Here is a 72,089-nt window from a genome sequence, read left to right on the forward strand (position 1 = left end):
TTTAACATATTTTAACGTCTTTTGGTATGACGCGGTCGGGGATCGAACCCGCGACCTTCCGCTCTCCGGGCGGACGCTCTAACCACTACATCACGGAGGCGCAGTACGAGACGTAGTGGCGGTAGTTGTAGTATCAGCATTAGTACTAGAAGTCGTGGTGGTAGTAGTAGTAGTTGTAGTAGTAGTAGCAGTAGTAGTAGTAGTAGTAGCAGCAGCAGCAGCAGTGGCAGTAGTAGTAGTAGTAGTAGTAGTGGTGGTGGTAGTAGTAGTAGTAGTAGTAGTAGTAGCAGCAGCAATAGCAGTAGTAGTATGGTAGTAGTAGTGGTGGTGGTAGTAGTAGTAGTAGTAGTAGCAGCAGCAGTAGTAGTAGTAGTAGTATTGGTAGTAGTAGTAGTGGTGGTGGTGGTGGTGGTGGTGGTGGTGGTGTTAGTAGTAGTAGTAGCAGCAGTAGTAGTAGTAGTAGTAGTGGTGGTGGTAGTATTAGTAGTTGTAGTAGTACTGGTAGCAGCAGTAGTAGTAACAGCAGCAGCAGTAGTAGTAGTAACAGCAGCAGCAGTAGTAGCAGTAATAGTTAGAGGAGGGAGAGTACGGGGAGAGGAGCAGTGACAGTTGCCACCCTGAAACACGTAAACACACTAATATACAATGAAAGATACATCATTCACTAGACAGTGTATATGTACATACACCTGGATGTATAATCCACTAGATTATATGTTCTCTTTCTTCACAGTTCACCGTGTCCATGTGCCGCCCTGATGTCGTGCTGACCTAGTTGCGACACTTCGACACTTCAACATCTCGACACTTCAACATTTCGAACCCAACGCGCTTTCAACACAAGCTTGCCAGAAATAGCCTTTATTACAAGCATTTTTATATAAGTGAAAAATAAATTATGAAACATGAGTGTGTGTGAAACTCCAGGAACCTTTTGTATTGAGGTTATACCATTTACTCCGGATGTGACGATATAGCTTACCTTACAGATATATAAGATGCTGATTATGATGTATTTGATCAATAAAATGCTATGCTAATAAGTTTGTGTCATTGGAATGTTTTCAAGCAGGCACGCACACACACACACACACACACACACACACACACGAAGAAAGAAAGAAAGATAAACCCTTAAAATCAACACACACACGACAACAAACACACACACACACACACACACATTACATTGTTTATGGTTTGCAAGAACACGCCTGAGACACAAGTCAACACGGACACAACTCTAGTTGTCTTGCTATATCCAACTGGGCGACCAGTGACCCTTTAAAATATAAACAGAGAATCTGTTTCACACAGTGTACTACAATCTCACAAGATAACCTTACAAACCACATGCACATCTATAATGCCGACATGAAGATAATTAGAACCTGGAAATCGACCCTACGGTCAGCAAATCCCTTACAATTAAGGGCGACAACTCTACACACCGTATTTTAGCGGCCACTCTTGTAGTTCCTCATCGGGGCTGTGGGGTAGCCTAGTGGTTAAAGCGTTCGCTCGTCACGCCGAATGCCCGGGTTCGAATCCCCACATGGGCACAATGTGTGAAGCCCATTTCTGGTGTCCCCCGCCGTGATATTGCTGGAATATTGCTAAAAGCGGCGTAAACCATACTCACTCACCTGTAGTTCGTCATCAGATCATGAAAAGAGGATGTGATTGTGAATGGTGCACATTTACCCATGTTATTGTGCACTCTGCGTCAGACCCGTGAAGGTCCGGGTTAGAATACTGATCGTCAGTAACCCATGCTTGTCGTAAGAGGCGACACGGGATCGGGTTCCCAATTGCGCAGATCGATGCTCATGCTGTTGATCACTGGATTGTCTGGTCCAGACTCGATTATTTACAGACCGCCGCCATAAAGCTGGAATTTTGCTGAGTGCGGCGTAAAACTAAACTCACTCACTGACTAACTCTTGCTCGAACCGGTTTGCGTACAATGCCTTCTTTGTATGTCTTGATACCCGTTATAGGTATTAGAGTATCTACGACGGCGTATATCGACTATGTGCAATCTGTGTCATGTTCTGTTCCTTCGGAAATGAAAAGCGTGGGCTCCCAAGTGAACATGATATTCGTATAACACCCCATTCATTATATATTCAACCCGACTTGACTTTGACTTTGATAAGAAAAGTCTCAGAAAAGTCCAGTCACAAACGCCCCTATTACGCCTTGTCAGATTGCTCGTTCAGGCCTACAAGGAGGACGTAGTGTCAGGAGCTACAGAATGAGCACCTGTTAACATGTTAATCTCGGAATAAGCTCCGTCCTGGAATCCTATGGGCTTCGGGCTCAGGGGACATAAACAAACATGGAGGGTACATGAACCCATGTCCCCCCGTGACTGTGGACAACTTATACTGTTCCCTGTAATTGGGGTAGATAGCTCTAGTCAGTGAAATACCTTCCAACATGTAATGTGATGTTTGTTACCTGGGGGATTTTACAGAAACAACTCTAAAGGCAGTTCAAGATATCGTTCTTAGGCCTCCTGTTTTTGTTCCAGCTACATTTACATGGTGACCCACGAAGACCTGGGTTAGAATTGATCTTCAGCAACCCATGCTTGTCGTAAGAGGCAATCGGGTGGTCAGGCTCGCTGACATTCTTCAAGCACTCCACAGCAATACACAGCACATGCCATCGCATCCTAATTGCTTCAATCAATGCTCATGATATTGATCACTGGTTTCTCTGGTCCAGACTCGATTATTTACAGACCGCCGCCATTTACCTGGGATATTGCCGAGTTCGGCTTTAAACAAAGCAACAAACATTTACATGGCGGTGGGCTGTATATGTGCGAGCCTGTGTCAGACAATGTAGTGATTGATATTATGAACAACGTTTAACGCCGACGGGGAATCATAACCGCTGTGAAACAAATCACCAAACCTATCGGATCCTTATAGTCACCATTAACTCAAGTAGCAAAGCGTGGGTTCTTGTGGAGTGGTGCGGTACCTTGCTCATAATATCGATCACTGGTTTGTCTGGTCCAGACGTGATGTTTTACAGACCACTGTTGTTCAGCTGAAGCCGATTACGGAGATGAACAACAAACAATTCTGCATATTTCTAACCGGTGTACTACCTCTACAGATGAGGGTATGTCGACCCCTGAAGATCCGGGATAATCTTCAGCAACCACTCTGGTTAGAGGCGACTATGCTTGTCGTTAGAGTCGACTATGCTTCTCGTGAGAGGCGACTATGCTTGTCGTTAGAGGCGACTAAGTTTCTCGTTAGCGGCGACTAGGCTTGTCGCTAGAGGCGACTATGCTTGTCGCTAGAGGCGACTATGCTTCTCGCTAGAGGCGACCATGCTTGTCGCTAGAGGCGACTATGCTTGTCGTTAGCAGCGACTATGCTTGTCGTTAGAGGGAACTATGCTTGTCGTTAGAGGCGACTATGCTTATCGTGAGAGGCGACTATGCTTGTCGTTAGAGGCGCATAAGCTTCTCGTTAGAGGCAACTATGCTTGTCGTTAGAGGCGACTATGCTTGTCGTTAGAGGCGACTATGCTTGTCGTTAGAGGCGACTATGCTTCTCGTTAGAGGCGACTATGCTTGTCGTTAGAGGCGACTATGCTTGTCGTTAGAGGCAACTATGCTTGTCGTTAGAGGCGACTATGCTTGTCGTTAGAGGCGACTATGCTTGTCGTTAGAGGCGACTATGCTTGTTGTTAGAGGCGACTATGCTTGTCGTTAGAGGCGACTATGCTTGTCGTTAGAGGCGCATATGCTTCTCGTTAGAGGCAACTATGCTTGTCGTTAGAGGCGACTATGCTTCTCGTTAGAGGCGAACTATGCTTGTCGTTAGAGGCGACTATGCTTGTCGTTAGAGGCGACTATGCTTGTCGTTAGAGGCGACTATGCTTGTCGTTAGAGGCGACTATGCTTGTCGTTAGAGGCGACTATGCTTGTCGTTAGTGCCGACTATGCTTGTCGTTAGCGGCGACTATGCTTGTTGTTAGAGGCGACTATGCTTGTCGTTAGAGGCGACTAAGTTTCTCGTTAGAGGCGATTATGCTTGTCATTAAATCAAGTAGCAAAGCGTGGGTTCTTGTGGAGTGGTGCGGTACCTTGCTCATAATATCGATCACTGGTTTGTCTGGTCCAGACGTGATGTTTTACAGACCACTGTTGTTCAGCTGAAGCCGATTACGGAGTTGAACAACAAACAATTCTGCATATTTCTAACCGGTGTACTACCTCTACAGATGAGGGTATGTCGACACCTGAAGATCCAGGATAATCTTCAGCAACCACTCTGGCTAGAGGCGACCATGCTTATAGTCAGAGGCGACCATGCTTGTCGTTAGAGGAGACTAAGTTTTTCGTTAGCGGCGACTATGCTTCTCGTTAGAGGCGACTATGCATGTCGTTAGAGGAGACTACGCTTGTCTTTAGAGCGACTATGCTTGTCGTTAGAGGCGACTATGCTTGTCGTCAGAGGCGACTATGCTTGTCGTTAGAGGTGACTCTTCTTGTCGTTAGAGGCGACTATGCTTCTTGTTAGAGGCGACTATGCTTGTCGTTAGAGGTGACGATGCTTGTCATTAGAGGCTACTATGCTTGTCGTAAGAGGCGACCATGCTTGTCGTTAGAGGCGACTATGCTTGTTGTTAGGGGCGACTTTGCTTGTCATTAGAGGCGACCATGCTTGTCGTTAGAGGCGACTATGTTTCTCGTAAGAGGCGACCATGCTTGTCGTTAGAGGCGACTATGCTTGTCATTAGAGGCGACCATTCTTGTCATTAGAGGAGACTATGCTTGTCGTTAGAAGTGACGATGCTTGTCCTTAGAGGCGACTATGCTTGTCGTAAGAGGCGACCGTGCTTGTCGTTAGAGGCCACTTTGCATGTCGTTAGAGGCGACTATACTTGTCGTTAGAGGCAACTATGCTTGTCGTTAGATGCGACTATGCATGTCGTTAGCGGCAACTTTGCTTGTTGTTAGAGGCGACTATGCTTGTCATAAGCGGCGACTATGGTTGTCATTATTGGCGACTATGCTTGTCGTTAGAGCCGACTATGCTTGTCGTTAGAGGCGACTATGCTTCTCGTTAGAGGCGACTGTGCTTCTCGTGAGAGGCGACTATGCTTATCGTTAGAGGCAACTATGCTTGTCGTTAGAGGCGACTATAATTGTCGTTAGAGGTGACTATGCTTGTCGTTAGAGGCGACTATGCTTATCGTTAGAGGCGGCATTGCTTGTCATTAAAGGCGTCTATGTTTGTCGTTAGAGGCGAGTATGCTTGTCGTTAGAGGCGACCATGCTTGTCGTTAGAGGCGACTATGCTTCTCGTTAGAGACGACTATGCTTGTCGATAGAGATGACTATGCTTGTCATTAGAGGCAACTATGCTTGTCGTTAGCAGAAACTATGCTTGTCGCTAGAGGCGACTATGCTTCTCGTTAGAGGTGACTATGCATGTCGTTAGAAGTGAGTATGCTCGTCATTAGAGGAGACTATTCTCGTCGTTAGAGGCGACTATTCTCGTCATTAGAGGCGACTATGCTCGTCGTTAGAGGCGACTATACTTGTTGTTAGAGGCGACTATGCTTGTTGTTAGAGGCGACTATGCTTGTCGTTAGAGGCGACTATGCTTGTTTTTAGAGGCGACTTTGCTTGTTGTTAGAGGCGACTATGCTTGTCGTTAGGGGCGACTATGCTTGTTGTTAAAGGCGACTATGCTTGTTGTTAAAGGCGACTATGCTTGTCGTTAGAGGCGACTCTGCTTGTTGTTAGAGGCGACTATGCTTGTCGTTAGAGGCGACTATGCTTGTTGTTAGAGGCGACTATGCTTGTTGTTAGGGGCGACTATGCTTGTCTTGAGAGTTTACGATGCTGTTGGCAAATCACATCGTCAAAAATCATCCAAAAATATACAACTGTTGTTATATTTATGTGGACATTTTAGAAAAAAAATATCAAACCTATCAAATATCAACTGGTAAAATATATCTTCATTATTATGTTACATATAGTTTATCGTCGCGTCAATTTGTCTGAGGCCTTCAGGTGGTGAAAGAGCCCGTTCATCAAACAGAATGCCAGGGGTCGTAGGTTACGTTTCCTACATGCGTATACTGTGCCCCAAGCTGCGATATCTGCGGGCATTTTTAACGAAAGCGGAATAAAAGAACGCTCATTCACAAATAACGATACCTCTCGAGTACTGAATGTCAGTCTTACAAAATCCTCGAAAACGACACATGTCATGTCTGATTGTCTGTTCTCGTGTCCTGACGACGTGGCACGTCACTCATACTATCACATATTTGTTCAAGATTCAAACATCAACTGGCTGTCTTGTTACAGATCAAACCCAGCTGATCTGTGAAGATCCGGGTTAGAATTGATCTTCAGTAACCCATGCTTGTCGTAAGAGGCAACTGACGGGATCGAGTGGTCATGCTCGCTGACTTGGTTGGCATATGTCATCGTATCCCAATTGCGTAGATCGATGCTCATGTTGTTCATCACTGGATTGTCTGGTCCAGACTCGATTATTTACAGACTGTCGCCATATAGCTGGAATATCAGTGCAGCGTAAACTAAACTCACTCTCTCAAACCCAGGTAACCCAACACATTCTGGAAAGACAGTACCCATATACTATCACAGATTATTTTTGCCTCATTTTTAATCGAGTTTGTGCAAACTCAAAACTGTGCTAAGAGGAAACAAAATTAGAAAGTTTTAATCTGAAAAGAAGACTGAAAGTTTTAAAGGAGGCGTCAGTTCAAATCAAACTTGGGTTGTAATTCCTCTTGCGAAGTATGTACCAGCACTTTGTAAATCGCATGCATATTGTGACGATACGCGAAAACATGTTATTGAAATATTTAAGCAATATGAAGTTGCTCAACCAAATTACTTGGCTGAGTATGGGAACGGGCATATTATCCTGGAAAATAGATTATAGTAAAGCATAAATGAATATTAGGTAAGCCCATAATAAATGTAAACATACAAATTAGAGGCTATTCATGGAAGCCTCGCATGGTTGACCCCTTATTTCTGTAATAGGATGGACGTTTAACCAGCCGATAACTAGATACGGTTCGATGACGTGATTTGTGTTCTGGTAGCGTCTCACCAGTGCAGAAATGGTGTTCCGGTGGCAGTGGAAATGTGCAGCCACTTGTCGTTGAGACATTCCCCACGGACCATTCCTATGGCCTCATGACGTTGTGCAGACGTGAGCCTTGGCATGCTATGCGTTTCAATAGCCTTTTAATTTTTGAACGATCGCAAGGGCAGGGGTTGAGCTTTCCAAAGTGACAGTATTGTGTGGCATTCATTTGCTCTGTTTCTCTTTCCCGGAATGCACGTGCAACAACGTAATTTTGGTCAAGATTGTAAATTGTTCTAACGTTTTGGGTAGTATTGTCGTCAGAGTTCATGGGACCAGTAGCTTGTAAACATCTTTCTATGCAATCTTCAAAAACGTTTATACGTGTGTACTAATGTTCCAAACAAAATAGTATATAGTGTCTATAGTAACTATAACACATAGAATAAAGTATGGCAACACCACATATGTTTATATACTAGCCACATAAAGAAACTGTGCATTGTCAAAATATTATCCCAGTTGATAAGTACGATAACAATGTCAAAGGTACATATAAACTTGAATGGAGGGATCATGAGACCATAACAAGTCGGGAGAATTTCAATTGAAAAGTCAATCACAATGACGTCACGAGTCCACAAGCGGGACAGGGGTCAAACGACCATGTCACAAGCTCAATAACGGGTATGTCCACCATCGGCATTGAGAACAGCAGTGCATCGACGACGCATAGAGCGTGCAAGGAAGGCTTGTGGGATGTCACGCCAGATTCTCAAGTTCTGTTGCAAGGTCAAGGACGTTATCTGGCGGATGAGGAAGAGGGCGTAGACGTTGATCCATCTCGTCCCAAACATGCTCTATCGGGGAGAGATCCGGTGAATTTGCAGGCCAAGGCAGTAAGTCAACGTTGTGGTGTTGCAAGAAATCCATAGCAACCCTTGCCGTATGAGGGAGGGCATTGTCCTGTTGGAATGTTAACCCAGGGTCATGACGTTGCAGAAAAGGAATTGCCACAGGTCGAAGAATCTGATCCCTGTAGCCCACACCAGTTAAGTTGCCCTGAACAATCACCAAAGGAGTTCTTTTGCGTGCTGTTATTCCACCCCAAATCATCACTGAACCACCACCAAAGCAATTCCTCTCCAAGACACAGGCCTGTGCATAACGTTCTCCCACGCGTCTATAGGCACGTTGACGTCCATCACTATGGGAAATGTTAAACCTGGACTCATCTGTAAAAAACAACATTTCTCCACCAAAACAAGGTTCTGCGGACATGATTTCGGCACCACATTCGGCGAGCTTGTCGATGACGTTGTGTCAGGATAGGCCGTATGGCGGGACGTCGTGTCTGATCCCGTGATGACGTAAACGTTGTCGAACTGTATTGGGGTGGATACGGCGAAGTCCTGGGATGGTTCGGGCAGTCATCACTGCAGTCTGAAACCTGTGGCGAAGATGGGTCACCCTTATCAATCTGTCCTGTCTTGGCGTTGTTACACGTGGACGTCCAGAACGTGGCCGATCGATGACGTCATTTGTGTTCTGGTAGCGTCTCACCAATGCAGAAATGGTGTTCCGGTGGCAGTGGAAATGTGCAGCCACTTGTCTTTGAGACATTCCCCCGCGGACCATCCCAATGGCCTCATGACGTTGTGCAGACGTGAGCCTTGGCATGCTATGCGTTTCAATAGCCTTTTAATTTTTGAACGATCGCAAGGGCAGGGGTTGAGCTTTCCAAAGTGACAGTATTGTGTGGCATTCATTTGCTCTGTTTCTCTTTCCCGGAATGCACGTGCAACAACGTATTGCACGTCTCAAGGACGAACCCACTGACGTCACGGAACGTGGCACGTGCATACATGTTGGATACATGTCACTAATCTCTGAGTTTAAATCCTTATGTGTCTACACAGGTTTGATAATTTTTTATTTTAAATTTTTGTATGCACAGTTTCTTTAGTAGTATAGTAGCAATATGTTACCATTAACAATAGCTAAGGAGCTGATCCAGATCTCTATTGAACTTATTATCTGGATAAATAGATTCTTGGGGAATAATGAAATGACAAATCTGAACTCGAAAACTGTAGTTTATTCATTTAAGTAGAAATGACAAAATGTAATATTTTGTTCTTTGATGATTAAAAGGTTGTATTGTCTTTGAAGAATTACAGTTAGTTTACAGTCACCTGTTTTGCATATAATACATGGTTAAGATATTGAAAAACTCGAAATTTTATCCTCCGAGCTGAAGAATATATTGCCATTTCTTACAAATTTGATGTTGATTGAGGAATTAACATAACGGGTATCGGGGTAGTGTAGGGTAGAAATTTGAACCCATCCCAGCCTATTTCAATTTATGTGTGAATAAATCAATGAGCCGCATGGCTCATTTGTTTAAATCCGTCTTCTAAATGTTTACCCCAGTGAATGATCCTTGTGGTTGACTATGTGATAATGGCGTTTCTTTATCAAACATCAAGCAAGTATTCAACGTAGCTGAAAATGCTGGCGTTGGCGATTGAACCCTCCAGGAGCATCATGCATGTTGTTACATATCTGGAAGTTCATTTAGTTAGGCATATCTGTAGAAATGTGTGAGCGAATCGCTTTAACTCGGTGTGTTACCTATATAAGGGTTGAAAGCCGAAGCTCTGAGACTTTTACCATTTAGGTGGAACTAACGGATATGGTGCCGAGAAACCTAGAATCCGGCTTCGAACCCACAATCATAGGTTTCTGGAAGAACCAAGGGAGGCGACATCGAATCGCGGCACCTTAGACGACTGGGCTACCAGCGCCCACGAGTACGACGTCCTCGACATTACATGTGTTGGACTATTAAGTTGCAAACACTGACACACCAACAAGTTTCAGAACTCATTTTCTAATGTTTTTCTTTATTCTCTCGATTAACGTGTTGTGGTAGATATATAACTCATTCATTGCTTTCATGTAGACCCGTGAAGATCCGGGGTAGAATAGGTCTTCAGCAACCCATGCTTGCCACAAAAGGCGACTATGCTTGTCGTAAGAGGCGACTAACGGGTGGTCAGGCTCGCCGACTTGGTTGACACATGTCATCGGTTCCCAATGCTCATGCTGTTGATCACTGGATTGTCTGATCCAGGCTCGATTATTTACAGACCGCCGCCATATAGCTGGAATATTGCTGAGTGCGGTGTAAAACTAAACTCACTCACTCACTCACCCATTGCATTCATGTAAACTCTTAAATGGCCGCGTAACCGCGCCTTGTATCTATCGTATCTCCAAGTTTCAAGCCATTCACAAGTGTTTTCTTGGAGTTTTATGTCACACAATTAATCCGACCTCCCTAGCTTGCATGTCGCCACGGCCTCGCGCCCTTGTTCTGTGTAGGACTACATGGGCACCTACCTGCACAACAACAACTGTCTTCAAGGACGAACATTTTGATGTATGACGTGATAACGATAGCTGCCAATTGACGGTGCCTCGTCCGACAGATATCCGGGTACGTGGTAGATGGAACACAATTGAACTCCTCCACATGTTGAAGCCCCGCCCATTTCCCCTCCTCCTCGTCAGTGAATAAGGATCTACCCGCTTGAGTAGTTTCTCAATTAAACTGCACCCACTCTCCAAATCCGGCTTCAGTCTTAAAATAGCAACTTTAACAAAAGTCAACAATCATATATGATAATTTGGTAATGGAAACCAGTAACAAAATACCACTGAGTGGATAAGAGAGGCCGCCAATGAGTTGCGAACGTAACGTCATTGAGAAGACTTCCAGGAATTGATTGATAGAGTATGTGGGAGTGTACATTGGTATATATAGACCATCCATCGCCATCCCAACCCAACCAGAGTCTTCAGTCTTTTCTGTAGGAAGGTCCCAAAGTTTGCGTCTCTATATAGCGGAGATCCAAATGTTGTAGGTATTTGTAAAGAGAAAGACATTGTCGATGTAATAGTAATTCTTTCGACTGATGGTTCGCTGATGTGAATGGATGTGAGATGGTCTCGTTCCTGTGTTTCATGGTGGTATCCAGGACATCATTGACGTATTCCTCTGTGCTGACCCACAAGGTGGACCAGATCGTGGCTATCTTCAGTGCTCGTCCTGTCTCCTATGCAACCTGCACACCACTGTTTACAGTACTATATGAAGGAGCAGTATTTACTCATGTTAATGTCACAGCTTCAGGAAATTCTCTGTGGGCCTGGTAGCCTAGTGGTTAAAGTGTTCGCTCGTAACGCCGAAGACCCGGGTTCGATTCACCACTTGGGCACAATGTGTAAAGCCCATTTCTGATGCCTCCCGCCGTGATATTGCTGGAATATTGCTAAATTGTCGTTAAACTAAACTCACTAACTCTGTTTTCGCCAGTTTGAGGGCATGCGTTCAAAAGGCGTACACAAGTCCTCTAGACATAACCATTCAATCATATTAAAGATCAATGAATAATCAATAATTAAAATAAACACTATGTCCCAAGCAAAGAGTAACAAACTTTAGAATTAATGTTGGTACACTCACGAAAGTTCGTGTGTTTCCACCATTGAATGATTTGAATTATGCCTGTCTCTATTTTTAAATTGTAAATAATGTTAAAAGTGTCAGGGGATGTATCAATACTACAGCCGCCTCGTCAATTAGAAGCAAGCTTGGTCGATAAGGCCTCAGATTACAAATATGTCAGCAAATGTACAGCCAGCCTTTAAAAAAATGCCACATCCAGACATTTCTTGGAAGATTTAGTCTTCCCTTTCCACGTACACTCATGCACACAATTCTAGAATTAGTACAAAACCACGTTGTTGACATCGGCAAAACTTGGTATTTCTACATGGTCTACAGCTGTGTAAATGCTTTGGGGTAACATCCACACATTAATATGACGTCGGGTAGTCTAGTGAATAAAGGTGTTGCTTCATCACGCCAGTGGCCCTAGTTTGATTCCCTCGACATAGGTACAATGTGTGAAGGACATACTTTCTCTTACTTTCTCTCAGGTAGCTGTTCATTTTTTCAGCGAAATCATCTTGACTTCATATTCTGTTGTCAATGTCGACGCTGGCTACAATGAAGTGGACAACTCCTGTGTGTTGCTGTTGTCGCGCTTGCACTGTTCATCAACAATGGAGTGTGTCAAAGAATGTCACCAAGTGAGTTCTCATTGTTTTAGATGCCTTGAAATGTTAGTGCTCTTTTAGTTCCTTTTGTCTTTAGTCTTTAGTTTAGTATTTTGTTCCCGGAAGTCTTTTGTTGACGGAAGTCTTTTGTTCCCGAAAGCTTCTGTCAGAACAGACTGAAACCTTAGGAGTATCAATTTGATCAGTTTCGGACAAATAGCGTAATGTAATATCTTTCAATCTTGATATATATAGAACAGCCTGGCTTATGCACCGAAACAAATTCCACAGGTCGATATTATGTGAATAGATCACTGAAAATCAGCGATGACAACCGGTGTTCATGAGATATGTATCTGCTACCAAAACGGTTTATTTATATACTCATGCCAATAATGGTTGTCACCCCTTCAATTTTTAATTGGAGAGGGTGTGGGGTGGGTGTGTGAGGGTGTATGTTGGGTTGGGGTGGGGAGGGGGTGACAACCGTTATTGGCATGAATATATTTGAGGGGACATCTTGATGAAAGTAAAAGTCGTGCGTTGCCCAAATTAGGGAGAAATATTAAATAGTCGCATTAACGACGATGATTGGAGGCTTCAGAGCACCCATGTAAAATGATGCATGAAAAGTAATGTTCTATCCATTTATATGTTTGAAGGGCGGAAGAACCTGCACGACCTTGTTACCGTTGTTGACGGGTCCAATAGTGCCGATGCTGGCGTTTTTCTCAACCTGAAGGCGCTCCTAATGAAGATATCAGAAGCTCTCGGTCAGAAAGTTGATATTGCTGGAATATTGCTAAAAAGCGTAATACTAAACTGATTCTCTCACTCACTCACTCACTCAGTCAGTCAGTTTGGTCTTTCTTCGGCTATAACAAAACGAAATTTTGCACAGTAACATTAAAACGACAGACCAACTGATTTGTGTGATAAGTTTGGACACCCAAATAAAAAAAGTTGATTAACAAACGATCATATATTTTACTTTTCGCTATATTTACGAGGGAACAACTTGCTGGTAGTAGAACAGCCAGGTGTTGCGCGGATGAGACAAATCATCAGAGTTGGAGCGTCGATTCCATGTGCCAAATTTCGGGTTTTGCAGTTATTAGATTTTGTGTTAGTGAACAATTCATCTGTCTGAAATGAAATCAAACGTACTGTAGGTGAGGAAACCGCTCTGATGTTGTCTTTCACGTTACAGAGACGACGACAACAACAACAACAACAACAGCAGCAACGACAGTTACTTCCAAGTGTAGGGAGGTCGCCGGAAACAAGGCTCGTTACGACCTGTTCGTGAGTGGTCACGGTTGGGCGAGCAGACGTTGCCCTCGGAACCGAGTTCCGTCTCTTGCCCAGTGTGATTGTGTAAAGCCCAGAGTCACTGTATCTCCTGTGCCAGACGAGTCAATGTAAACAGGGACAATCTACAGGGATAGGTCACTCGCTTGTTTTCTACCATTTGTACTAATTAGTGTATGCCTCGTCATGCACCAACGCACACAGGGACTTGATTAGTTCCCAGGGGCAACTTCCGGTTGCGTTTAATAGTACTTCAGCCAGTTTATTACATCAATCGAAAACTATCGGGATACTTTTTGCAAAGCATAAAGCTATACTGTCAATATGATCATGCATGTTTCCTTAAATATTTACACAGTTGTGTACAGTGTTATCATGATACATGTATGAATTGATCTGTTACGTAATTAAAATGTCTCACCATGTTTCAATGCTTTTCTGTTTATGTTGAATGCTTATGAGTTCGAATGCCTTTTTTCTCTCAATTTCTAAATTATCTTCCACTTTTACAATGAATGTATGAATGAATTATAGCAAGAATTAGGAGCAAGAATTGTATGTGAAATGAATGAAAGAAATAAAGAAAGAACAAAGAATACATATTTGAATGAATGAAAGAAAGAATAAATGATGCACCCCTGGCCACTCCTTCCCAAACATTTTAAAGAACACAAAACTATCGCTAGAACACATGTGTTAACATCAGCTGTCAACTGTTTTCAAATCTACTTCGAGACGTTTTGCACATTAGTAATTTTAGGCTTCAGATATCTTCTTGAATGTGTGGAATGGTATAGAGATTGACAGAATGTTAATTGACACTGTCACACACCCCTCAAATACAGAAAGTTTAAAACTATCACAAAGCGTTGTAAAGACCTTTCCAGTTTTGTCAAATACTAAGAAAAGAAAGAAGTTTTACAACTGTAACACTCAAGCTTCACAGGCATCAATGGCAGATCAGAACAGATCGGCGATATGTCATATTTTTCATACACCTCAAATACACCCTAACAATTTTCCTAAAATTTTAAAACTATCACTGTTACTAGCAAATACCTTCAACTGAAGCTATATTCCCTCCCCAAAATAAAAATTGTATGTGAAAGAAGTTTTTAGAATAATATCTCCTGAAACACTCAAACATCGCCCTGTAGTATTTCAATGGCGGATCAGATCAGATCGGCGATATGTCATAATTTTCGCACACCTCAAATACACCCTAACACTTTGTTTAGAATTATGAAACTATCATTATTACTTGCAAACACCTTTTTCGTCTGATGGTATATTCCCCTCATAAAAATAAAAGTGTATGCGTGAGGAAGTTTTAAGAATAACAACTAGAAACACTCAAACATCGCCCTGTAGTATTTTAATGGCGGATCAGATCAGATCATATTTTTTCACACATCTCAAATACAATCCCTAACAATTTTTAAAAATTATGAAACTATCATTATTACTTGCAAACACATTTCAACTAATGGTATATTTCCTTTCTAAAAATTAAACGAATATGTGAAAGACGTTTTTATCGATAGAATTTAGTCTTTCTTTGCTGTGTTACCGAGAATCAAGCCAGTGAGCTACAACACGCCGACTTGAAACTTCCGAGATCTGCTGTACTAATACTGACACTAATAACAATTATTTGACTTTAAAATGAAGTCACAGAATAGATGACATTCCTGCTATATGGGTTTTCAGTTGTCAAAACACTCTGCGAATATAATCAGCTCTTGAAAATAAACCAGGCTCAATCGTGACAATTAAGTTGCCGCCATATTGGCTAAACTGGTCACGTGACGGAGTCGAGGCATACCCTTAGAGGCTTTTCTCTCATCTAATTAAACAGCTATTTTTCAAATGTAGATTTATCAGAACACACATACTGCTACAAAGTAATTACAATTAAGTAGATGTATTAGAACATACATACTGCTACAAAATAGTAATTACAATTAAGTAGATGTATTAGAACATACATACTGCTACAAAGTAATTACAATTAAGTAGATTTATCAGAACATACATACTGCTACAAAGTAATAACAATTAAGTAGATTTATTAGAACATTCATACTGCTACAAAGTAATTACAATTAAGTAGATTTATTAGAACATACATACTGCTACAAAGTAATTACAATTAAGTAGATTTATTAGAACATACATGCTGCTACAAAGTAATTACAATTAAGTAGATTTATTAGACATACATACTGCTACAAAGTACTTACAATTAAGTAGATTTATTAGAACATACATGCTGCTACAAGTAATTACAATTAAGTAGATTTATTAGAACATACATACTGCTATAAAGTAATTACAATTAAGTAGATTTATTAGGAACATACATACTGCTACAAAGTAATTACAATTAAGAGTAGATTTATTAGAACATACATGCTGCTACAAAGTAATTACAATTAAGTGGATGTATTAGAACATACATACTGCTACAAATGTAATTACAATTAAGTAGATTTATCAGAACATACATTACTGCTACAAAGTAATTACAATTAAGTAGGATTTATTAGGAACATACATACTGCTATAAAGTAATTACAATTAAGTAGATTTATCAGAACATACATACTGCTACAAAGTAATTACAATTAAGTGGATTTTATTAGAACATACATACTGCTACAAAGTAATTACAATTAAGTAGATGTATTAGGAACATACATACTGCTACAAAGTAATTACAATTAAAGTAGGGTTATCAGGAACATACATACTGCTACAAAGTAATAACAATTAAGTAGATTTATTAGGAACATTCATGCTGCTACAAAGTAATTACAATTAAGAGTAGGATTTATTAGAACATACATACTGCTACTGCCAAGCAATTACAATTAAGTAGGATTTATTAGGAACATACATACTGCTACAAATAATTACAATTAAGTAGGATTTATTAGAACATACATACTGCTACAAAGTGATTACAGTTAAAGTAGATTTGTTAGGAACATACATACTGCTACAAAGTGATTACAGTTAAGTGGATTTATCAGAACATACTACTGCTACAAAGTAATTACAATTAAGTAGGATTTATCAGGATATACTACTGCTAGAAAGTAATTACAATTAAGTAGATTTTATTAGAACATACATACTGCTACAAAGTACTTGCAATTAAGTGGATTTATCAGAACATACATACTGCTACAAAGTAATTAAAATGCAGTGCAGAATATAATGACTCTGGTAAAACTCCGTGATGATAAGAAACATTGTAATTATCTAATGATCACTTTGTCTTTTGGTCCAGGTGTGACATTGCCAGAGTCATTGCGCCATGCAGGTGGGACGGGGGACAGGCTATGACGACTTTACAAGAGACCTAGACGAGGTGAGGATACAGTCGGCAGCTTGTGTCTTTCACGCAAGGGGCGGTGGGGTAGCCTGGTGCTTAAAGCGATCGCTCGTCACGCCGAAGGCCCGGTTCTGATTCCCCACATGGGTGTAAAGTGTGAAATCCATTGTCCCGCGCCGTGTGATATTGCTAGAATATTGCAAAGGGGCTTAAACCCCACCTCGCTCACTCTTTTCGTAAAGCTCTAAACAATGTCTTGTACCACATATTAACTTTTAGGGCCGCTTCACAAACCCTCTTTGTTGATACTTGGTCATCATAATATCGCTGTACATCATCGCACAAGCTGGGGCTTACTGAAGGCGTTAACCACTTCATATACCACTTTATTGATAGGGTTGTAACGATGCATCGAACTATCGATGGATTGCAATTGTTCAGACTCCGATAGCAATCAGTCGATGGAACAAAGAAAAAATATCGATATGTAGGGATACAATATGTCCGAATCTCATCTTTAAATCTCACAAACCCCGAGGGGAAATGTTTTATCCAGCTTTTAAATAGATTTTCATTTTTCAAAAATGTAGTCTTTAGTGTGTTTGGTAATCGAAAACATATGGCTTCGTTATACCACGTTGAGGTAATACACAGAGGGATCTCTCTCAAACGCGAATCCCCGTCCCAACCAGTGCACGTTATGCACGCAGCAGCGTGCATAAAACAGAAAATCATGTGGTGTTCTGTCACATTTTCGTTGGATAGCTGTGGTAGCAGCGCTAGTCCAAAATGGAGAGACGAAGATGACGATATCTTCATTACTCAATCTTCGTTTAAACCGGCCGGACAGTGATGAAAAACGAGACAGAAGACAATGCTTTTAAGTGTCGATTTGGAAAGCCTCTTACCAGTGAAGAACTTCGAAAAACACTGAAATCTGCGTCCCGAAATCAACAAGGTACAAAACAAATGATTGGGGTTAGGGCGTTTTAAACGATGGAAAGAGGGAGCGACGCATGAGGTTTCTCTCAGATAATATTGAGATGCTGTCTCCATGATTGTTTGAAAACATTCTACAAATGAGTCCACAAAATGTTAACATCGCCTTACAATATTTTGTGAAAAAAAAGATGGCAATAAACTATCCCTCAGTTCTCTATGGGTTGTTTTCGGCATTGCAATCAAGTTTACAAGGAAAGGTCGAAAATCTAAACATTTTTTGAGGATGATGAATTTAAAGCAGTCAGAAAGTTTAGATGCAAGCATGAGGCGCCTTACTAAATGTGGTTTGGGAGCTGCAAGTAGGAAGAAACGGACGTCATTTCGACAGAGAGATGGAGTGTTTGTGGGAGCGAGACAATCCAGCACAACTTTGGATACAGTACATGTTTTAGAATGATTTCCAGAATAGCAGTTAACATTTTGAAGTGAATGGATTAACCATCGAACAGTCTACATGTTATTCACTGCTTTATATAGGAATGCCAGTAAAATGCCCAAAACTTTTGTAGGTGCCTTTATTTTTAGTTTGGCGATCGTCCATTTTCCCAGTTAGTATGCAGGTGCCCTGTATCTAAAAAGTAAGTTTATGTTGTAATTTGTTTCAGGCCTTCATTTTGCTCTGGGAAGGCAAGGAACACCGACATTTAAGATTGTGGAACAACCCCCAAAGTCACTGGTCCGCATCTTTGATGCGCGAGGACATCGTTATTTGCTGTATAAAGAGGATGGCAGGAAAACGAATAAAGGCGGCATCCACCACCGAAAACTACACGGAAGGAAGTGCGGGCAAATGAAAACGGACACAAAGATAGATGTTTCGTCAGGCTGTTTCAGAAGTACAAGTCTCTGTGGTAGGTAATCATGATTCTTCAAAATAATTCTTCATTTGTGATAATTGGAAATATAGGTTGAGACTAATTTTGAATCTGTCATGTTCCAGCACTTCCGGAAAGGACACCGACATCTTTTCCTTTAAACCAGTCACTAACCAACTCCTGGCAATCGGTTCACGAAATGTCCAGTGGGGTACAACACCCTACAGGGCACTATCAAGCGATTGTGTGAAGCTAAGTGATAAGAGGCAAAACCAATCACTCCTGCGCGAGCTACGGCGGCCTCGCGACTATTCCAGGCTAACGTGGAAGAGCAACTCATCTGCAATCTAACAGGTTCGTTACTAACTTTTTTTTTAAGTGCTATAGAGGACCATGTGATCCTTTGCCAACAATCTGATACCAAAAATTGGTCCTCTTATTCACATTGTCGTCTATTTGTAGTCAAATATATGTGTCATTTGCAATCGATTTTTCTCTTTGGAAATATTGTCAGCTATAAACTCTGGCTATGCATTAGTATGGTAACATAATGTATTCCTAACAACTTGTGGAGGTTAAAACCAAATATATAAAATATATACTAGCCACATAAAGAAACTGTGCATTGTCAAAATATTATCCCAGTTGTTAAGTACGATAACAATGTCAAAGGTACATATAAACTTGAATGGAGGGATCATGAGACCATAACAAGTCGGGAGAATTTCAATTGAAAAGTCAATCACAATGACGTCACGAGTCCACAAGCGGGACAGGGGTCAAACGACCATGTCACAAGCTCAATAACGGGTATGTCCAACATCGGCATTGAGAACAGCAGTGCATCGACGACGCATAGAGCCTATCAAACGTGCAAGGAAGGCTTGTTGGATGTCACGCCAGATTCTCAAGTTCTGTTGCAAGGTCAAGGACGTTATCTGGCGAATGAGGAAGAGGGCGTAGACGTCGATCCATCTCGTCCCAAACATGCTCTATCGGGGAGAGATCCGGTGAATTTGCAGGCCAAGGCAGTAAGTCAACGTTGTGGTGTTGCAAGAAATCCATAGCAACCCTTGTCGTATGAGGGGCGGGCATTGTCCTGTTGGAATGTTAACCCAGGGCCATGACATTTGCAGAAAAGGAATTGCCACAGGTCGAAGCATCTGATCCCTGTAGCCCAAACCAGTTAAGTTCCCTGAACAATCACCAAAGGAGTTCTTTTGCGTGCTGTTATTCCACCCCAAATCATCACGGAACCACCACCAAAGCGATTCCTCTCCAAGACACAGGCCTGTGCATAACGTTCTCCCACGCGTCTATAGGCACGTTGACGTCCATCACTATGGGGAAATGTTAAACCTGGACTCATCTGTAAAAACATTTCTCCACAAAACAAGGGTCTGCGGACATGATTTCGGCACCACATTCGGCGAGCTTGTCGATGACGTTGTGTCAGGATATGCCGTATGGCGGGACGTCGTGGTCTGATCCCGTGATGACGTAAACGTTGTCGAACTGTGTTGGGGTGGATACGGCGAAGTCCTGGGATGGTTCGGGCAGTCATCACTGCAGTCTGAAACCTGTGGCGAAGATGGGTCACCCTTATCCATCTGTCCTGTCTTGGCGTTGTTACACGTGGACGTCCAGAACGTGGCCGATCGATGACGTCATTTGTGTTCTGGTAGCGTCTCACCAGTGAAGAAATGGTGTTTTCGGTGGCAGTGGAAATGTGCAGCCACTGGTCGTTGAGACATTCCCCACGGACCATCCCAATGGCCTCATGACGTTGTGCAGACGTGAGCCTTGGCATGCTATGCGATTCAATAGCCGTTTAATTTTTGAACGATCGTACCCATTTGTAGTTGTAGTAGCAGTGAAGTAGGAGACGTTGAAGCGGTAGTAGTGAAATTGGTAGTTGTAGTAGTAGGAGGAGGAGACGTTGAAGTTGTTGCACTGGTGGTAGTAAGTTTAAAGAGGAGAAGGAAGAGTACGATTAACAGAAGCTGGCGCAACTGTAGCTGTGAAGTGGCAACAGCAGCAGCAGCAGCAGCAGCAGTAGTAGTAGTAGTAACAGCAGTAGCAGTAGCCGCAACAGAAGTGGTAGTTGGTGGTAGCATTAGTAGTTGCAACAGAATTTGTAGTTAGCAGTAGTAGTTGGAGGAGGAGAGTACGGGGAGAGGAGCAGTGACAGTTGCCACCCTGAAACACGTAAACACACTAATATACAATGAAAGATACATCATTCACTAGACAGTGTATATGTACATACACCTGGATGTATAATCAACTAGAATATATGTTCTCTTTCTTCACAGTTCACCGTGTCCATGTGCCGCTCTGATGTCGTGCTGACCTAGTTGCGACACTTCGACATTTCGACACTTCAACTTTTCGACACTTCAACATATTGACACTTCAGCATTTCGAACCCAACGCGCTTTCAACACGAGCATGACAGAAATAGCGTTTATTACAATTATTTTTATATAAGTAAAAATAAATTATGAAATATGAGTGTGTGTGAAACTCCAGGAACCTTTTGTATTGAGGTTATACAATTTACTCTGGATGTGACGATATAGTTTACCTTATAGATATGCTCGGTATATCCGTAGTGTTTTATATGCGTCAATGATAAGCCTTGATTTTCATCGACATTTGAATAGTCGAAATACCCCTGTGTCCGACCAGGTTCTATCAGAACATGATGGTGACGTCAAACATCATTATGCGAGGTTTATACCATGACGTCATGTACCTATATGTACAACACAACCTATGTTTCCGTCTCCGTGACGTGGTTCCAACAACAGAGTGTCTGAGAATGTGTTCCCAGAGTTGTTGATCAATGAATCAGTAACGTTACTTGTGAAAAATGGTTCCCTCGAAGGATGTGACTGAGTGGTCGTTTCTGTTAATGTTATCTGTAAAAGATGCTGATTATGATGTATTTGATCAATAAAATGCTATGCAAATATGCTTGTGTCTTTGGAATGTTCTCGAGCACGCACGAACGCACACACACAGACACACAAAGAAAAAACCCACAAAAGACAACACACACACAAAGACAACAAACGCACAGACATACATAACATGATTTAAGTAAAATATACTGATTATGATGTAATTGATCAAGAAAGTGTTATGCAAATAAATGTGTCGTTGAAATGTACTCTCTCTCTCTCTCTCTCTCTCTCTCTCTCTCTCTCTCTCTCTCTCACTCTCACTCTCTCTCTCTCTCTCTCTCTCTCTCTCTCTCTCTCTCTCTCTCTCTCTCTCTCTCTCTCTCTCTCTCTCTCACTCACACTCACACTCCACACTCCTCACACTCACAGTCTCACACATTTGAAGCTGAACGTCTACAGGGCGCTCTTGTTGATCGTTCACTTATTTGTCCGTGACCCAACGATTCGGTATATACAGTATTCAGTATTAGCTCGGATAACACAGAAGAGCGGCCATGGGTGTACATAGTGCTCAGCATCGGTGTGGGTCATTGGAAACGAAACGTCCCGCAAGGGAAGCAAGTTCAAGCAACTCTGCATGACAAGGATCAACCACAGTTCTGGCACTCGGCCTCTTAACGAGTGCAGTCTGCGATGAACGGCCGCTGTGGCACCCCATATGGTCCTGTGGCACTCTCCAGATGTATGGACAGTGGATAGATGTTATTTTATTTTATTTTTATTATTATAGGATATTTATATAGCGCACATATCCACGCAACTTGTACATGCTCAAGGCGATGGTATTTTTCCTCGATCATTGGATGTCAATGTCAACGGCACATCGTATTAGCAATCTCAACTCCTGGGAGTATACAACTGTTGCAGCCACTAGGCGCACCGAGTTATTGTGGCTTCTCTCATCCTAACGAGGTACCCATTCACAGCTGGGTGGACAGGGGACACATAGTCACAGTATTTTGTCAAGTTCACTGCACGTTGCTGTACCCGCAACTAGGTGTTTGCACGTATTCACGTGGCCACCATCTGGTCATATACCAACGGATTCGTGGATTCTTTTAATTGCACAGGGTTGTGTACTGTACACTAGGGGTGTGTGACAACACTGAAAGAGTCTGCACAAAAGTTGACTCCAAGGTTTTACACCCGGTCGCAGGTGGGTTCGATCCCGACACCTCAACCTCGCTGGATCAGTAGCCTAGCGCCGTAGCAAGCTCGCCCACAACGCCCCCAGATGTAAGGACAAATGGATGATAACTTCTTTATTGAGAATAACACGACGTTTAGGAGCGTATGTTTTGCCTGATAGCTGGGTGTATGGACACATGAGGATAGATGAAGAATGAGGACTAGATGTATAGACACATGAGGATAGGTGTATGGACGCATGAGGATAGATGTATGGACGCAGGAGGATAGATGTATGGACACAAGAGGATAGATATATGGATGTATGGGGATAGATTCTCGACATATCAGGATAGTTGTATAAAAAACACCAATAAGCAGAGAATAAATGTTTGCCTATTTAAAGTTGGTTTCGCCCAACATTCTTCCCTGGTCCCCATGTGGAATCGCGTTACAATCAATACAGAAGAGTCTTCTCCATCATTTATGTGACGATCACAGATAACGCCATTCTACGTGAACAGATAGAACTGCCTTCAAAGGATCAGAATACACTGACGTCATCACGATCTTGTTTCGAACGTTCAAGCAAAACGCCCTGGTCGAGGACACTATATGGCATGTTTGTATCCATGACTACACTACTACCGCCAGTACCCAGAAGGCTGAATCAGTTTCGATGTGAACGATGTAAGTTGACTGTCATATCTTCTGTAGCGATGTGAGACCGAAGACACAGTCGTGTGTGGCGGAGTCATGGGTGCTTTCAGTCTCACGACGAGCTTCATCGTGAACTGCCGCGTAATCTACTTCACGACCGCTACCGTCAGTACCAGAGTACGTCTACTGGACGCTCAGTTTCTCGGACTACCAGTTCTAAGTCTTCATTCATACGGTCGGTTTCATCTGTTCCACGAACATCAAGTAACACTTTATGTCTTAGATAGCTTCCACCAAGATTAAAGTACAGAATCATATTACCACATTCACTGATCGCACCATTCACTCTGCCCTGAGAATCGCATTCATCACCATGTACGTCCGTAATGAGACCAAACATCCAGTGGGCTTCAGTGTTTTAAGATTCGTCAACCTCAGAATCGCTATCACGTTTGTTGGCCTGTTATGCTACTATCAGTGCGTATCACAAAGACTTTCGCGTCCAAAACGAGTACCAGTCCGTTCCAGATATAGCCCAATGGCGTGCCTAGCACAATGCTTTCTCCGAAAGGGATGCAAATATGCCACAAAATCGAAACTGTGCCACATTTTTGAACATGTCCCTCGCAATCCCTCGCCCAAGATATGGAGTGCATGTGCTGACATAGCCTTCCCAAGGCAAATCCTACCGAGTGTAAGTATACTTGCATATTTTGGACAGCAGTGTTGTACCTCACAAATTGAATGGATAGCTTTAATATGTATATTGTCACATACCTGACAGGATATTTTTAATTCTAATTCAACTTAGTATGTAACACGAGTTCTGATTGGTCAATGCTATAAATTTCCGACCGTATAATCAGCATATATGGTCACAATTTGAAAACCGATTCACCGAAACCTTTGAATGTATCCCTACACTATTGGGGTAACGCTGTTTCGCAGGACATTGTCATTTGCAGAAGCCATTGGTCAATTAACTCCCCTATCCAGCTAAAATGGGTGGAATTTGTGTTAAAAAAGACAAAACAGTATCATAAATTTAATTTTAAGTTCAAACAACTTACTCGCAACGGGCTGTTGACCCAACACTGTTAGATCATGAAACAAGGTTTATGACGTCATTATGGAGCGTGACGTCACCTGCTATGACGTCATTTTGACAACAGAACTGATAATGGCCCGTAGTTGAGGAATCAGCGGGCAGCTCATTTCTGTAACTAGAGGGCGGTTTCATCATAATACCTTCCATTTTATCTATAATACTATGATCTATTCATCATTGTCAAATTTAGTCTGTGTGCACATAATAAACGTGTGTAGTTTGAAAAGGAACTACTTTCTCTGGCGATGGTGTAAGTTGAAGGAGTGATATGATTAACCTTTGACCTAGAGGAACTTTGACCTGGTTTAAATAATGAATTTCTTTCACGAAAAAACAGCGTAAAAACGAGTTGAATTAGAATGGGGATAACTGTACTGTGTTTGACGAATTGGGGACGTATACCGGTGGTTATATAGCCGCAAATCCCCTAACTGAACATAAAACTAACTCATTTCTTTTTAGAAAATGGCTGGAGCATGCATGCAGACCATCACTGTGGGAAGCTGGAATATTGCCAGCCGCAGACGTCGGGAGGATATACGTGTGTGTGTCAGGTAGGGAGGATATATGTGTTTGTTTCAGGTTTGGATGATGTATAAGTGTGTGTGTGTGTCAGGTAGGAGGATGTGTGTGTGTGTGTGTGTGTGTGTGTGTGTGTGTGTGTGTGTGTGCGTGTGTGTGTGTGCGTGTGTGTGTGTGTGTGCGTGTGTGTGTGTGTGTTGAGTGACTTGGGGAGGATGTGTGTGTGTGTGTGTGTCAGGTGTGGTGTGTGTGTATGTGTCAGGTGGGGAGGCCTTGTGTGTGTGTGTCAGATGGGGAGGATGTGTGTGTGTGTGTGTGTGTGTCAGGTGGGAGGATGTGTGTGTGTGTCAGGTGGGGAGGATGTGTGTGTGTGTGTCAGGTGGGAGGATGTGTGTGTGTCAGGGTGGGAAGGATGTGTGTGTGTCAGGTGGGAGGATGTGTGTGTCCAGGTGGGGAGGATGTGTGTGTGTGTGTGTGTGTCAGGTGGGGAGGGTGTGTGTGTGTGTGTCAGGTAGGGGAGGATGTGTGTGTGTGTGTCAGGTGGGGAGGGTGTGTGTGTGCCAGGTGGGGAGGTCGTAAGTGTGTGTGCCAGGTGGGGAGGTCGTAAGTGTGTGTGCCAGGTGGGAGGGCGTAAGTGTGTGTGCTTGCCAGGTGGGGAGGGCGTAAGTGTGTGTGTCCCAGGTGGGGAGGGCGTGTGTGTGTGTGTGCCAGGTGGGGAGGGCGTAAGTGTGTGTTCCATGTGGGAATTGAATTTAATTGAAAGTCGAACTGAGACATTATATCCGTCGAAAAACATAAACGTAATATTTCCACCAATGATGTTAGCCGAGTAAAGCAACTGCAAACCAAGAAACGGGGTGCTACGGAGTACCGGTAGTTTACTGTAGGAGGCTGAACGAGACGATGACAACTGACGTGCATCGTGACGTCAGTTACCAAAGGGAGCAGACGAGAATGGCGTAATGACGTCAATACAGTGTGACGTCATGCAAAAGTGAACTACAGAACAAAAATTCTTCCGCAACCTCTTTATGAAACTGGTTTCGGTTTGAAACCATAACAATAACAAAAATTCGCTGTTTTTGTCAATTTAATGCATGTAAGACAGGGGTAATAAATAAAATACCACACTCGGTCTCGCTTTCGCTCGGCCAGATATCATAGGAAGGACACTCGTTTCGTTTAATTCGTATGTAATGAGACCCCGTGTTGTATTCTCTATTTATTACCCACGTGGTCAACGTATGGGTAGTTGCATATTAATCTCGTACGTCACACGAGTGTCGTATCGCGTTGACCTGTGTCGTAACGACTTGACCTGAAATTCTAACAATTTGATTGGATAACCGATGACCTCTCAATTAGGTCACATTCTGACGTAACTATTTTTTCATTCATAACAAACACGTGAATTCATTCATTCTACAACTTATATGCATTGTGGGAATGTAAACATTGCGAACGTTGCCGTGTCGCTGTTTAATTGTGAGTCGAACTGAGACATTATGTCCGTCGAAAACATAAACGCAATGTTTCCACCAGTGATGTTAGCCGAATGAAGCAACTGGAAACCAAGAAAACGAGGTGCAACTGAGTAGTTTACTGTAGGAGGCTGTACGAGGCGATGACAACTGACATGCATCGTGACGTCGGTTACCATGGCAGTGACGTCATTAGTGTGACGTCATGCAAATATTATACTACAGTACAAACTCTTCCGCAACCTCTTTATGAAACCGGTTTCGGTTTGAAAACCAAAAACATAACAAAAAATACGCCATTTTGTCAATTTAAATGCATGTAAGACGTGGGTAATAAATAAAATACCACACTCGGTCTCATTACATACGAATTATACGAAACTCGTGACCTTCCTATAAAGTTATCTGACCTCGCTTTCGCTCGGTCAGATACCATAGGAAGGACACTCGTTCATATAATTCGTATGTAATGAGACCTCGTGTAGTATTCTCTATAGATGTGTGTGTCAAATAGGGAGGATATATATGAGTGTGTGGAGTGAGGAGTGAGTGAGTGAGTTTAGTTATACGCCTCGCTCAGCAATATTCCAGCTACATGACTTCGGTCTGTAAATAAACGAGTCTGGCTAGGTATTCTCGAAACGTTCGTAGCCTTTACGAACTTCTAAGCCCATTCTTAACACATTGGCTACGATCACAGTTAAGAATTCTTAGGACTACGAACGTTTCGCGAATAAGGGGCCCTGGATCAACAGCATGAGTAGCATCGATCTACGCAACTGAGAACTTAGTGTGTCAGGAACTGGGATGTGTGTCTGTGTGTGTGTCTGTCTGTCTGTCTGTCTGTCTGTCTGTCTGTGTGTCTGTCTGTGTGTGTGTGTGTGTGTGTGTGTGTGTGTGTGTGTGTGTGTGTGTGTGTGTGTGTGTGTGTGTGTGTGTGTGTGTGTGTGTGTGTGTGTGTCTGTGTCTGTGTCTGTGTTCAGGTATTGAGGATGTTCATGTGTGTCAGATAGGAAGGCAATATTTATGTCATGTAGGAACGTGCTGCTAATTTTCCATGGACTAACAAATGATACTACCCATGTGATGGCACTTCCGCTTGCTTTCCGATCAGTTGGATATTTCTCACCGTGTTTGCTGACGTCAGACTGCGGGGACCGGGACATGCAGTGTATCCAGGGTGAACATTGTATCTGCAAGGAAGGGTACCGGTACAACGTCACCGGCGACGTATGCAGCAGAAGTAGGTACCTTCAGTTTGTGCTACAACCACTACATCCGGTAGCCTCATTAGTTGATAGTGATTAATAAACACATCCTTAGTAATCGAAACTCATGGCATCAATCACGAGATTGTCAGGTCTGGACTCGATTGTTTAAAGTGAGTGGGTGAGTGAGTGAGTGACACAGGTTCGATTCCCCGCATGGGTACGATGTTTGAGTCCCACGTCTGGTGTCCTCCGCCTTGATACTGCTGGAATATACCTAAAAGCTGCGTAAAATCATACTCACTCACTCTAACACTTCCTTATACACTGTACATCTCGTCCTTCTTGCTAAAACGAGTTGATTTATCAGTTTAGTTTCTAACTTTGTTTTCAGCATGCAGTCGTTCCGGTCCTGGCTTTGATTTGGCGTCTACGGTCTCTGCGTTATAGATGACAATAGCGTAGCTAAGACATCTAGTTTTGAGGATTGTAAGAAGGAGTGTATAAGGATCGGTTGTGTAAAGCTATTGGCTGGACCGGACGTGAATGTTCGCTGCATCTTTGGGGTTACTTTCATGAGGTCCGAGAGCGATTCCGGATTCGGGGCAGTGGAGGCCGGGTTCTCTATGTGAGACAATGTAAGTAGTGACACGACCTCAAGCACGTCTTAATCCGGAGGGACGGTGGGTAGCCTAGTGGTTAAAGCATTCGCTCGGCATGCGGAAGATCCGGTTCGATTCCCCACATGGGTACAATGTGTGCAGTCCATTTCTGGTGGCCCCGCTGTGACATTGACGGAATATTGTTAAAAGCTGCGTAAAAGTTATCTCACTCACTTAATCCGGAAGTTTCAACCCCTCATATGTGAAGTGTCACATTGTTCCATCAAGCGTGTGCAACTATCGTATTAGATGCATTGTCTGTGTGTTATCGTGTGTTGAAGACACGTTTCAAACCCGAAAAGCATGCGTCATATATTTAGTCGTTGTGGACAGCCCACTGAAAGAGAGGTGGGTGTGAAAAACATGATATGTTCCTTTTGTATATTTTTGTTTATATCACAATTAAACTTTTTATGCCTGAAATAAGTCTTTTTATAAATCCCAATATAAATCGTATAAATCAATCCAGAGAGAGTTGAAATGTGTTTCAATAAGGAGTTACTTCCAAAGGAAAATGAAAAATGGCAACATCAAGGTTGTGTCAAAATGGAACTATTTCTTTTTCAAATATATCATTCATCGTATGTGACGTATAGTTTTTGAGTATCAGCTTTGAGTTGTAATGAGCTATGTATATACAACTTTGCGGACATTAAAGATGTGTTTCGTCATGCTGTGTTACGCTCTGAAGTAAACAATTGGGAATGGTTGAGTTGACGGCTTTGTTTGTTTTTCCCCCCAATTCAATGATCAGTTTAAATTGTGTCTAATTGCTCTTATCTTCTAACCCGTGAAGATCCAGGTTAGAATTGATCTTCAGTAACCCATCCTTTCGTGGAGTGGACCAACGGCATCGGGTGGTCAGACGCGCTGACTTGGTTGACATATGTCATCGGTTCCCAATTACGCAGATCGATGCCCATGCTGTTGATCACTGGATTGTCTGGTCCAGACTCGATTACTTACAGACCGCCGCCATACAGCTGGAATATTGCTGAGTGCGGCGTTAAAGTAATAGATACGCAAAAAAACGCCATTGGTGCAGGGGTATTATACAGGTAGCGGGTTAACCCGCTGACAATACAAGATAGTCACCATTAGACATGACGCTGTAAAGTCTTCATCGTCATGGATGACGACATGGGCAGGACTAAAGCCGAATAAAGCTAACGCAGTACATATACTAAAATTTGGAAACGACAGGCAAAAAATAAAAGTAATTTCGCCAAACACTTGCATAATACAATGTAAATTCCTTTTTTACCACCTTTAGGATAATAAAACACACTCGGGTAATAATCATGAAACCTCCAAGACTCCGTGTCTAAAATATCCTAGAAATTCTCACATCTTCACTGTTACACTTTTCGTCGTAACCAGCGGGAACCAATCAGCATTTGTATAATTATTGTACCATAAACTTTATTGCCGTTATCACCCCCAATCGTAATCCCACGGAACCCTGTAATTTAACATGTGGTATTGCCTTGTCTGTCTGTTCAAGGAAGGACCTGTCTGGTCGTCATGGCAAAGAATGAGAAGTTATCTCTCACAGAATACCATATGCTAAAACAAATATTCTTGCTGTCGTCTAGCACTCTGTAATCCTTCTTGTAGAGTTGTGTTTCCGTACAATCTTCTAGCCTCTTAAATCAATCCTGTAGAATCTTGTATCCTACTATTACTATTCCTGTATAATCTTGTAGCCTACTATTAACATTCCTGTAGACTTTTATAGGCTACTATTAACATTCCTGTAGAACCTTGTAGCCTGCTATTACTATTCCTGTATAATCTTGTAGCCTGCTATGCCTACTATAAACACTCCTGTAGAATCTTGTAGCCTGCTATTACTATTCCCGTATAATCTTATAGCCTCCTATTAACATTCCTGTAGAATTTTGTAGGCTACTATTAACATTCCTGTAGAATCGTGTAGCCTACTATTACTATTCCTGTATAATCTTGTAGCCTACTATTAAAATTCTGTAGAATCGTGTAGCCTACTATTAACATTCCTGTAGAATCTTGTAGCCTACTGTTACTATTCTCTGTATAATCTTGTAGCCTACTATTAACATTCCTATGCAAACTTGTAGTCTACTATTATTTTTCCTGTAGAATCTTGTAGCCTACTATTAACATTCCTGTAGAATCTTGTAGCCACCTATTAACATTCCTGAAGAATCTTGTAGCCTACTGTTACTATTCCCGCATAATCTTGCAGCCTACTATTAACATTCCTATGCAAACTTGTCGCCTACTATTATTATTCCTGTAGAATCTTGTAGCCTACTGTTAACATTCCTGTAGAATCTTGTAGCCTCCTATTAACATTCCTGAAGAATCTTGTAGCCTACTGTTACTATTCCCCTGTATAATCTTGCAGCCTACTATTAACATTCCTATGCAAACTTGTAGCCTACTATTATTATTCCTGTAGAATCTTGTAGCCTACTATTAACATTCCTGTAGAATCTTGTAGCCTCCTATTAACATTCCTGTAGAATCTTGTAGCCTACTGTTACTATTCCCGTATAATCTTGCAGCCTACTATTAACATTCCTATGCAAACTTGTAGCCTACTTTTATTATTCCTGTAGAATCTTGTAGCCTACTATTAACATTCCTGTAGAATCTTGTAGCCACCTATTAACATTCCTGTAGAATCTTGTAGCCTACTGTTACTATTCCCGTATAATCTTGCAGCCTACTATTAACATTCCTATGCAAACTTGTAGCCTACTATTATTATTCCTGTAGAATCTTGTAGCCTACTGTTAACATTCCTGTAGAATCTTGTAGCCTCCTATTAACATTCCTGTAGAATCTTGCAGCCTACTGTTACTATCCCCGTATAATCTTGCAGCCTACTATTAACATTCCCTATGCAAACTTGTAGCCTACTATAAGTATTCCCTGTAGAATCTTGTAGCCTACTATTAACATTCCTGTAGAATCTTGTAGCCTCCTATTAACATTCCTGTAGAATCTTGTAGCCTACTATTACTATTCCCGTATAATCTTGCAGCCTACTATTAACATTCCTATGCAATCTTGTAGCCTACTATTAACATTCCTGTATAATCTTGTAGCCTACTGTTACTATTCCCGTATAATCTTGCAGCCTACTATTAACATTCCTATGCAAACTTGTAGCCTACTAGTAACATTCCTGTAGAATCTTGTAGCCTACTATATGTAACATTCCCGTAGAATCTTGTAGCCTACTATTAACATTCCTGTAGAATCGTGTAGCCTACTTTTGTCAATCCTACAGAATACTGAAGTCTGCTGTTACCATTCCTGTAGTGTAGAGTGCTAGTATTCTTGTTGAGTCTTCTGGTAGTATTCTTTTTAGTTCTGTAACCTATGGGATCATGAAGACTCCTGCTATCATTCTTGTAGCCTACTTTATGTTATCATTCCTCTAGTATAGAGAGCTAATATTCTTGTAAAGCCTTCCTTCATCAATCCATATTTATTGTGAAGTGTAGCCTACTTTAATATCCCCTGTTGAGTCTGGCCGTTTACCATCATCTAACGTCGGCATGGCTGACGTTGCAGATAGCTGGTTGTACTTAGTAAAAGTACTCGTGCATTCATGCGTGACTCAATTCATCTTCTATCTTCGTTTCCTGGCTAGATATGATATGGTCAGAATATGAAAACAGTGTAAAACAGGGTCACGAAATGCTTTCAAAGCAACCTGTGTTCTCTACAGGCAATTAGGAAATTATATATACTTGATAGACCAAAACGACCGTGGTTCATAATTACAAACGAGTGCATTCACACGTCTGGAGAAACGGCGGAACTGATAGTATATTAATGCAGCCGGCTATTGCAGGCTATTGAGCTACTCTCTGAGACACTTAGTTGCAAGCACTAATTCCAAATTACTGGTTATAGCTTATGTGATGGTTTAAGTTCCAGTATGTTCAGAACCAATGTTCAGTTGTTGGCTGTAGATTACACACTGTTCATCCCCGCACAACATACTGCTTGACACACGACTAATAATAATATCTTAAGCCAGATGAAGTACCGTTATACACATACATGTATGTAGCTGAGTTTAGGTTAAGCACCCCTATATGTCTCAGACTACATTATAAACTGCAATACACATATATTTGTCGCAGGTAAGAAAAAGGACTGATATATGTCGCAGGCTAGATTATGGACTGGAATATTATATATGTATCGCACGTTAGATGAAATATATATAGCACAAGTTAGATTAAGGATACATATATGTCGCAGGCTATAGTCTGTTTGCAGTGAAAACGTACCGATAAATTTCACCTTAAACTAAAAAGTAATCACATAAAGTGAAATTAAGATTGCGAATCCTCATGATTTTACCTTGCCAACAGAACTTTTAAATCTCAGAATTTTATTCAACTTAGGATAAAAGTTGTTTAACAAACGATCATAGTTTCAAATCTCTATTATTGGTTTGTATTACAAGGGGGTACGCGCAGTAGCTGGAATAGTGAAACAAATGCACGTGCGGTCCGTGATGAGCGTTAACTTAGACTACCGTAGAAACCAACCCTTCTTGTTCTCGGGGTTTCATTTAATGTGCATACCCCCTTGTACTACACACCAATAATAGCGATTTGAAACTATGATCGTTTGTTAAACAACTTTTATCCTAAGTTGAATAAAATTCTGAGATATTAATGTTCAATTGGCAAGGTAAAGTTATGAGGATTCGCAATCTTAATTTCACATTATTTGATTTACTTTTTTATTTAAAGTGAAATTCATCGATACGTTTTCACTGCAAACAGACTATAGATCACTGACTGCAATACACGATCACCTGTATTACAAGGACAAGCAGCGGCAGACTTGTACCTACACAGACATTCAACGACTACATCACTACAACCTGGGTGGACGACGACGCTCGCTTTTCCCTTGCCCATATGGAACCATCATTACATTCGGCCCCAGGACTAACAACAACATTGAGGGGTTTCACAGTAGATTGAATGCTACACTCAGTCATCGCCATCCAAACATCTTTAGGTTTATGGAAATCATCAGGAAAATACAGAAGGCAGAGAAGGCCAAGCTGTGCCAACTCGACCTGGGAGGCGCCCCTCGATCGAGGAAACGCGTGTACAGGGGAAATAGACAATCGCCTACATAGACTCAAAGATCAACTTGCAGATGGAACGAAAAATCACATGCAGTATCTTGATGCAGTCGGCAAACTGCTGAAAATATGAAAAGTGTCAAAATTTCCAAATATGGACCCATGTAAAAGTTATTTTATAATGACACACAAACATCATAATAACGCAAATCATCAAAATGTGTGAATAAAAAAATGATAATGAAGTATTTAATGAACTATTTCTTCTGTGTAAATATAATGATAATCTTTTTCAGTATTTCAGTATTTAACTTGTTCTTTATTGAAATCAATAAATGCTCTTCAATGAACAATGTCTTCTGTGTCTCACTAATGAACTATGCCTCCTGCGGGTACTCTTCAGCAACAGGGCTGTTCCCCACTTTCATCGTAGGGATTAGGAAGCACCGCTTGTGTGCACTGAACCATTAATTAATGTGTCTCGCAACTGGGAGTTCTCGCAAATGGGAGGACACCTACAAAACACATACATGTCGCACGTCAGATGCGACATAAATAATATTTCGTAGGCTGCTGTACTCTGAATGACATTTTATCTACCTTCTAAAACAGTTATCACTATTCCAGTCTACTGAGCATGCAGCGCGAACTATTTACAGTGTTTAGCTTAACAGAAATAACGAACCAACAACGCTTGGTAAGAACAAGCCATTGTGTGCGTTAACTCCATGAGTTGTGTCCTGTACGTAGTTTTATTAGATTCTGCAATAAATGGACGTTTGCTTTAAAACATGATATCCATCGGCCAGAGCTCCATATAAGATTTAGCTCATGTGGGTACTGTACCCACTGTATATTTTAAGTGGGTGTTATGAATGTTGAGTGGGTATTTCAATTTCCGTTACCCACTGCTTTCAAATATGTGCGTATTTCAGTCATTTTACTCTCCTAAGTATTATGTCATTGAGTAGGTTTACTAAGCAAGTATGTCCTGCCTTATGTCATACCTAATCAAAACCAACCATAAAAATAACTCATCCTATACTGACAGTACAACACTTGTCCTATACTAACAGTACAACTTGATAGCAATCGATGTCTTTTTCATTACGCAAGCGATTTTTATATATATATATTCCGCACGCATTTATTTTAAACTTTTTGCGTATCTAACATTTTAAATGCGTAATTGGTACGCAACAATTATTTTTCAATGCGTAATTGGAAATTTTCGATGCGTATTTTACCCGGATACGCAGCTTATCTGGGCCTCTGCATCAGCTATCTTATATGACCTATGTGTGGCTTTTTTCCCTCTACACTGAAGAAGCCGACGTTTATGTTGTGCCTGATACTGCTGTTTAATAAACAAGAAGTATGTTAAATTTACGCAGCCTATGATAACAAACATTTACTCATCCACTTCATTTCTAGTTCTGATGAATCTTGACCCCTTCCATACATTCCACTCCCCTACACCTACCCCCCTCTTAAATCCGACCTACCCCTCCACCTCAACCCCTACCCCCAAATCCATATTCCTGCCGCTCAGCCCCGCCGAGCATCCCAATTCAGATGTATAATGATATAATGTGTGTAATAACTGTATCCTTAATTAATGAGGGGATGAGGTAAGAACAGCTGAGATGCGGGCTGCCACATGGGAACCCACGTGCACGGCAGGGTCAAGGTAGGTATATATACACACGCCAGTAGAAGCAGACAGTATACCGACATTCTCCAGGCAGCACACACTCAAGCATCATGGTAAGTATATGGCATAGTTTCTAATATACTTTATTATTCTTTAATGTTGCAAATGGAACTAATAACTATAAGATGTTGTATCTTGAATTGTCTACTGTTCTAATGACGTCCTTATTTTAAGAGAAGCTCAAAATGAAACGTACTGTCAGCTACACACTCAACCCAGCAAAAGTATTAGAATCTGTACTTTACTAAGAAAGTGTAATTATTATTATTATTATTATTATTATTATAGGATATTTATATAGCGCACGTATCCACGCAACTAGTGCATGCTCAAGGCGCTGGTATTTTCCCCTCGATCATTGGATGTCAATCTCAACGGCACATCGTATTATCAATCTCAACTCCCTGGGGAGTATACAACTCTTCCTGCCATTAGGCGCACCGAGTTATTGTGGCTTTCTCATCCTAATCCCAACTATAACATATGCTGCTGTTAACCTCTAAATGAAATGGAATGTCAGTTACACATTCAGAATTATCGACACGCGTAACATACCTGTCATTTTTTTTATTTTATTTACTTTATACTAGACATTGCTTAAACACCTGGTGTCAAGACTGACTTTCAGTGATCCATAATTTTCACAGCTATTTTTCCTTTACACTAAACGGAATTTGTTTCTGATGATAGTGGGTATTATTTTGCACTGACGTGCTATATTTAAAGACCCGTGAAGATCCTGGTTAGAACTGATCTTCAGTAACCCATGCTTGTAGTAAGAGGCGACTAACGGGATGGGGTGGTCAGGCTCGCTGACTTGGTTGGCACATATTATCATCGGTTCCCAATTGCGTAGATCGATGCTCATGCTGTTGATCACTGGATTGCCTGGTCCAGACTGGATTATTTACAGACCTCAGCCATACAGCTTGAATATTGCTGAAAGCGGCGTAAAATTTAACTCACTCACTCTATATTTAAAGAAACATAGAAATACGGGAATCCATAAAATGCAGGTACATTTGTTTTGTACAATAACGCCTCGACTGAAAGTTCAACGGTAAAGATAGCTATGTTAAGAAATAATGCAAAAGAAAAAACACAGCCTTGATATCAGCTATTTATGTCAGTTACGTTGTGAACGGGAAACTGTTGTCGAAAGGGATGATTTAAAATACTCGATGATATCACAAGATCATCATAGGCGGATCAGAGGGGTGCACGGGGTGTAAGTTTATTAAATGACCATTGAAACTCGGGTGAAAATGAAGTGTGCACCCCTCATTTGCTCAATAGTGTGCATCCCCTTTCTCAAAAGCTGTATCCGCCCTGATCTTGATATGCCACTGAGGACTGTCACGGTTATCCGTCAACAGATCCGCTGTAGGCAGATTGTATGATTATTACATCAAACATTCATCTGTTGCCCATGAAACTCTGGTATCGTCTGTGCTGATTCACTTGGTGATACGCCTTTTTATGGGCGTATTGGGATTAAACTTTATACTTCTGGACGTGGAAGATTAATAAACAACCAGGAATGAGTTTCAAAACTTTGTTATCTCGCACTGAACCCCCAGTGTGTCCATGTTATGGAAGCTTAGCTGCATATTGTTCATGATTCAGTACCGAAATAGATAACTTACACTTTATAATGAGTAAACATTCTAGATTTGTATATTGTTTATATTTGTCTTGACAAAGACATTGTATGCAATGACAAACACAAATCGATTCATTTGTTTTTATCGTCATAGGTCAAACACGAACATATTTTCCAACTAATGGTTGTTTTATTGCATTAAACCAGTTTCAATGCTATTGCGGCTAGATTTGGTGCCGTGGCTTGAAATACTGCACGTCTAAATGTAATAATATTAGATTAGACACTTTCGATTATTTACTGAACGCTTAGATATTTCTCGGACAACGTAGAAAACCCAGCATAATTATATAATTTCTAGAATGCCAGCATGTAAAATTGCCACATAGTGTTTAATAGTTTATGCTTAGAAAAGAAAATCCTGTGAAAAGAGTATAGTACAATTGAATGTATTGTTTCAGGCATCCAAGACAGCTAGACCAACAAAGCCCACAAAGGCTGCAACTCCACAAATCAAATTGTCCAAGGACGAGATTGAAGAAGCCACAGAGGTGTTTGACCTTTTTGATTTCTGGGATGGTCGTGATGGCGCCGTCGACGCTGCCAAGACCGGCGACATGTTGTACTGTCTGGGCCTCAACCCTACCATGACCACCATCATGAAGAACGGAGGTGTGGAGAGGTTTGGAGAGAAGAACTACAAACTGGAGGAGTTCCTGCCCATCTACCAGACCGTCATGCAGATCAAGGACACAGGCACCTACGCCGACTTCATGGAGGCTTTCAAGACATTCGACAGAGAGGGCCAGGGTTTTATCTCATCTGCTGAGTTGAGGCACGTTCTGACATCTCTGGGAGACCGACTGACCGACACCCAGATGGACGACATCATGAAGTGCACCGACTTGAGAGAGGATCTGGAGGGCAACGTCAAGTACGAGGACTTCATTTCCAAGGTCATGGCCGGACCTCTCGTATAGTGGTGATATCAAGTTCATATAAGTTATTGCGCGTTTGTTATTTAATTAATTGATCATTTTAGAAAAAAGACTACTGGCTTTAGCTTTTTCTCAAAAGTTCAACACCCAAACATAACTTTCTGACACAGTATTCATTGTCAGTATCTGAACTTTTATGTCAAGCGTGACTCTGCAGATTTGACAGGAATGTATTAGCCTTCCAACGCCTGTTGTTGAAAGATGGTAATACTTCTGCCCAACGGATGTTAATTTCACACTTAAGTATCGTCTGAGCCGTATGTGCCAATGTTGAGTGCATTGCAATCATAGCCAGATTAAACTATGAATTCTAATTATGTTGAAGGGCATTTCAGACGCTCAATATTAAACTGCTTCATGAATAAATTTATTCGAACCTAAACATTGGACTTTGATCATTATTGTTTGATGCACATTTACCCCAAAATAGGGGTTAAAGCGTTCGCTCGTCTCGCCAAAAAAACCCGGTTCGATTCCCAACATGGGTACAATGTGTGAAGCCCAATATGGGTACAGTGGTGTCCCCAGAAATTGCTGGCATATTTCTAAAAGCGGCGTAAAACAAAACTCACTCATTCACACAACCCAAATCAAATGCATTAAGATCTTTACATTGAGCAACACACATGTACACGCACATTACACTTGTGTGCATAATTTGCATTACGACATTACACAAGGACCATCAATTATCATGCATCATTCATTATGGAAACATCATCTAGGAGTATAGCACTACACGAGTGAATGAGTTGGTTGGGTTTAACTCACTTTGAGCAGTATTTCAGTTATATCACGAGGTTTCAGCTTGTTTGGGGAGCAAAACCCGGAGTAATTTAGGTCGAAGACGTTTACCACCTCGTTGCAATCCACGAGCAAGGGTATGGTCCTGACAAACCTGGAAAAGTAATCATGACAAGCCGGGATTCGAACCCACTATTTTAATGAAAGCGTTTCAATGAGATGGAATCAGGCGTTTGTGATTCAGGAGAGCAATAAATGCCTTGCTGAGGTGATGATGCGTGGTGTGGGCTGACTCTGGAGGCTGTCGGAATGCGTTTATTTTTCTTCTGTCTTGTGTAAAATGCACCAGTCTTTGACAGAAGATGATATTCTCACACGTTATACAACACTGAACTGATCACCTGATGAAGGGACCTGGAATGGTCTCGAAACGTCGTGAGAGAAATTAAAAAAGAAGTTTAATCCATAAAAATATCTTGGACATGTTTAATTCATGTTTCTGTACATTAAGATCAATACGGTAATTGCAAGTGTAAGAAGAGAACGTGATAGTTGCCAGCCAATGCAACATATCTAGCCAATAGACCTGTGGTCAAGGTGTTCGCTGACCACTCAGTGGCACAGGCCCTCGTGTCTTTGCAAGGATTAAAGATTTTAAAAATAACACCTTTTTGAGATGACCCCCGACCCGAAATGCTTCACAGCGCAATACATCATGACACGGTCAGCATTAGGGCTGGTATCAAATTCTCACAAAGGTAAAAAGGAGTGTTCCCCTGTTATAATCATTTCTGTAGAGACAAGTGTCTTCCTATAACCATTTCTGTAGAGCCTCGTAGCTTGCTACAATCAATAATGTAGTCTTGTAGCTTGCTACAAAACATCCTGCAGAGTGAGTTAGTGTAGTTTTACGCGGCGGTCTGTAAATAATCGAGTCTGGACCAGGCAATCCAGTGATCAATATCGTGAGCATCCATATACGCAATTGGGATACGATGACATGTGTCAATCAAGTCAGCGATCCTGACCACCCGATCCTGTTAGTCGCCTCTCACGACAAGTTTGGGTTACAGAAATCAATTCTAACCCGGATTTTCGTGGGTCAATCCTGTAGAGGGGTGCAGAAAGGGCCTTGGAGAGACCATGAGGTACTGCGCCTCTGCGCCAATCCTGTTCACTGTATATACCATACCCGTTGGTGATATAGCCCGAGCCCATAATCTCAGCTATCATCTCTATGCTGATGACACTCAGCTATATCTCGGATTCAAGCCACAAGCTGCATCTTCTGTACAGAATACCCTGCAGGCAATAACGAATTGCATAGCTGAGATCAAATGTTGGATGAACAGTTATTTTCTGAAACTGAACGATGACAAAACTGAGATTCTCATCATCAGCTCCAAACAGACAAAATCAAAGTTCAAGATCCCTGGAGTTCAAATTGGAGACGCGTTTGTTCAACCAGAAAGCCGTGCTCGATATCTAGGTGTCATCTTTGACTCAACATTAAGCATGGAAAATCACGTCAGTAACATCTGCAAATCTGCATATTTCCACCTTAGGAACATCAGACAGATTAGCAGGTACATGGACACACCATCAGTAAAATGCCTAACCCATGCATTGTGACATCACGTCTAGACGACTGCAACAGTCTACTCTATGGAATTCAGCAGAAGTACACGGACAAGTTACAGCGTGTTCAAAACACAGCTGCCAGGTTCATAACACGCACACATATGTATGTGCACATAACACCCGTCCTGAAGGACTGGCTCCCTGTAAAAGACAGAGTTGTATTCAAACTACTTGTGTTTGTTTGCAAGTCCATTAATGGGCTTGCTCCATTCTATCTCCAGGAACTAGTCAACCTTCACAAGCCTGGAAGGTCACTCAGATCGGCTAGTCAGCAAAGCTTAGATGTTCCATCTGTCCGAACCACAACATACGGGGACAGAACAATTAGCAGAGCGGGTGCTGTACTCTTGAATGGATTACCTGAAAATGTAAAAAAATCGGAAAATATCAACAGTTTCCGATCTTGTCTCAAAAGTTAAACCATTCTCTTCAAACGAGCATTTGACTAAGCGCACATGAGCAGGACTCTGGATATATAGCGCTATACAAATGTCTAATTTGATTTGATTTGATTTGGATTTGAAAAACCAGTACTTACGCACATAACACCAGAATATTGTTTTCTGACGGCGTACATCGTCAGTTGCAATGGCTCACGTGGTAAGACAATCCCAGGGTGAGTGCACTATGTGCTTGTCGCCAGACTCCTGAAAATGTCCACAGGTCACAGAGAATTAGGCGCTGGCAGCTCTTTGACGACGTCGTGTGATCTTGAAAGAAGAAAATCCATTCTGTCGTCATCACAAAGATGAAAGACCTGTATTGTCGCCATCCCCTATACTAGAATGTCACGTACCTCCGCGTGTGAAGTCCAGGCATTCCGTGGTGCTCGACAAATAGTTTGGGGGGAATCAGCTGGAAGAACAAGACGCCGTGGGTAAACGTTAAAAGCACCATGACAGCTCAGCGTTAAGTATACTCAGCAGCAAAAAAAACGTCAGTACGAATTCAAAATGAGATAGGCACTGTAATCAAATCATTACAGGAATGGACATAATGAGCGGATCAAAAACATTTTTTGTGTACAATATCTTGACACATCAATGAATAACTCAGAAGTTCAAGACATTACGTGAACGTGTGCAGTCCATACAGACTCTTGACTTCAATATGTAGTGTGACCACCACGACCGGCAATAACTGCAGCACAGCGTCTATGCATGAAGTGCACCAATCGATTGATGAAGGCCATTGGCACATGGAACCACACTCTGAGAAAGGCCTGGCGCAATAAATCGGCTGTGTTCGGCCTTGGTAAGACATTATTCAGTCTCCTCTGAATTTCATTCCAAAGATGTTCAATTGGGTTTAAATCAGGACTAAGGGCTGGCCACTGCATAATGTTGACACCGTTCTGCTGTAGTCACGTGTATAGTTTGCATGTGGACCCGGTTTTTTGTAAATATCTCTTCATCCAATGACCCAATCGATCTCAAACTGTGCAAGTGGATGTTTTGTCAGACAACCTAATCACATTGTAAATCACCGATTTTATGCATTTGTATTAAAGAATCTCTCTATGTAACTGTCAACAAAATAAACAGCAGAACGCATACGGCTTGCAGAGGGAGGGAGCCAATGACCTGTAACAGCGGCAGTGTTGGGTCTTGTCGTCTGCCAGTACGGGGACGATTATTTGTGGTGTTGGTGGCCCGGAAACGTTGCTGCAGCCTGTAGATGGTCCGAAAGTTGACCTGGAAGTGATTTACAACGGCTTGTGCAGTGGGGCCAGCTTCAAGTCTTCCTAGCGCCTGATTCCTCTGAGCTGTCGTGAGTCGCAGCATCCTGCTGACGTTGTAATGTAAATGTTTCAACCAGGTTTGGGGTGCATTTTATAGGGCTGGTCCTTGTGAACAGCACGTGCAGCATAAGTTGCATGAAAAACATGGAGAACACCGTACCATCTCCGAGATCAGGTTGAGTTTTTGAGACCATTTCCTGGGTTCCATTCTGAGTTTGGGAAGGAATGTCTTTGCTCAGGTAAAGTTGGAGATGTTTTCAAAAATATACAATCAAAACATTAAATGTGAATGTGAATAACACTAACGTGTTTCCCTTGCCGTCACGTTCGCCTCATCACTCTCCAGTGGGACAATGGCAAGGGAATCCAAAAGAGCTGATCGGTAAACAAAAGCAAGAGGGAACAACCATGTATGACAAACATTCGCAATGACGCCATCGATTGCCTCACGGCTTCACTGAGTGGTAATGTTGACGTGTGTGGGTTCCCAACCGCTTAGACTGGTGTCCTACCTTTCACCTCATAACGGCAGCACAAATTAAGCATAGTATTCCCAGAAATTATTGAGAAAGTTGTTTCGGCAAATATCTAATACATGTATATAAACTATAGAAGTTTACTTAAATGAATATGTTGAGATATGATTCTCCTACAGTCAATGTGTCTTTTCAGTACTTTGTGAGAGCTCCTTGCCCTGCAATACACGACTGAATGTGCCTAGGTACACAACCGATCAAAGTTTGTTGGAAATCGTGTGACAGCGTACCCCAATACTCGACCACTTCTTTCTTCATATCCTCAATATAACCAATATCCCCACGCATTATCAATAGGGTTCAGATCTGGGCTGTAGCTGGGCCAGTTTAAAACTTGAACATTTTGGTACAACAACCACTGTCTTCTGGGGCGGTTCCTGAGAGAGAGAGAGAGAGGGGGGGGTCCCTGAAAACATTTCCTTAGGGAGCATTTCCCCCTAACCTTTGGACTTCATGATCTATGAACACGCACACACACGCACGCACGCACGCACGCACACCCCTTCTTCATAATCCTGGATCCGCCCCTGCCATTTATCAAATTTCGGGCTGTTTTGGGCGTTGGTACATAGGTTTCACGGTATCGTTTGTCCAAATTTTCACACAGTTCGGAAAAAGCCAGAAAGAACTTTCATCATATTATCCTTATCTTGATTTTCTTGAGCCCTACGCCAGTTTGAATGTCTTTCTTTTTGCACATCTTTCATCAATGGTGAGGGAATTCCGCGCTTTTTCGCCCAGTTAAGTCTTTGTAATTCTTGTCTAAGGGTTTCATTACATACCTGAGGACTTTCTCTATTCATCTTCCCATTTCTGATATTCTCAACGCTTTTCAATTTCCCCAACTCACAATCTGACCAAGTCGCTGGCGATCCGTAATGCTGAACTTGCTTGGCCTCTCTGCGGCAGTACCCCTTTCATGTGCTCAATCCCACCTCCTGAATGTATACTGTAGACAGAGGAATGGCATGTCTACCAGCTAACTCTTTTGCATTAGTCAAACCCCTTTCAAAATCATTAGAACCAGCTTTCTTTTCTCTTCTGCTGTCAAATCTGCCATGTCAACAAAGGAAGCCGTCTGCTACACCAAGGGAGTTAACTCTTGATGTAGTTAAGGATCATTCTTAAGCCTACAAGAGTTCCCTCCCATATTGAGTACCTTATTACATAATGTAATGCCTCTTTTAAAATCTATTATCAGTATAAGGAATCAAAGATTTTCTCAATAATTTCTGGGAAAACTGTAGTGTGCGCTCTTGGGCAGTCAAACTAGTTCACGACGTTATTTTACGTGCCATTTTGACTTTTGGAGAAAAGACAATTTTTTATTTTGTTTTTTTTTTTTTTTTTTTTTTTTTTTTTTTGGGGTTTAATTGATATTTTAATCCTGAATCCCTGTAACAGATAGGGACAAATGAACCAGGGAATTCCTCTCCCTCTTGGAGAATAAAAAAACATGGTGAAGGATTTAACAAGATAAAACTGTCACACACACATGCATACCAAATGACACACAGTATAAACACACAATACAAAGGATCCACAAGAATCGTGATAAGCTGCTGGTTTCAATATACAGGTACATATCAAGCAAAGCTAAGATATGTTTTTTTCACAACTTTCATTCACACTTGACCAAGAAATATGGTTAATATACCAACCATCATAATATAATAGTATAAAGGATGGACATGGCTGGACTCATCGTGAAAAGAAAAGAAGATTCAGTACCCTGAAATCAGTTAACCTCGGGTCTAGAAACAATGAGTGGTAGGACATCCACTGCGAAAAGAAAATTGATACCCTGGTCATTTTAGCTGACAGGCTATTGTGTATTGTGTTCCTATTAAAAGTGCGGCCAGTTGTGATAAATTCGTAGTAAAACGAGGTCGTGAAATACTTCCCGTGCGATGTATAGTCTCTATCGAAAGGTAATTGAGAAATATTTACACTTAAACCATTACCTCCGTGGTTCATCACTACACATGAGTGCATTAACACGTCTGGGGAAACGGCGGAATGAATAAACATGAATCTGCTCTGGAGCGGGATATCGCAGGCATTACAGCCACTCTGACGCAAGCAATAGTTCCATAGTATCGACTATAATTGGAGTTACGGTTTCATCTTTAGATTATTGAAAAAAGAAACAAATGAATATACTAAATAGACGTTGGGATGGTTACAACAGATAATATTTCAAACTGTAAAAGAATTCCTCCCCCTGATTTTCACATGTCACCTGGTGCAAGACATGCTGCAGTCAAGATGAAGGACTGTAATGTACACATTTAATCTCTGGAATAAGGAGATCGGTCTACTCCCATTTGTGAGAACTCCCAGTTGTGAGACTCCCAGTTGTGAGACAGTGGTGTAGGTAAATAGCAAAGAAAACACACCTTACTCCCCTATCTGATAGAATGGATTAACCCCAGCTAATTATGGATTAGCTATTTAACTGAATCTTGTGGAGGTAACTTAATGAAACTCTAAAAGATAAAGTAATTAACCTACTCAGATAAATGGCTTTAAAAAATAAACACTTTGTGTAGGTAACTTCGTGATCATTTGAAAGAGAAATTAATTTACCTACACAGATTTACGTGTTTGAAAAATCTAGCAATAACTGTTGTAAATATATTTAATCCAAATCTATTTATTAACCTTTGACTGCTCTTTCCGATCACCATTATGACAGGCCTTTAACAAGTAGAATATATCACCAGTTCAAGATAATCTTTTTCAGTATTTCAGTATCTATTGAAAACAATAAATGCTCTTCAACGAACGATGTCTTCTATGTTAATTAACTCATTAATGAACTATGCCTCCTGCGGGTACTCTTGAGCAACAGGGCTGTTCCCACTTTCATCGTAGGGATGGGGAAGCACCACCTGTGTGCACTGAACCATTAATTAATGTGTCTCACAACTGGGAGTTCTCACAAATGGGAGGACACCAGGAGATCGATACACACATATGCATGTGTCACAGGTTAGATTAACGTCAGCAACAGATAAATAAAATAAGACAAGATGTATTTTATTTACGTGTCACCAAGTGTAGATAAAATACAAGCCAGATATGAGATACAGAATAACAGATAATATTTCATACTGTAAAACAATTCCTCGCTACATGGTGCAAGATTGGTTTGTTGGTTGGTTGTTTAACGCTGCACCCAGCAATATTCCAGTTATATGGCAGCGGTCTGTATATAATCGAGTCTGGACCAGACAATCCAGTGATCAACATCATGAGCATCTACACAATTGGGATGCGACGACATGTGTAATCTCGTTAGTCGCCTCTTACGACAAGCATGGGTTGTTGAGGACAAATTGTAACCCGGATCAATACGGGTAAATCAACCATTTAAATATCTGCATTAAGAGTTAACTTGATGTTGTCCTCATCGGTCTACATTAATAAAGACACATAAATGAACAGAGCCAGACTTACCGAATTGGTTGATTTCATGTCATTCTGTTAGTTATAATGCATAGACCTATGCTAGTGATTATTAACAAACCATAATAATACAGTTCATGAATTACTGCGGAATTTGGAGAATATTGCTAAGACCTAGTCCCGGATCTTCACGTGTTATCTAGTGCAAGATACGTCGCTGGCAAGATGAACTACTGCAATACATATTTAATCGCTAGAATAAGGAGATCGATACACACATGTGTCACAGGCTGGATTGACGACAGCAATAAATAGATAATATAACAGAAGATATATTTTATTTACATGTCACCACGTGTAGATAAAATATACTTAAGGATATGAGATACCGAATAAAATACTTTTCAGCCATTATTGACTTATGAGACACGATAAAATCCTTAAAATAAATGTATGTGAGAATATTTGGTACATTTGTTTAGTTTTCATACATGAAAACAAATTCCATACATAAAAATAAGCATAAAACATATTGCCCTCCCTAAGTATCCGCGGTAATATAAATTTAATTGGACAGTTGAAAGTGCAAAGAACATGCTGTAGTATGTGGTGGTGTGTGGTCCTGTCCGTAGAGCTCAGGGCCTAGATTTTCGAAGCTCTCTTAGCGCTAAGATAGTCGTAAGTTAATGTTAATGTATGGCACTTACGACTATCTTAGCGCTAAGAGAGCTTCGAAAATCTAGGCCCAGGCTATCTATTCTCGAAACGTTCGTAACGCTACGAACTTCTTAAGCCCATTCTTAACACATTGGTTACGATCATTCTTTAACATTGCACGAAGGTTACCTTAGTGACTTACGATCACCTGATTACAGCGTCAAGTGAGCAGCTAGTCAGATGGATACTAGGCGCTATGTAAATGAATTATTATTATATTATTGTTATGTTAGTTATGCCGTTGTCTTCGTGTAAATGAAGATTTAACGCATGCGGCTTATGGGTGGCAGGAACAAAGGTTAATTGGTTAGTGGCTGAATATCGGGATTCCAATAGTTATGCCAAATAAACGTACCGTGAGGTTTCCGTAACAGAGGAAAGATACACATTACATACTCTATTATCTAAAGGAGGTTTCGGTCGAGAGTAGCGGCCTATTTCTACTTTGAGAGGGAGTCTTAGTACACTACACATTACGTTTAGATCTACCAGTTTTACGCCGCTTTTAGCAATGTTTCAGTAATATCACGGCGGGTGACACCAGAAATTGGTTCAATCAAGTGTTTAACTATATTGGTCTCATAAATGGTGAGAAAACTGAAAGCATATAGATTAGTTTTTCCGACGATATACTTGCTGCTACTCGTTGTGCGAAGCCCATTTCTGGTGTCCCCTGCCATGATGTTGCTGGAATATTGCTAAAAGCGGCGTAAAACTAAATTCACTCATTCGTTAAACTCTTTCTGGGGATGATTTCCACTGTTTTCAAATAATGTCATGTGTATTGTTGTGCAAAGAATTAAAAATCTTCAGTCAAATTTCTGCGCAAAATGGATTGTTTAGATATATATCTTGCTGGTAACAAATCAAGACATGCTTACCAGCTGGATTAATTTATAGCACACATTACTCATTACACATATTATGATAGGGACAACCTGTGCTCTAGTGTCTCATGTAGATGATGTGGATTGATTACACGCAGCATCGGTAACAGCACGTAAATGATAAGAGTCAAATTCCCCTTCAATATTATTACACAAAATAACAGTAATTTCCCCATTATAAGAACAGTGTTCTTATCGGTTCTATTTGCATCACCTTCAATAACCTCCCTTCGGTAATTACCCTGTCTTCACAATATCCAACTTTCCAATAGACGAGAAGTTTAAAGTTTATATTTGTCTAGCTAACGTTTGCTGCTCTCGCTTCATATAAGAAAGTTTATACTTTAAAAGAATTACACATATACACGCATGTTAGAGACTGCAATGCACTAAGTGGATATCTGTATATGAGTTCCATAAGTGATATTAGTTATGTCGTTATTTCTGTCTACCCATTTCAAGTTTGCCATTCTTCTTTAAATGTTCTACTTAGGATACAGTGCAAACTAAATATGATTTTATTTTAAAAACTAAAACTATTCATAAGAGATGTATTTAGATGAAGTCAAAGAGTATGCTGTAATCCAATTCATGCATATGAATATTTCATTTTGTACTGATTATACATGCGTTACATCATGCAGTAGTTTACGTTAGAGCCTACGACTCACCTAACACCCCCCCACACACACACACACACACACCTCCCACCACCCTCACCCACTGACAACCCCAACCCCTCTTCCTACCACCCCAGGGTACCCAACCGAGCATCCCAATTCAGATGCATAATGATATAATGTGTGTAATAACTGTATCCGTAATTAATGAGGGGATGAGGTAAGAACAGCTGAGATGCGGGCTGCCACATGGGCACCCCACGTGCACGGCAGGGTCAAGGTAGGTATATATACACACGCCAGTAGAAGCAGACAGTATACCGACATTCTCCAGGCAGCACACACTCAAGCATCATGGTAAGTATAGATTATACTACAGTTCTTTAATGTTACAATTTGAATTAATGGTAATTATGATGATCAACAAGCGTGAAGTTGACAGTTCCTCCAGTCAAGTTTATATTAAAAGGTTCAAATACGTTGAAATATACATGTTAAATTGCAACCTAGACAATCGAGCGTATCGATAAACAAAGTGGTGACAATACTGTTAAGTATTATTTTTTCCATTTAATTTAATATTTCACCGTGTTTCAAACATCATTCGGGCTACCTTACTTAAGGATTACACGGTCAAGATGCTCAAAATGTGTTCACTGTATTTTATACATTATCGGAATACAGAACCTTCTGTCGATATCAGTCCTTAATGTACATATGCTGTGATCAGGCAAATATCGTTCGCAGAGCAGATTTAAGATACACAATTTTCTATGTGATCATAATACAACACTCGGGCAGTCAAGATTGTCTTTGTTCCATGTATGCTCTTCAACAGATCCGCGCAGAGCATGGGGATCGGATTTGGGTTGGAGTTGCTGATTATAATTTTATTGTTCCCATGTGTTAAACGTTTATCAACCAGCCAAGACGTTTGATAGTTCTCTCTGCTGATTGAATGGCTACACACGTTTCATGATTGCTTTGGTACTAAAATAAGTACGTTTTTGATGTATGGTTTAATATCCTGTCTGGAATGTGCAATTTTATCCTGTCTGGAATGTGCAATTTCTACACTTTGGTAAGCAGCACAGAAACCCAAGGCTGTCGATGTTGTGTTTCATTATACATGTTTTGAGATTCCTTTAACGTGTAAACTTAAGACTGACTGACTGAGTTTGGTTTTACGCCGCTTTTAGCAATATTCCAGCAACATCACGGCGGGGGACACCAGAAATGGGCTTCACACATTGTACCCATGTGGGGATTCGAACCCGGGTTTTCGGCGTGACGAGCCAACGCTTTAACCACTAGGCTACCCCACTGCCCCGTGTAAACTTAAGAAGATAGAATGAGTTAATTTTCATGAAGGAATGTACAATTTCTAGTGTTATCTTGACATAGTCCATAATTGTGCATACAAAACATAGTTGACACTGGCTTGGGCTCTTTCTTCCATTAGTTTAGTAAGTCAGAATGAGAGCGATCTGGGTATTATATACAGTATTCCAGTTCAATCACGCCTTGTCAGCGTAAGATTGGAAGAAAGTCTGAAATGATGCAGGTTTTAGATTTTTACCACATTGATGAAAGGGACGAATGATGCTGACAATCCCGGAAACATAATCGGGATTAACCGGGAATTGGACAAAGAACATAGGTTTCTGACATGCCCAGGGGAAGCAACTCTGCACGGCGAATTGCGGCGTCTGAGTTGACTGGGTTGTCAGTGCACCTGCACTACGTTCGACACATACAGCTCACAGCTCACATTCATGTCTACCGCCCTCCACCCAAACTGTGGAATTTATGCAAAGTTGAAAACTGCGGGTTTTCGTTGTTAGTTAATTAAGGCACTTGTGCGTATGAATATAGCCCTGAAACCATGATGGTTTCTTAGGATCAACCAGAACCCGGATGTTGGCATACATATGTAGTATTTCAATTGTTATACATTCGTTTTCCTTTTTTCCCAACTAAATAAATATAAAAGCTACAAAACAAATTGATATATGTTTTCAGGCATCCAAGACAGCTAAACCAACAAAGCCCACAAAGGCTGCAACTCCACAAATCAAATTGTCCAAGGACGAGATTGAAGAAGTCACAGAGGTGTTCGACCTTTTCGATTTCTGGGATGGTCGTGATGGCGCAGTCGACGCTGCCAAGACCGGCGACATGTTGTACTGTCTGGGCCTCAACCCTACCATGACCACCATCATGAAGAACGGAGGTGTGGAGAAGTTTGGAGAGAAGAACTACAAACTGGAGGAGTTCCTACCCATCTACCAGACCGTCATGCAGATCAAGGACACAGGCACCTACGCCGACTTCATGGAGGCTTTCAAGACATTCGACAGAGAGGGCCAGGGTTTCATCTCATCTGCTGAGTTGAGGCACGTTCTGACATCCCTGGGAGACCGACTGACCGACACCCAGATGGACGACATCATGAAGTGCACCGACTTGAGAGAGGATCTGGAGGGCAACGTCAAGTACGAGGACTTCATCTCCAAGGTCATGGCCGGACCTCTCGCATAATCGCACTGTAAATCTGATGTAATTTATTGTGTGTGCAATTGACTTGATCATTGGTATTTTATGGAAAAAAACATTGATTTTATTAAAATACGTCGTAAAAGGTTTAAGTTTAAAAATAAGTTTCCAACACACCATTCATTATCATTATCTGAAATTATACATCATTTTCTCGTTTCGCTCTTCATATGAAAGCCGGTAATAATTATACTCACCAGCTTTACATCTCATAATGTATATCGTTTTAATTGTAATAATATGGTGCATTGCAATCTCTGTCAGATTAAATGGTGAATACTAATTTAGTTTTATGAGCATCACAGACGCTGGGTATTAAACTGCTTCAAGAATAAATTTATTCGAACTTAAACTGTTGACATTTATCATTTCCCATAGTTATTGTTTGATGCATACTTAGCTCAATCCACGTGCAACCAAAGGATGTCTTTCTCGCCTCTGAAATGTGTTTACACCGAGGAATGCATGTATAAACTTTCAATTCATGTTTGTGTACATCATGTAACTTTTCTCAAATTGTGTTTATACAACACAATCCGATTTCTGGGATCATTTCTAATGGAAACTACATTCAGGAACATAACACGTACATGGCTGTGTAAAGGGTGGATATAATTCCTGCTTTGATAGTATTCTAGTTATATCAGGATGTGTCAACTTTGTTAGGAAAAAAAGACCGAATCAATGCAGGTGTTGGACTTTGCCACTCTGCTGCATCCGAAATTCCGTGAATGATATGCTTCCCAAACTTAAAACCTGATGCGTGTTTCAATGAAATGGAGTGAGTGAGTGTGTTTAGATTTACGCCGTACTCAGCAATATTCCAGCTATATGGCGGCGGTCTGTAAATAATCAAGTCTGGACCAGACAACCCAGTGATCAACAGCATGAGCATCGATCTTCGCAATTAGGAACCGATGACATGTGTCAGCCAAGCCAGCGAGCCTGACCACCCGATCCCGTTAGTCGCCTCTTACGACAAGCATGGGTTACTGAAGATCAATATTCTAACCTGGACCTTCACGGGTATTCAGTGAAATGGACTTTGGGGTGAGTGAGTATAGTTTAACGCCGCTTTTAGCAACATTCCAGCAATACCACGGCGAGGTACACAAGACATGGGCTTCAAACAATGTACCAACGTAGCCATTCGAACCGGGGTTTTCGGCGTGACTAAGTCGCTTACCACAGCCACTATAGTCTGTTTGCAGTGAAAACGTACCGATGAATTTCGCTTTAAACAAAAAAGTAAATCAAATAAAGTGAAATTAAGATTGCGAATCCTCTTGATTTTACCTTGCCAATTGAACATTTAAATATCGGAATTTTATTCATCTTAGGATAAAAGTTGTTTAACAAACGATCATAGATTCAAATCGCTATTATTGGTTTGTATTACAAGGGGGTAAGCGTAGTAGTTGGAACAGTGAAACAAATGCACGTGCGGTCCGTGATGAGCGTTAACTTAGACCAACCATACTTGTTCTATGTGTTTCATCTAATGTGCATACCCCCTTGTAATACAATCCAATAATAGCGGTTTGAAACCATGATCGTTTGTATATTAATGTCAAAGAGCACATTGTATCATACATATAGGTATATAGACCCTACCCTAGTACTATATATAGTACTAGGGTAGGGTCTATATATCTATATGTCTTTCTAACGCTGGTTCTAGTACTAGGGTAGGGTCTATATACCTATATGTCTTTCTAACGCTGGTTCTAAGCGTTACACGCCCCTTTGCTTCAAACATTGTAACCACCTTCCCGGGTGAATCCAAGCAGTGTGCGAAATAGTTTCCAAAGTCTGCTTGTCAGTCGAGACAGTTATGCCTGAAAGTTACTAGCCCACAAAATAATTCACTAGCCCGAAATTTGAATGTGGACACGGGTTTCATCATTAAGCTGCTAATATATTGAACATTCTGTAAGGCCATAAACTTGCATGATTAAGAAGTGTATTATAACTTAACAAGTGGAGAGAAGTGATATACATGTATTTACAAAATGACCATGAAAATTCACTAGCCAATCAGGCTAGTGACTGTAGACATTTACTGACCCTACTAGATTTTTACTAGCCTCAGGCTAGCGGGCCATTGGCTATTTCGCACACTGAGTCCATGGTTGATGATAATAATAATAATAATAATGTCACTTATAAAGCGCAAATGTCCACACACTTATGAATGCTCAATGCGCTGAAAAGAATTGAGTAAAAGAGTCAGACATAGGCACTTTGAAACAGGTGAGTTTTAACTTTTGACTTGAAGGTTGAGAGAGAGATTCACATAGTTTGATTTCTAAAGGTAAAGAGTTCCAAAGAGTTGGTGCGACATAGGAGAAAGCCCTTTTCCCATACGAAACAAGGTGGAATTTGGGAACTTGTAGTAGGTGCTGATTCTGGGACCGAAGTGATCTTGATGGAATGTATTCTTTGATGAGTTCGGTGAGATATTCTGGAGCTTGATTGTGGAGACAGCTGAAAGTGATGCAGAGAAGTTTGAAGTTGATTCTCTGTTGAATAGGCAACCAGTGTAAGGATTTGAGAACAGGAGAGATGTGATCAGATTTAGTCTTCAGAGAAATAATTCTTGCAGCTGTATTCTGTACTTTCTGTAGTCTTGAGATATTGTGTTTGCTGAGGCCGATCAACAGTCCATTGCAGTAGTCTAGTCTGGATAGCACTAGACATCTGACTAGGATGTGGGCACATTCCGCTGTGATGTAATTCCTGATGTTTCCTATGGCTTTAAGATGAAAATAACATGATTTGCATATTCTGTTGACTTGCTCCTGCAGTGAAAGGCCTGCGTCAATCCAAACTCCTAGGTCTTTCACAAGTCTCGATGTAGACACTTGTGCTGAACCAATTGTGACTTCATTTCTGAGAGGAGTTAGGTGATGCTTTCTGCCAACAAGTAGAACCTCTGTTTTTTTCATCATTGAGCTTTAGTGTTTGGCCGTTCATCCATGATTTTATTCCAGCAGTGCAGAGTTCTAGTTGTTGGGCGGCTCGTGATTGTAACGCAGGTGTGAAAGGCTTCAAGAGTTGGGTATCATCTGCATACGAATAGTTCGAGATTTTGAAGCTGTCGATGGCGGATTGAAGCTGGTTTGTATAGATGAGAAAGAGGACTGGACCTAGGACGGAGCCCTGAGGTACACCACACGAGAGAAAGGTCTTGCTGGAGAGTTTATCTGCAACTGAAACAAGTTGACTCCTGTCTGTCAGATAGGACTGAAACCATGTCAAGGCTACACCATGAATTCCGGCGTGATGCTCCAGAATGTGCAGCAGTATCTCATGATCCACAGTATCAAATGCTGCACTTAAATCTAGTAGGACCAAATATGCAGCATTGCCTGAGTCAACTGCCCATCTGAGGTCATTCATGACTCTTAGTAGCAGAGTTTCGGTTGAGTGATGTCGTCTATATGCAGACTGGAATTTACTCAGAATGTTATTTTCAGACAGATGATCCATGAGTCTCTTCGTAACTGCTCGTTCAATCAGTTTGGACAGGTAGGGCAAGTTAGAGACCGGGCGGTAATTTTTAAGGACCATTGAGTCGTTGTTCTTTTTTTTTTTTTATGTGTGGTTTGATGATAGCAGTCTTCATGTTATGCGGAAACATACCCTCCGATAGACTCTTGTTGATGATGTCTGTGATGACGGGCAACATAGAGGTCATGTGATCAACAATCATTTTGCTTGGGATTGGGTCACTCAAACAGGTTGTTACATTTGATGATCTGATGAGAAGTCTAACTTCGTGCTGCGAGAATGGTTCAAACTTGAACAGGATTGTTCCACTGAACTCAGACTGAGTGCCTTGTCTTTTGACTGGACTGTTTCCATGAAAAAAGAGTTTTAATGTTTCGGACTTTGGATTCAAAATAGCTGTTAAAGACTTTAATACAACTGAGATCTCCACTGCAGTACATCACATACTATATATCGGAGTGAGTGAGTGACTTAGTTGGATTTTACTCCGCTATTAGCAATATTCTAGTAACATCACAGTGTGGGACGCCAGAACTACATATATATCAGACAGCTTGTGTGGTTTATTACGAACGATTCTCAGTTTAAAGTCTGATTTTCATATTTCATTCGTTAAGCAATGCCCATTCTCCTATCCATATTATTAAAGCATACCGCTCAGTTGGGCGTTGGCGCTTGTGAACTAAATATATTTTAGGGACGCATCTGCAGGTCGAAATAAATTATCTCCCTTGACCGGAAATGGGTTTGGGCAAAAATGGATGCCAAATTTTGAGGAAGTGATCGATTATCTCAAACAAGGAAGGGTATTACCAGTGAACAACGCTCCAAAATGTCGCGAGCAATGATTCCAAGCCAGCAGAAGTTGGCTGAAAAGCTAACTATCCTCAACGATCGAGGAATAGGCATGCTCACACGAATATACAACATAAAAAAGGTAGGAATATGACATGATAATTCTCGGACAGAGAAGCAGCTTATTTGACAGATGGCTAATGATTGGATGTGCCAGAAATTATTCTTTATTTACTGCACCCGAAATATAAGTAACATAATGTTCGAATTTGAAATTATGGGGAACTGAAGAGATTAATTAATTGGATGAACGCATTCGGAATTGATGGACAAATTGGATACTTTTTTATGTTGTTAAAAATGCTCACTAAATGAACATGAATTTGTGAAAAGTTATTGCACGATAAAACAAAAATCATGTTTATCTCTACTAGGCACAGGTATTTTAGCCGGACCTTTGCATTGTACATTTGTGTAGTTAGCATGTTTTGCAGATTAGTGTCACACACAAACCTATACTTAACAAATTTACATTAATTTACAACAATGTATTAGCACTGAGGCAAAACAGCTTGCATTACTGTAAGTAAATGATAAATAAATAATAAATAATATTAAACTCCATTACTTTGATAATATATGATGATCATTGCTGCACAAGTAGAACCAGTGGTGCGTTAACAAGAGTTGCGAGTCCACACACTGATCAACTCATGCTTTAGCAATGTTTAGTTAATACAGTTATTGTTATTATGATCCTTATCATACTTAATTTTCCTTCCAACTTTTTGTGGTAATTTAGAAATTATCATTGGATTTAATCACCTAGACTATCAAGATGATAAGTGAGCCATGGTTATTCTGACATTAGAAGGTAAAGTGGGGTAGATTGAAATGTCAAAGGATGATCCCTGTATGTTTACATTTGAATGTATTACTATCACATGGACCTGTGAGATTCTTATGATCATGTAAAGCCCAATGTTGGTCACATGACATATCATTATGGCCATTGCTCAGAAGCCTGTTTAAATCTGATGTTCGTGTATTTAACAAATCTCTGATACCGGTACAGTTAATTGTGTATATAACCATGATAACCATGATAACAAACAAATTTATAACCGGATAATGAACTGACATTTATAGCTTGTTCAGCTTGACCTGGGCTACTCTACATACGCATGCCCCGGGAGGTCAAATGGCACAAACGGCAGGTCAAGTTAACTTCAATAAATAGGGGAGCAAAGAATGTTATTAATGTTGCTGCTCACTGCCTAAAAGCTCGAAACAAAAAAGCTTCTTTTTTAAAGAAAGTTGGACATTGCTGACGATTTCTCGACACTGATGTGTCAAACTGCGACCTTGTCTCGACTGTTCGGACATCTTGGCAATCAATGCATCCTTCACAATAATAGACCCAACCAGTTGTGACACGGTCACGCAATGCATTTGCATTCACTTAATCAGGTCAAGCTGAACGAGCTGTAATACTTTAAACTTTATGGGTTTTTTTTGTCTCTGACAATTGGTGTATATTTTAGTCAAAATGCACATAACTATGACGACCCCAGAATTTGAGGTCAATCTGACTTTGTTATAACCATAGTTTGCTGCGTATAGACATGACAGAAATGTCACTTGGATATAAAAGACAGTCTTTGATTTTGATTATGTTTGATGAATGTTAAAAGATGGCCATATTTTTTCTCCTCAATTTAAGTCAGGAAAACCCTGATGCAATTCTTCTTACACGAATAATTTTGACTTCATTGACCTCAACCATGTCAATGCTTTAAAATTTCAGGGAAAAAACACTAATTGGTCATCATCATTGCTGATCATTAGCGTGACCAACATGATCAATGTGAGATGATTTGTCAATATGGTCAATATATGCAACTTTATGATTGATGCAGATGCTGGGCAATAATGAAAACAAACCACCCTTCCTGTCTGACAAAACCATGGAATCAGCCATCAAGAGCATCCTGAAGAAGTTCCCGCAGTATGACATCAAACAGGGGCAGGTAACTCAGACAGTTTTACTTGACAAGATTCAGCATGTTCATCATGCTCTTAGATAAAACTGGAACAGGCCCGCATTGAGTCAGTGTTTTAGTATCTGAAATAATCGGCACAATACACATGGCATCTCAGGGCAGTGCTTGGTACTAACACAGTAAAACCAGCATCACCCAGGCTACAACAAGCATCAACATACTCATTCATATTGCTAACTTAAGATCGCACCGTGTAGATCCGTGTCAGAACTGGCCTTCACCAACTCCTGCTTGTCATAAGAGTCCACCTACGGGATCAGGTGGTCAGACTTGCTAACTTGATGGATGCATGTTGTATCTCAATTACCTCAGTTATCTAAAAAATTGATGCTCGTGATGTCAGTCACTGGATTGTCTAGTCCAGACTTGGTTGTGTACACAGTTTCATCATATAGCTGTATTATTGGTGAATGTAGTGTTAAACTTGAAACATCGAATCAAACATCTAAATATCTGCAGACTTGATATTGTCCTCATGAATCTTTGCTTGCTGTATGAGATGCATAAATGAACAATCCGGGCTTGGCAAATTGGTTGATTTCATGTCATTCTATTATTGTTGTAATGCGTAGATCTATGCTTGTGATGTCAGCCCCTATATTGTTAGATTTGTGTATTAACAGACCATCATCATACAGCTCATGAACATGATGAATGACAGCACAGTCTGAAGAATATTGATAAATATGGCATTCAAAACCCACTATAGGCATAATATTTGTATGAGATGCTCTATTGAAATACAGTGGAAACCGCCTAAGTAAAGACCGCTTAACTAAACAGACCGGATAAGTGAACACTATTCTTTGGTCCTGGCAAATTTCTTCTTTAATTATCACTATTAGAGTCCGGTTAACTAAACTCGGATAAGTAAACAATACCACTTAACTAAACGTCTTCTCATGGTCCCTGGAAGTAAATTACTTAACAAAAGAGACCTGATAACTAAATTAGCGATCACCACATGATCCGACATGAGGGGCACGTGTCAGTCTCCAGCTAAACAAACATCCTACTTACAGCTCGCTGGCGTCATGACAGCTGACAATACACTGACAACTGGAGGCCATGTTACTTACAAATGTTGTCAGTTATTCTGCTGTATACATATACATGCATATGGTTGTCATTTGCACGTTTTGATAAGTTTGGATAAGTAAAATACCTGATAATTAAACAATTTTGGCAAGTCCCTTGAAACTTTACTTATCAGGTTTCCACTGTAGTTCCAAGTTATGCCTTTTTGCCAAGTGACTGCTACCTAATATCTATTACCTGGTTACTGTCCATTGTTATGTTCAGGTGGATTAAATGTCAAAGAAGGTTATTTTGTATCCTTGTTCCTGTTAACATGGTAATCATGCTAATGATACCACCGGCCCACCTGACATGTTGAAATCTGACCATGTTTTAACAATGTGCATAATTACTTCTAACTGCAAATTTGGTTCTGTAAACCTTTTCTTTTGAAATTGCCTAACTGAGGGAACTCAACTTTGGCATGTATGCTTTTCCCTATCATGTTTATGATGACATTTTTTGTTAAATTAATTACATTTGTATGGATATTTACAGCATGTGAATATCAATGCTGACAGAAACCGTTTTTCAGTGGCTGTGTTTTTGTTTTATCAGGTGAGCTAAATTTTTCTGAACTGTGTCTGTGAACCTATGAAAACTACCGTTCTTGATTTCAGCTGAATGTCGTCAACACCATGAAAAGTGAGGTGACCAAATCTCTGTCTCTGTACTACTACACCTTTGTGGACATCTTGGACTTCAAGGTAACGACTTTCTCACAGAGGGTTAGAAAGTATAATATTATTGAGGGACATCTTGGACTTCAAGGTAACGACTTTCTCACATAGGGGTAGAAAGGATAATATTGTTGAGGGACATCTTGGACTTCAAGGTAACGACTTTCTCACAGAGGGTTAGAAAGGATAATATTATTGAGGGACATCTTGGACTTCAAGGTAACGACTTTCTCACATAGGGGTAGAAAGTATAATATTATTGAGGGACATCTTTGACTTCAAGGTAACGACTTTCTCACATAGGGGTAGAAAGTATAATATTATTGAGGGACATCTTGGACTTCAAGGTAACGACTTTCTCATATAGGGGTAGAAAGTATAATATTATTGAGGGACATCTTGGACTTCAAGGTAACGACTTTCTCATATAGGGGTAGAAAGTATAATATTGTTGAGGGACATCTTGGACTTCAAGGTAACGACTTTCTCACAGAGGGTTAGAAAGTATAATATTATTGAGGGACATCTTGGACTTCAAGGTAACGACTTTCTCACATAGGGGTAGAAAGTATAATATTATTGAGGGACATCTTGGACTTCAAGGTAACGACTTTCTCATATACATGAGATATAGAGGTAGAAAGTATTACATTATTGAGGGCATTCAGCTTGGACTGTCTTTGCGTTTGAACTACGCTTTAAACTGTAAACATTATAAGAACTACTAAGGGTCTGCACTCAGTAGGACGGGTTAAAAAGATCAATAATCAGAAATGTCATCAATGGGATAAATTATTAATGATTGACGATATGAAAATTGTGTCGTTGATAAACTATCATGATGAAATAAATTCTGGTGGACTGATTTTAGTATCAGCTCTGTTAAACGATATGTTTTCATTGTTTTGTTTTCTTAGGACCATGTGGTGGACCTGCTGACAACGATAGATGCTTGCCAAGTACACATGGACATCGTAAGTAGCAACTCAATCAATGTTGCTTCCAGCTTTAATGGGTATGATGTGTGAAAGCTTGGCAGTGTGAATTAATCAAAGGTGATCTAATGTGGTGCATTTGACTGTGAAGAGTTGTTTCCCTTGGCTGTGAAAGGATCATCATTATTTACATAAAATGGCATTACTAGCTTCATTACCACTGTCGTGGATTCCTCTCAAGTGTAACCATCTTAAGTCACAGCACATGGACCATTAACTAAGCTGACATTCAGTGATTTTATTGGTTATTAACTGATATTAACATGAATTACAGCTGACTTTCCATGATATCACTGATCAGTAACTAATAACATTCCATGTTATTATATGATGGGTAGATTTCCGCCCTGCTGATTGGCCCAATTGGTCACATGACAGCTTTGATGCTAAGTGATGTCAACCTCGCCACGCCGCGAGAGGTTGATATAACAATCCAAGCACCTCCCGTGGCTAAAAATAGACTAGGATATTCTAGCTGTGAACTCCGCACTGTGTGCGTCATGCTAGATAAGGAAGCAATAGGCATCGCTTCGTCCCTGTGACTGTGTTGGTTTAGCGTTACGTCCCATCTGTATCAAAATGGCTGCACCCCCGGGTCATGTGCAACGCCATCAGTGGTATGCTATGTGACAGAAGAACAGGTATTCAGTACTTTTGTCAAATAATAAAACAATTATTGACTTCAGTTCGGTTGATCCAGTGATGAATATCACATGTCCAAGGTCGATAAATCATTGGATCAGCCTCACTAGAAGTCAATAATTGTACAATGTCACTAATAATGAATTAAGCTGACATTCAGAGACATCACTGATCCAGTGGTACACCAATTCCCTTCTTTTCACAGACGTCCAACTTCGACCTGACCAGGAACTATCTTGACCTGATATCGACGTACGTATCGATCATGATCCTGGTGTCCAAGGTGGAGGACAGAAAGACAGTGCTGGGTCTGTTCAATGTGGCACATGAATTCCTGCACGGAAAAGGGTGAGATACAGAACTTATCGTTTTATGTAAAGTAACCAATCATTAGGTTAAGTCAAAACTTCTAACGAAAAAACTCAGTAGGTGTCACTTTGATCACTTATCCCATGATGGGCTTTGAATTGACTTGATTCTTATTTCTGAATGTAATAGGTTTGATTTCCAGTTGGCACACATATCAATAGTTGAGCAGTAGGCTGTTATGATATCTTTAAAAAAGGTATTGAATGTTTTTAATAGTGTGACATTGTTCCCCTGTGATTGGGATGTTGATTATATCATCTATATCTGGTACATACTGAGTTGTCTGCAGCTGTTGTTACATATTTGGAATGTTGCTAAGTGGGCCCTTAAACAATTATTGTGTAATGCTATGTTTCCTCCATAAACTTGGGTACCTGTGAAGGTCCGGGTTAGAAATATTGAACCATGCTTGTCGTAAGAGGCGACTAACGGGATCAGGTGGTCAGGTTCGCTGGCTTGGTTGACACATGTCATCGGTTCCCAATTGCGCAGATCGATGCTCCTGCTGTTGATCACAGGATTGTCTGGTCCAGACTGGATTATTTACAGACCGCCGCCATATAGCTGGAATATTGCTGAGTGCGGTGTAAAACTAAACTCACTCACTCAGTCCCATAAACTTGGGCCTTGAATCGGTCGTGTGTCATGTGACAGAAATTCATGCTGATTTCAAGGTCAGGGTTACTAAAACAAAAGTCAGATATAAAGGTCAGTGAATCTGCCTGTTTATCGTGTTTTTACTGTGTAATGTAACAATTACTGACTTTATGAGTCAAACCATGTCTTTGTACGTCCAAAGAAAACAAAATTGAAGCTGTCCTTATCATTTACTGATGACTGTATGGAGCTGGTGTTTGTTTCAGTGACCACGCATATCCTCGTCTGGGGCAGATGTTCCTGGACTATGACATGCCCATGAAGAAGTTGTCGGAGGAGTTCGTGCCACATTCCCGGGTGAGTCAAGAAGTGCACATTGTTTAGCATCTTGTTCCTTTGTTGCATGAGGTGAGGAGAAACAGGTTTATTGTTAGGTGAAATGGGTTTAAGGTGAGGTTGAATGGGTTTAATGTGAACTGAGCTGAAATGGGTTTTTATGTGAGGTGAAATGGCGTTTAAGGTGAGGTGGAATGGGTTTAATGTGAACTGAGCTGAAATTGGTTTAAGGTGAGGTGGAAATGGGTTTCAGGTGAGGTGAGATGAAATGGGTTAAAGGTGAAGTGAAATGAGTTTAAGGTGAGGTGGAATGGGTATAATTTAGATGAAATGAGTTTAAGATGAGGTGAAATGGGTTCAAGGTAAAGTGAGATGAAATGGGTTTATATGTGAGATGAAATGGCGTTTAAGGTGAGGTGAAATGGGTTTAGATGGGTTGAGGTGAAATGGGTTTAATGTGAGGTGAAATGAGTTTAAGGTGAGGTGGAATGGGTTTAAGGTGAAGTGAAATGAGTTTAAGGTGAGGTGGAATGGGTATAATTTAGATGAAATGAGTTTAATGTGAGGTGAAATGAGTTTAAGGTGAAGTGAAATGAGTTTAAGGTGAGGTGGAATGGGTATAATTTAGATGAAATGAGTTTAAGATGAGGTGAAATGGGTTCAAGGTGAAGTCAGATGAAATGGGTTTAATGCGGGATGAAATGGGTTTAGATGGGTTGAAGTGAAATGGGTTTAATGTGAGGTGAAATTGGTTTAATGGGATTTGAAATTGGAATTAATGTCAGGTGAGGTCAAGTACACCTAAAACAGGATTAAATGAGGTGAGGTGAAATGGGTTTAATGGGAAGTGAAGGGAAATGGGTTTAATGCGAGGTGAGATAAAATACAGCTAAAACAGGATTTAAGTGATGTGAGGTGAAATTGGGTTTAATTGGAGGTGAAGTGAAGATTTCTTTTCCAACAAGGCGGTGTTCCCTTATCAATCATGCTGAATATGTAAAGTTACATTTTTGAGGTTAGTATGGTTACCTATAAGAGAACTGTTGAATTTTGATAATGAAATCTGAGAAACCTGTTTAACCTGTTCTGTTCAAGTTTGATAAGACAGGTCACATTTATCTCGGTTCATCAGTTCCTGATGCCAGCTCTACTGTCTCTGCATGACGTCTACCCTCGACGGAACCTCCCAGCCGAACAGATGCGGAACCATCAGTTCCTGAGTCTTCTGTCGGAACCTTCCAAGATGTCCACTGTTCCCAACACAGACATGGTACGTTGTCCGACATTGACTGGCATCTAGTTCACCATAGGGAGGCATGGGTCTGAATTGTTCTTTGAATGAGTGAGTGCATGAGTTGGGATCTGCAGGCTTCACACATTGTACTCATGTTGGGAATCGAACCCGGGTCTTTAGCGTGACAAGCAAACACTTTAACCACAGGGCTACCCCATCGCTCTGAATTGTTCTTTGCAATGGTGTCGAGCCCATCTGACTCACCATGTTGTCACATTGTCTGTTAGCAGGATTAACTTCAATAGCATTATATGATTTGGCACTACAGCCTTCAACAAGAATATCGGGTGGTGGGGTAGCCTAGTGGTTAAAGCGTTCGCTCGTCAGGCCGAAGACCCGGGTTCGTTTCCCCACATGGGTACAGTGTGTGAAGCCCATTTCTGGTGCCCCCCGCCGTGATAAAGCTGGAATATTGTTAAAAGCGGCGTAAAACTTCACTCTCACTCACTCACTCACTCACTCACTCAGAATATCTGCATGACAACACTTTAACATTAATGATTAAAAGGTTACAATTCAGACATCCAAACATTCATACACGTCTTCCATCATGATTTAGCCCTGCTTTGTTGTCTGTTTCAGATTCAGTGCGAATATCATTCTCTGGACGTAATGGAGCGATGGATTATATGTGAGTGTGTCTCTGATTCACAAACCTTTTGACCTTTGGAAAGAAAGTCGTAGCATTGTGAACAAAAACAAAGTATTTGTATGTATCAGAGTCAAAGATATTGTATGGCTTTGATACTATTTAGTAGTCAGAAGTTGATTCATTAAGTTTCTCGTGGTTTTGTTGTGTTTAATAATAAGTCATCTTCTATAGCGCACAGTCTCCAAACACCAAGTGATTGCTCGCGGCGCTCGTGTTGCCAACAGAATGTGGACTATGTTGGTTGTGTTACAGTTGTGGTCACGTTGGTTGTGAAACAGTTGGACTGATGTTGGTTGTGGTATATTTGTGTTGATGTTGGTTGTGTTACAGTTGTGGTCATGTTGGTTGTGAAACAGTTGGACTGATGTTGGTCGTGGTATATTTGTGTTGATGTTGGTTGTGTTACAGTTGTGGTCATGTTGGTTGTGAAACAGTTGGACTGATGTTGGTCGTGGTATATTTGTGTTGATGTTGGTTGTGTTACAGTTGTGGTCATGTTGGTTGTGAAACAGTTGGACTGATGTTGGTTGTGGTATATTTGTTGTTGTTGATGTTGGTTGTGACTGATGTTGTATATTTGTGTTGATGTTGGTTGTGTTACAGTTGGACTGATGCTCTGCTACCAACACGTGTCGAAGGCTAAGGCGTGGGACCTGTGGAAGACCGCCCTCAGCTCCGCCTACATCATCCAGCTGTGTCGTGATGAAGTCCTACACATACACAGCTACGTCGTCAACTTCTTCGACAGTCTCAAGGGGTACGTTCTGGCGACCGGGTTACAAGAAATATACAACATAATCAATGTCACATTTAACTCATATCTCCTTTTCACAGTTAGATATTTGTGGTTATTCGTACTTCAGGTCTATTGAACAGATACAAGACCATTGTAGTTCTATTCTATTATTCATGGCGGCACATAGTGTATACAAACCCATTAAGTATTCACATCGGTTTAACAGGAGGTTTCTATCCTCCTTTAAAGAATTTAAAAGAGGCTACTGGTGGGATGACCATCAGATGTTTCAGTGAGTGGACCAGACAATCCAGTGATCAACAGCGTGAGCATCAATCTGCGCAATTGGGAACTGATGACATGTGTCAACTAAATCAGCGAGTCTGACCACCCGATCCTGTTAGTCGCCTCTTACGACAAGCATGGGTTACTGAAGATCAATATTCTAACCCGGACCTTCACGAGTTTCAGATGTTTCAGCTTTCAGAGGCGAAGATGTTTATCATGATTGACATGTTTCAGACACAACATCCAGCACAAGCGGGTGACAGAGGTGAAGGAGCTTCAGACACTGGCGTTACAGACAGCGTGAGTACCGCACCTTGCTGCTGTTCCCTTGTTTGTTGTTGTTCATGCCCCCCTCAATATATTCAGTGCATGTGACAGCAGCTTCCATAAAATCTGGAACAGACAGTCCAGTAACTAACATCATGAGTGTCAATCTACACAATTAATCCACATTTTTGGTACTCTGAAACGCCTCTTGCCCAGAATTTGGAAGGTTCTTACAGCAATTTAGATATAGGCTGTATGCATGACAAGATTTGAACTTTATACCAGGTCTGAGGACTCAACGGAGCCATTTGGAGAGAATTTGTTGCTTATTGGTGAGGTTAGGTGAAATGGGTTTAATGTGAGGTGAAGTGAAATGGGGTTTAATGTAAGGTGAGGTGAAATGGGTTTTATGTGAGGTGAGGTGAAATGGGTTCTATGTGAGGTAAGGTGCAATGGGGTTTAATGTGAGGTGAGGTGAAATAGGGTTTAATGTGAGGTAAGGTGCAATTGGGTTTAAAGTGAGGTTAGGTGAAATGGGTTTAATGTGAGGTGAAGTGAAATGGGGTTTAATGTAAGGTGAGGTGAAATGGGTTTTATGTGAGGTGAGGTGAAATGGGTTTAATGTGAGGTAAGGTGCAATGGGGTTTAATGTGAGGTGAGGTGAAATGGGGTTTAATGTGAGGTAAGGTGCAATGGGGTTTAATCTGAGGTGAAATTGGGTTTAATGTGAGTTGAGGTGAAATGGGGTTTAATGTGAGGTGAGGTGAAATGGGGTTTGAAGTGAGGTGAGGTGCAATGGGGTTTAATGTGAGGTGAGGTGCAATGGGGTTTAATGTGAGGTGAGGTGAAATGGGGTTTAATGTGCAATGGGGTTTGAAAGAGGTGAGGTGCAATGGGGTTTAATCTGAAAGTGAGGTTTAATGGTGAAAATGGGTTTAATGTGAGGTGAGGTGAAATGGGGTTTAATGTGAGGTGAGGCAAAATGTGAGGTAAGGTGAAATGGGGTTTAATGTGAGGTAAGGTGAAATGGGGTTTAATGTGAGGTGAGGTGAAATGGGGTTTAATGTGAGGTAAGGTGCAATGGGGTTTAATCTGAGGTGAGGTGAAATGGGGTTTAATGTGAGGTGAGGTGAAATGGGGTTTAATGTGAGGTGAGGTGAAATGGGGTTTAAAGTGAGGTGAGGTGAAATGGGGTTTGAAGTGAGGTGAGGTGCAATGGGGTTTAATGTGAGGTGAGATGAAATGGGGTTTAATCTGAGGTTAGGTGCAATGGGGTTTGATCTGAGGTTAGGTGCAATGGGGTTTGAGGTGAGGTGCAATGGGGTTTGAAGTGAGGTGAGGTGCAATGGGGTTTAATCTGAGGTAAGGTGCAATGGGGTTTTAATGTGAGGTGAGGTGAAATGGGGTTTAAAGTGAGGTGAGGTGAAATGGGGTTTAATGTGAGGTAAGGCAAAATTGGGTTTAATGTGAGGTAAGGTGAAATGGGGTTTATAGTGAGGTTAGGCGAAATGGGGTTTAATGTGAGGTGAGGTGAAATAGGGTTTAATCTGAGGTAAGGTGCAATGGGGTTTAATGTGAGGTGAGGTGAAATGGGTTTAATGTGAGGTGAGGCGAAATGGGGTTTAATGTGAGGTAAGGTGAAATGGGTTTTGAAGTGAGGTGAGGTGAAATGGGGTTTAAAGTGAGGTGAAATGGGGTTTGAAGTGAGGTGAGGTGCAATGGTGTTTAATGTGAGGTGAGGTGAAATGGGGTTTAATCTGACGTGAGGTGAAATGGGGTTTGAAGTGAGGTGAGGTGAAATGGGGTTTGAAGTGAGGTGAGGTGAAATGGGGTTTGAAGTGAGGTGAGGTGAAATGGGTTTAATGTGAGGTGAGGTGAAATGGGGTTTGAAGTGAGGTGAGGTGCAATGGGGTTTAAAGTGAGGTGATGTGATATGGGTTTAAGGCGAAATGGGGTTTAATGTGAGGAAAGGTGAAATGGGGTTTATGTGAGGTAAGGTGAAATGGGGTTTATAGTGAGGTAAGGCAAAATGGGGTTTAATCTGAGGTGAGGTGAAATGGGGTTTAATCTAAGGTAAGGCGCAATGGGGTTTTAATCATGAAATTCGTTTAGGTGAGGTGCAATGGGGTTTAAAGAGGTTTAAGGCTGAGGTAAATGGGGTTTAATGTGAGGTAAGGTGAAATTCGTTTAATGTGAGGTTAGGTGCAATGGGGTTTGAAGTGAGGTGAGGTGAAATGGGGTTTAATCTGAGGTGAGGTGAAATGGGTTTAAAGTGAGGTGAGGTGAAATGGGGTTTGAACTGAGGTGAGGTGCAATTGGGTTTAATGTGAGGTGAGGTGAAATGGGGTTTGAAGTGAGGTGAGGTGCAATGGGGTTTAATGTGAGATGAGGTGAATTGGGGTTTAATCTGAGGTAAGGTGCAATGAGGTTTAATGTGAGGTTAGTGAAATGGGTTTTAAGTGAGGTGAGGTGAAACGGGGTTTATTGTGAGGTGAGGTGAAATGGGGTTTAATGTGAGGTAAGGCAAAATGGGGTTTGAGGTGAGGTGAGGTGAAATGGGTTTAATGTGAGGTAAGGTGCAATGGGGTTTAATGTCAGGTGAGGTGAAATGGGGTTTATGGTGAGGTAAGGTGCAATGGGGTTTATGTGAGGTGAGGTGAAATGGGATTTAATGTGATGCGAAGTGAAGTGGGGTTTAATGTGAGAGAGAGAATTTGTTGCTTAAGTTTATTGCGATCAAAACAATGAAAGTGTTTCAGTATGGGTATCTGACAATGCTTTAAGTGTGGAAGTCAAGACTTGTAACTGTGATTTCAGTCCTGCAGTACACCGTGAGAGGAGGAAGTTCCTGCGTACTATGCTGCGCGAACTGTCTCTGGTGTTTTCTGACCAGCCTGGCTTGCTGGGGCCAAAGGTGAGTGATGACGCTGTAGTGCCTGTGTGTCTAGGACTGTTTTGCTCTCTGTCATCAGTGTTCTCGTTGTTGTGTATCCAACACTGAAATGTTGCAAGCTGAATAATGGACAAGGGCCAATAACTGACCACAGGGTTTTGTATCTCTATTGAACAGTTAATCATGGAGGTGAAGCATGTGTAAACCTGTGTGTGTACAAAGGGTATTATTGTATAACGGGTAGATAAGATGTGATGACTAACGTGGTGTATGTGTTCACGGAATGTTTGTGGTACAATGGAGGTTACTTGCATAGTGGTAGGAATGATTACTAACGTGGTGTTTGTGTACAGGGCTTGTTTGTGGTACAAGGGCTGTCGATGGCCCGGGATGAGATCCACTGGTTGCTGCGACATGTTGTCAACCCTCCATCAAAACGTCACAACATCAAGCTCTCCCAAGAGGACTTCTACGACAGGTGTGTATACTGATGTATATGTGTCTGAACCCAAGCCTGGGACAGGTGTGTATACTGATGTGTATATGTGTCTGAACCCAAGCCTGGGACAGGTGTGTATACTGATGTATATGTGTCTAAACCCAAGCCTGGGACAGGTGTGTATACCGATGTATATGTGTCTGAACCCAATCCTGGGACAGGTGTGTATACTGATGTATATGTGTCCGAACCCAAGCCTGGGACAGGTGTGTATACCGATGTATATGTGTCCGAACCCAATCCTGGGACAGGTGTGTATACTGATGTGTATATGTGTCCAAACCCAAGCCTGGGACAGGTGTGTATACCGATGTATATGTGTCCAAACCCAAGCCTGGGACAGGTGTGTATACCGACGTATATGTGTCCAAACCCAAGCCTGGGACAGGTGTGTATACCAATATATATGTGTCCGAACCCAATCCTGGGACAGGTGTGTATACTGATGCATATATGTCCAAACCCAAGCCTGGGACAGGTGTGTATACTGATGTGTATATATGTCCAAACCCAAGCCTGGGACAGGTGTGTATACCGGTATATGTGTCCCAACCCAATCCTGGGACAGGTGTGTATACTGATGTGTATATGTGTCCGAACCCAAGCCTGGGACAGGTGTGTATACCGATGTATATGTGTCCGAACCCAAGCCTGGGACAGGTGTGTATACCGATGTATATGTGTCCAAACCCAATCCTGGGACAGGTGTGTATACTGATGTGTATATGTGTCCAAACCCAAGCCTGGGACAGGTGTGTATACCGATGTATATGTGTCCAGACCCAAGCCTGGGACAGGTGTGTATACCGATATATATGTGTCCGAACCCAATCCTGGGACAGGTGTGTATACTGATGTGTATATGTGTCCAAACCCAAGCCTGGGACAGGTGTGTATACCGATGTATATGTGTCCGAACCCAATCCTGGGACAGGTGTGTATACCGATGTATATGTGTCCGAACCCAATCCTGGGACAGGTGTGTATACTGATGTGTATATATGTCCAAACCCAAGCCTGGGACAGGTGTGTATACTGATGTGTATATATGTCCAAACCCAAGCCTGGGACAGGTGTGTATACCGAAGTATATGTGTCCGAACCCAATCCTGGGACAGGTGTGTATACTGATGTGTATATGTGTCCGAACCCAAGCCTGGGACAGGTGTGTATACTGATGTATATGTGTCCGAACCCAAGCCTGGGACAGGTGTGTATACCGATGTATATGTGTCCAAACCCAATCCTGGGACAGGTGTGTATACTGATGTGTATATGTGTCCAAACCCAAGCCTGGGACAGGTGTGTATACCGATGTATATGTGTCCAGACCCAATCCTGGGACAGGTGTGTATACCGATGTATATGTGTCCGAACCCAAGCCTGGGACAGGTGTGTATACTGATGTATATGTGTCCGAACCCAAGCCTGGGACAGGTGTGTATACTGATGTATATGTGTCTGAACTCAAGCCTGGGACAGGTGTGTATACTGATGTGTATATGTGTCCAAACCCAATCCTGGGACAGGTGTGTATACCGATGTATATGTGTCCGAACCCAAGCCTGGGACAGGTGTGTATACTGATGTATATGTGTCCGAACCCAAGCCTGGGACAGGTGTGTATACCAATGTATATGTGTCCGAACCCAAGCCTGGGACAGGTCTGACACTTCCAGGACTGTTGATGTAATCTCACAAACTCTGATTTATCTGCTCATCAACATCAGTGATATGGCATTGTTTAAAATTGTTGAATGTTCTGTCATATTCGATGTTGATATATTCTTTTCTACATTGCTTAGGACTTCTTTATTTTTATCCACCCGGCATGTAATTCGGGTGGATATAGTCGTCACCTCGTCCGTCCGTCCGTAATCATTTTGTCTCCGGAGCATAACTCAAAAACCGTTCAATATTTTTCCACAAAACTTGGTAGATATATCAAACACATCCTAAAGTTGTGCCTTTTGCTATTTGCAGATTTTTGGCATTTTAATTTTTCCCGGTTTCCATGGAAACGATTTGCACTTAGTCTAAAAGCAAGCTGGACTTTAAGTAACTATCAGATGATTTGTTCTTTCAAAGATGTGGGGGCCGGGGGGATATGTCATCTTCTGATGACTCTTGTTATATTACACTCTGTAATGTCCCAAATTCCCCAAATGCGTTTTGAACATCTCTCTTGCACCCCTGCATCATATTACTGGATGTTTCCAAAAGGCATGGCACAGCCTAATGGATAAATTGCTAATCATCCACTGGGTTTGATTCCCAACATTGTTATAATGTATGAAAGCCAATCTATGCAGTGTATGAAATAAGCCAAAACTCCAGTTAGACATCAGGGATGATAACTTGAAAATGTTACCAGCCCAAAATGGATTCAACCAGACCAGACACCAAGCAAGATATGGCGAATTTACTCAGATGGATGGAACACCTAAAATGTTTACCAGACCATCGGGCTGGCTAGCTGTAAATCTAGACTGTCCGTCAGAAATCTAGCCCTTCTCTGGCGGTCAGACGGGCCTTATTTCCTACACTGATCTATGTAAAAGCTGTGTCAAATTTTATTCACTGCTTCATAATTCTGATACTGTGAGGGTTCACAGTTGGCCAAGTTGTCTAAGTGCAGAGTTGCCTCCCCTGATGATGCCAGACACCTGTGATTGGGGGTTGGAATTCCAACTCATCCAAATTGCATGTCTGTGTTTGGAAGCACCATCCTCGTGGGTTTCTTCGAAGTAGTGAATATTTAGACCTGCTTCATATTGGGTTTTGTCTTACAAACTGTTTTAGGCCTGCGTCCGATTGGGGGTTTGTCTCACATTAGGCAAGAAACAGTGACAGAAGGGGAATACTGTTGAAGGTTTGATTAAACGAAACTCACATATTGAGTGAAGCTGTGTGGAGCTGTGGGGAGACTGATAGTTAAAGGGTTGTACCATGGAAATACACAATATGACACACACTGTTACAGTATCTCACCTGCTGGTATTGTCAGTGTGAACTTGATGATGCATTCTTATCTTGTGATGTTTTCCAGACAACTCCCAGAACTGTTGTTCTACATGGAGGAGCTGAAAGGTAAGAAAATCCTTTAGGTCCAAAACAGTTTGTAACTTAAATTAAGTACTATCATTGGACATTGTGTTTGGTTCCAACCAACTTTGGGGGGGAACCAGTGGCCATGGGACCTGTATCATGTCAGGCTTTCCTCCAACAACAGACTGACGTGCTGTGATAGAGCTTGAATCTCTCACATGAACTGTTGTGTTTCACTTTCTTGCTTCAAAGGAGCATACAATCTGTGAAGCCCATTTCTGGTGTCCCCCGCCGGGATATTGCTGGAATATTGCTAAAAGCGGCATAAACCATACTCACTCACTCACTCAAAAGAGCAACAACTTGGCATGATTAGTGGTCCTGTTTGTATTTGAATTTTTACAGATTTTTGTAAGACTGAGGAAACCTGTTCATTCTTTGGGTCATCTCATAAACATAAGTTGAAGAAACTAGGACTATCAATAATAAAATTTGATACGTTCATATCAAAAGTTACTTGGTGATATGAATTTTACAATACAAAAATGGTAAAACCATGTGATGCTTGTACAACAATGTACAAGAGTTGTATCCACTTTGCCAGGGCTGGTGAAGAAGT

General features: G+C 41.3%; 4 protein-coding genes across 5 annotated transcripts in view; all 4 read left to right on the forward strand.

Moving 5' to 3' along the window:
• Positions 1-12,066: 12,066 nt before the first annotated feature.
• LOC124261615 lies at positions 12,067-13,984 on the forward strand. 2 transcript variants are annotated; one of them, XM_046695953.1, is made up of 3 exons: positions 12,067-12,275; positions 12,905-13,015; positions 13,453-13,984. In XM_046695953.1, exons 1-3 carry the CDS (start codon positions 12,266-12,268, stop codon positions 13,665-13,667), a joined length of 336 nt encoding a protein of 111 aa, XP_046551909.1. In that variant the 5' UTR covers positions 12,067-12,265; the 3' UTR covers positions 13,668-13,984. The 2 variants fall into 2 exon arrangements, 1 of the variants encoding a protein (XP_046551909.1); XR_006894374.1 differs by lacking the exon at positions 12,905-13,015.
• A 21,220-nt stretch (positions 13,985-35,204) lies between these two features.
• LOC124261603 (myosin, essential light chain, adductor muscle-like) lies at positions 35,205-38,255 on the forward strand. Its single transcript, XM_046695943.1, has 3 exons — positions 35,205-35,248; positions 36,591-36,666; positions 37,337-38,255. The coding sequence occupies exons 1-3, from the start codon at positions 35,205-35,207 to the stop codon at positions 37,853-37,855; spliced, it is 639 nt and encodes a 212-aa protein (XP_046551899.1). The 3' UTR covers positions 37,856-38,255.
• A 10,150-nt stretch (positions 38,256-48,405) lies between these two features.
• Positions 48,406-51,078, forward strand: LOC124261605 (myosin, essential light chain, adductor muscle-like). Its single transcript, XM_046695945.1, has 2 exons — positions 48,406-48,450; positions 50,193-51,078. The coding sequence occupies exons 1-2, from the start codon at positions 48,406-48,408 to the stop codon at positions 50,709-50,711; spliced, it is 564 nt and encodes a 187-aa protein (XP_046551901.1). The 3' UTR covers positions 50,712-51,078.
• Positions 51,079-54,985: 3,907 nt separating this feature from the next.
• Positions 54,986-72,089, forward strand: part of LOC124261607 (nck-associated protein 1-like) — a 38,078-nt gene continuing 20,974 nt past the window's right edge. Inside the window, exons 1-14 of the mRNA XM_046695946.1 lie at positions 54,986-55,176; positions 56,954-57,064; positions 58,795-58,881; positions 59,772-59,828; positions 60,697-60,839; positions 61,724-61,814; positions 62,926-63,063; positions 63,670-63,718; positions 64,343-64,496; positions 64,998-65,063; positions 67,848-67,944; positions 68,277-68,401; positions 71,472-71,512; positions 72,075-72,089. The exon at positions 72,075-72,089 is cut by the window's right edge and continues 77 nt beyond it. Coding sequence (XP_046551902.1) covers positions 55,072-55,176; positions 56,954-57,064; positions 58,795-58,881; positions 59,772-59,828; positions 60,697-60,839; positions 61,724-61,814; positions 62,926-63,063; positions 63,670-63,718; positions 64,343-64,496; positions 64,998-65,063; positions 67,848-67,944; positions 68,277-68,401; positions 71,472-71,512; positions 72,075-72,089 — 1,279 coding nt within the window. The 5' untranslated portion in view covers positions 54,986-55,071. The remainder of the gene's footprint in view (positions 55,177-56,953; positions 57,065-58,794; positions 58,882-59,771; positions 59,829-60,696; positions 60,840-61,723; positions 61,815-62,925; positions 63,064-63,669; positions 63,719-64,342; positions 64,497-64,997; positions 65,064-67,847; positions 67,945-68,276; positions 68,402-71,471; positions 71,513-72,074) is intronic.

Source organism: Haliotis rubra, unplaced genomic scaffold, assembly GCF_003918875.1.
Source record: "Haliotis rubra isolate DU_JTF1 unplaced genomic scaffold, ASM391887v1 Scf800, whole genome shotgun sequence".
Classification (NCBI taxonomy): domain Eukaryota; kingdom Metazoa; phylum Mollusca; class Gastropoda; order Lepetellida; family Haliotidae; genus Haliotis; species Haliotis rubra.

Bases quoted from the DNA above. Each gene is read 5' to 3' on its own strand.
- LOC124261615 (XM_046695953.1), top strand. The intron at 13,016-13,452 runs GTCAGAAAGTTG...TTCACGTTACAG, and splicing joins GAAGATATCAGAAGCTCTCG to AGACGACGACAACAACAACA.
- LOC124261605 (XM_046695945.1), top strand. From the start codon at position 48,406: ATGCGGGCTGCCACATGGGCACCCCACGTGCACGGCAGGGTCAAG. The intron at 48,451-50,192 runs GTAGGTATATAT...ATATGTTTTCAG, and splicing joins ACGTGCACGGCAGGGTCAAG to GCATCCAAGACAGCTAAACC.
- LOC124261603 (XM_046695943.1), top strand. From the start codon at position 35,205: ATGCGGGCTGCCACATGGGAACCCACGTGCACGGCAGGGTCAAG. The intron at 35,249-36,590 runs GTAGGTATATAT...CTTTCTCAAAAG, and splicing joins ACGTGCACGGCAGGGTCAAG to CTGTATCCGCCCTGATCTTG. The intron at 36,667-37,336 runs GTATGATTATTA...GTATTGTTTCAG, and splicing joins AGATCCGCTGTAGGCAGATT to GCATCCAAGACAGCTAGACC.